The sequence below is a fragment of the Nicotiana attenuata genome, chromosome 5 (assembly GCF_001879085.1).
Source record: "Nicotiana attenuata strain UT chromosome 5, NIATTr2, whole genome shotgun sequence".
Classification (NCBI taxonomy): Eukaryota; Viridiplantae; Streptophyta; class Magnoliopsida; order Solanales; family Solanaceae; genus Nicotiana; species Nicotiana attenuata.
Genome location: NC_031993.1, coordinates 33,475,615 through 33,547,703, shown reverse-complemented (window position 1 = coordinate 33,547,703; position 72,089 = coordinate 33,475,615).

The window sequence follows — 72,089 nt, the reverse complement described above, 5'->3', positions numbered from 1 at the left end:
AGTGCTAATGAGGCACTTTCAATGTAAATCCAATCACTACAGTAATACCATACCACATAAGTGTATACCTTTCCCATGAGGCCAAAGCAGAAAATTATAAGACTACAAGATAGTTTATCTACATAACCATATTTCCAAAACTAAATGGATGATTGACATGTTTAGCAGGTTCAAAGGAAATAAGCTTCAAACATACATAGAAGCAGAGATAGTATCATACTACTGTCAAATATCCAAACACCTGTGGTTAAGTATCTTAAGGATAGAGAGAGCACATAGCTCAAATCTGCAATAGTTTATGAACACAAGTGCACCTTCCTTAACAACCCTTAATCATACTAATAACATATTGATTTTAACTTAGGTCTTGCCCTTTAGTACACACGGGTTAACCGTTATAATTGGGACTTCTAAAGTATTAACAAAGATATTGACTAACAGTTTCAATTAAGTTATAAGTGGATTAAGGGAGGGCAAGTTAACAATCAGGATTAAGACTCCTGAAAAGTGTTAGCACTGTAGGTTAATTACTATAATTGATGTTCTCCAAAGAGTGCTAATACAGACATAGGTCAGCAGTCTTAATCATAAATGCATATCAATAGCCTTAATCAAGAGACACGGGGTGATAACTTCAAATAGAGCATTCAAAGAATATTAATAGAGATTTAGAACATCAATTTCACAGTTTGGGCTCTTACAAGTACTACTAGAGATGTCCGACTACAAATTAGAGTTTCTAAAGTATTAACAAGGTTACAGATTCTCAACCTATAATAGAACTTCTAGAACATCAACAGGATCACAAATTAGCAAACTGCAATTAGATCTCCTAAGGACATTAATAGGTCACATGTTCACAAATTCAATTAGAGCTCCTAAAACTACTTAACAGAATCTCAAACCAACAATCCTACTTAACTTTAAGAATTAATGAAATATTCACTTCTTTTAAGAATTTTTAACTTCAAACTAATACCATTGAAAATAAAGCAGGTTGTTATATCCAAGCAGTAGAAACAAAAGGGTTTTTTTATAGTTCACAAGTTAAGTCTAATATACTTAAGAGAAATTAGTGAGATTTCAAAACAGTGTGGGCATGTATATTGTCATGAAGGACAAACAGAGACACTGAAGAACAAAAATATGTGCAGTATTCTCAAGAGATGGCATTAAAGTACATTCATGAGATGATCGAACCAAGGTTATGACATTACAGACACGGTTTGTTTCAAATATCATGAAGTCGGGTCAATAATACCATTAAAGGAGCTCAGAACAATGGAGACTTTATCATAAGTGGATCTAAACATGATGAAGTCTTATTCAACCTATCAACACAACAATTAATGCCTAGTCACAACAACTACAATTATAGCCCAATTCCTAGGAGATGACTTAAATAAAATGAGTAACAATTGGCAGAATACATACGAGAATAACTGCAGAAGTTCATCAGAATTTAGCCTAGTTACATTAAGGTGCTATCTTATGCAATGAGATTTACAGATATGATCAGCAGTTATAAAAATGTAAAGACCTTTACAAAAATGTCAAGAGCTCTTTAGAAACAATCATGTAAAGAGAGAAGACATCCTAAGTAATTAAACTGATATACTTTAACTAAATGACAGCCTTGGAATTAAACGTTAAGGTATTCATATATGCTCCAGTTGAGCTTATCAAATATGTAACCTCAAGTACAGAGCAACAAACTACACTAAAACATAATTAATATGGAGACATGAAGGCCATAGCAGAGCATCAATGAAGTCTGAAGTCAGGACAAGTATGTGAAGTCATTAAGGCATTTCTAGCTAATTATAGAAGCTTAATTGTATAGGTTGTTTAATTCAGAACAATGTTCATCAAGTACACATAAAAATCAATTAATACTGATTCGAGACACATAATATCAAAGCATAACAATCGATCATAAACCACTAACAACTCATATGACCAGGAACAATCAATCATAAACCGATGAAAACATCATAAACAAAGTTAATCAATAGAAAAACAACAGTGTGATTATGATTTCAAATAAAACAATCAAAAGAGAAGAGGTCGAAATGCACTGACCTCCTTTTGAGCAGCAGACCAAACAAAGGTTTCGCTTAGCCGTACAAGAACCAAAGGTTCAAACTTTGAGCAGTGAAAGAACTCAGAAAAACAAAAGAGAACCAGACATCATTAAGGAGACTAAAACTTTTGTTAATTAAATCTTAATATTGTTTGTTGTGTTCGTGTTAGATCGTGTTAGGTGATAGCATTAAAGGCTCTATTTATAGTGGCCATTAAGCCTTAGGCTTTCACAAATTCAAACTCGATAGTGGAAGTTGATGGAGGATGAATGATGATATCAAGGATTGGTAAACTTAGAAAAAGATAGGGAAGATGCTGAAGTAGTTTTATCTGAGAGGAGGAACCAACCGTTGAAGGCAGAGAACCATCGGACAAAACCTAAAACCCAGAGGTCACTGTGTTTGACCTCAGGGTAAATAATCCTCATAATTAATCTCTGAAGAAACTCCATGCATTCTCCAATTTGACGGAGCATAAGAGGATTTTAACGATTTGAAGTTGCATTCTTAAGCTAGGGTTCCAAATTTGAGGCGTCTTGAAATTAAGTGATGAAATGGGGAAGAAATCGGCGGGATTCACGACTAGGAAAGACAGAAGGCGTGATTTGGTTGTTGATTTGTTGACCTTGCACGAATTTGTGCAAGGTCTTGTGACTGATGGGGTGAGAGCCGGCGAGGAATAGAGAGAAAAAGGGGAAGGGGCGGCTTGGTAAAGGAAGAAATGTATTAGGGTTTTGGGCTTCTTCTAGGTAAAAAAATGCACGATTTAATCCAGGTCGTTGGATCATTTGATGAACGGCCATGATATTTTTGGGAGATAAGAATTAGAAAATGTTTAAATCTCTAAAAGTGGTAACCGTCAGATCTTTCTGGTCGGGTGGTTGAAACTAAATCTTAAAAAGATTGAAGAATAATAGGAAAGAGGAGATTAAACGCGGACCATTGATGAAATAGATCAACAGTCCAGATCTATTGTGTTTTCTTTGTGAGTGAGGAAGACATGTGACATGGCGTGATTTCATTTGTTCGGAGAGAAGGTTATGGATTTCCAAGTCGGAAGGGAATGGGGTGTTTAGACTGGGTCAATTCCGGACTGGGCTTGATAATGGGCTAGAATTAATAAGATGGCCAATTTGTGTTTAATTAAAAAATTGCAAAATTATATCCTTTTAGCTTTTTAAACCCCTTTGAAATTAATTTAAATAACAACAACAACAACAAAAAAAACCTAGTTTGATCCCAACAGGTGGTGTCTAGGGAGGGTAGTTTGTACGCAGACCTTACCCCTACCTAATGCAGGTAGAGAGTTTATTTCCAATAGACCCTCGGCTCAGGAAGGGCAAGAATAAGAAGAGGAAATCAAGGAAGGAAGGAAGATGGAAGATAAAAGAAAAAAGGGAGAGATAAAGGATAAGTGGTACCAAATAATAGCAATAGGGAATACAATACCTGAGGTGAACAAAACCACATAACATAATAAAAATCTAAGAATACGAAGGGACATGCATGCTACTAAGACTCTTGGTGAACAACTATAAACTACCTACTAACCTTCTACCTTAATCCTCGACCTCCACACCCTCCTATCAAGGGTCATGTCCTCAGCGAGGTGAAACAACGCCATGTCCTGTCTAATTACCTCTCCCCAATACTTCTTAGGCCTACCTCGACCTCTTCTCAAACTCTCCATGGACAACCTCTCACACCTCCTAACAAGAGCATCAATGCTTCTTCTCTTAACATGTCCGAACCATCTCAGCCTCAACTCCCGCATCTTGTCCTCCACGTAGGCTACTCCCACTCTATCCCAGATAGCTTCATTCTTAATCTTATCTCTCCTGGTACACCCACACATCCATCTCAACATCCTCATCTCTGCTACTCTCATCTTCTGCACGTGGGAGTTCTTGACTGGCCAACACTCAGCCCCATACAACATAGCTTATCGAACCACCACTCGATAAAACTTACCCTTATGTCTTAGCGGCACATTCCTATCACACAAAATACCGGAAGCGAGCCTCCGCTTCATCATTCCCGCTCCAATGTGATGCGCGACATCTTCGTCAATCTTCCCATTACCCTGGACAATAGACCCGAGATACTTAAAACTCGCTCTCTTGGGGATAACTTGAGCATCAAGCTTAACCTCTATGTCTGCATCATGGGTCCCGTCACTAAACTTGCACTCCAAGTATTCTGTCTTGGTTCTACTCAGTTTGAAACCTTTAGACTCCAAGGTCTGTCTCCAAACCTCCAACCTCGCGTTAACTCTGCTACGCGTCTCGTCAATCAACACTATATCATCGGTAAATAGCATGCACCAAGTCACCTCCCCTTTGAAATTAATTTAAATAAACTAAATTATTTTCAATAAAATATAGTTAAATTATAATTATCAAATATATAACTAATTATTTTAATATATAAAATACCTTATTTTTAAATTGTAACACTAATTCGAATTGTTAACATAGTAATCTAATTAATTAGAAATTAAGGAATAATTAATTATAAACCTTATGTGATGTATTGTAACGAACCAATCGGTCGTTTTGAGCATTTGCATTTCGTTCAGTTATTTGAAACCTTGAGTAACTTCATATGATGTATTATGGCTTGTGTGAATTGTCAGTTTTGGTTTTCAGATGATCCGGAGTTGATTTGGAAGAATAATTCTCAACTAGAAAGCTTTAAGATGGAAAAGTTGACCAGGTTTGACTTTTGTGTATTTGACCCCCGGATCGGAATTTTGATGGTTTCGTTAGTTCCATATGGTGATTTTGGACATGGGCGTATAACCGGATTTGCATTTGGATGTTTCTTGAAGGTTCTAGCGTTACAAAGTTAGCAATTTGGAGTTTTGGAATGTTCATAAGTTTGATCGGAAGTTGACTTTGGTCGTAACGGGTTCGGATTTTAGTTCCTTCATTTGAAACTTGTGTGCAAAATTTGACATCATTCCGAGTTTATTTGATATGATTCTGCACGAGTTTTTGAAGTTGAAAGTTCAAAAGTTCATTAAGTTTGTTTTGAGGTATGATTCGTGATTTTTATGTCGTTTGATGTGATTTGAAGCTTCGAATAAGTTCTTAGGTCGTTTTAAGACTTATTGGTATAATTGAATGGGGTGCCAAGGGGCTCGGGTGTGTTTTGGATTATTTTTTGAGAAACTAGTTAAGTTAAGGATTTGGAGTTTGACATGGTCAATATCGAGTAAAGATGACCTCTTTTCGGTGCTTTGAGTGCGTGAACGGTTCGTAGCATATTTTATGATTGAAACGCATATATGGTTTGTGTCCAGGAGGTTCCAAATGAGTTTTGGGTGCTAAAACAAGAAATTCTTTCGTTGCTGATTTTCTGGTGTAAAATAATTACGAAAATATCATTTTTATCCTTTAAATTTTCAGACTTCATTTAAAACTTCAAAACATCACATCTCCCTCATTTTAAGGCCAAATTGTGTGATTCAAATCCTAGCTTGACTGTAAATTCACAAGAAATCCATTGGAGGCATCAAAAGCAAATTTCGAGATTGTTTAACACATGAAACGGGGCAGAACAGCTGGGCAAAATATTTAATATCGAGGGTTTGTTTATTTGGTCATATTTTGAGTTGTGGAGCTCGGATTTGGGCAATTTTTGAGGCGATTTTCACCATATGGATTGGGAAAAGTGTTCTCTACTTGGTTTTGGTTATATTTCGTTAACTATCTTTGTTTTGGTAAATTGGATTGTTTATTTTAAAGAGAAAATTGGGGGGGGGGGGGTTTGTACAAAGTTTCATAGTGAATTTTTGAGTTTTGAACATCGATTCGGAGTTGTATTTGGGTAAAACTAGTATGGTTGGACTCGTATTTAAATGGATTGTCAAATTTTGTGAGTTTTTTCGGGTTTCGAGGTGCGGACTCGGGTTTAAGTTTTGGTTGACTTTGAGTAAATGTGTAAAGATTCGACCTTTATCGATTGGGTTTGCTTCTTATGGCATTATTTGATGATTTTGAGTTGCTTTTGGTTAGTTTCTAGCTATTCGGAGGATGATTTGAGCGGGATGGCGCTTCTAGTGTATCGATTTGGCTTGTTTGAGCTAAGTGTCTTGCCTAACTTTGTTGAGGGAATTTTTTCCACTAATTGATATTATTTGCTACATGCAGGGGTGATACATATATGAGGTGACGAGCATATATGCATGGGCCAGGGTTAATCATGCTCGGGGGTAAATTATACTATAAATTGCGCCTTATAGAATTACGTGACCTTCTTGCTTCATGTCTTACTTGTCTTCTGGATTACTAAGAATATGGAATTAAATGTTAGGGACCAAGCTTTAGTTTATTATAACTTGACTAAAATTTGATGGCATTTTGAGAAATATTAATGTGTCTAATTCGGTCATCATTATGCTTAATCACCAATACATTGCTACAACCGTTATTCTTGAGATATTAGAATCTACACTTGAGCTGTAGATCATTTTTTTAGATTTGTTGAAATACTTGGACAATAAGGTTCTTGAGGGTTTATCGAACTATTGTTGGCTTGAGAGTTGTGATTTAGGTTCATTTGGAACATTCGTTTAACCACTCTCCTTGATGTTATTATGTTTCCTACCTTGCTTGTCATTGATATACATATGCTTGGCGAGGAAGAGTGTAAAGCATGAAGGGTGATGCCGCGCCATTGCATTTATATTACCATGTGAGGGAGAGTGTAAAGCATGAAGGGTGATGTCGTTCCAGTTCATATATGTTATCATATGAAGAAAAGTATAAAGCACGAAGGGTTATTCCCTGCCATTTCATGTGAGTGTAAAGCACGAAGGATGATGTCGTGTCATGTCATGTGAGTGTAAAGCATGAAGGTTGTTCCATACCGGTTCATTTGAGAGTAAAAGCACGAAGGGTGATGCCATGCCATTTCATTTATACTATCTTGCTTTTATATTATCACGAGTTCATGGCACGATGGGTGTTTTCGTGCAGGCGAAGACGAGGGACACGCATTATGTTGTGATATCTTTTTCTTGTATATACGTTCATGTCTTTACCTTGAGATGTTATTGTCGTACTTATATTTCTTATGTGACTTGTCGTTATTGTCCTGTCTTGTTCTCTATCTCAATTATTGTCATGTTGCCCATGCCTTCTACTTGTTTAACTTGCAAATATCATGCCTACTTCCTGTTGTTATATTTACATCCATGTCGTATCTGGTTCGTCACACTTTAGCATAAGCTTTCTACCATGTTACCCATCCATTCCTCTATTTGTTAGCTTATAAAGATCATGCCCCCTCCCCCTTATTTGTTATATCTATACCTATGCCTTCCACCTTGCTAGTTAGGTGAAATTATATTCGTCTTTCCTAAATGATGTCATCATTCCAATGTATCCTACCTTATCATTATTGTCATTGATATTTATTTCACCTGGTTGGTACTGTTATACGTATATTTGGTGAGAATGAGATAAATGCACGAAGGGTGTTGCCGTGCCATTTGACTTGATGTCTTGAGTATATTTCTCACACTATGATAGTTATGGATTTATTACTGTGAATTGTTGGTTATCTCTTTAAGGAAAGGATTGGTCGTGATATTGAGGAATATAACTGTGGTTCTTCTAGAAATCATTTACTGCTTCACATAATTGTTTCCTTGTATTCTATTCTGTTTTGTTCTAGTATTGTTCTATTGGTAGTCTTCTGTACAGGTTATGTCAGTGAGTATCTTTTAACTAAAAGGCCTCGTCACTACTTCACCGAGGTTAGTCAAGATACTTACTAATTACATGGGGTTGGTTGTACTCATACTACACTTCTGTACCTTTCGTGAAGATTTTGGAGCGAAGCTGCGGGTGATGTCGGGAGCTGACTCTAAAGATGTTTGTGCCATCCAGATGTGGCTACCACTTGTCCCTGGGTAGTTCTAGAGTTGTATTCTGTTTAAGTACATTTCGGACAGAAGTTGAATTTGTTTCATATCCGTCTTTGCTATAATCTAGTCTTAGTATCTCATGTCTTGTACTACCAGTCCTTGGGATGATGTATGGAATCTAGTTATATTATTTATTGATCACCTTTATTTTATTTGAATTGTGTTAACTGTTAATTGGCTAACCTAACGGGTCAAGTTTGGTGCCATCAAGACTAGTGGATTTTGGGTCGTGACAAGTTAGTATCAGAGCACTAGGTTCGTAGGTTCTATGTGTCATGAGCAAGTGTCTAGTAGAGTATTGAATATCGGTATAATGACATCCATACCTATCTTCGGGAGGCTACAGGGCGTTTCGGAAAACTCTCCCTTTCTCCTTTCCTTATCGTGCGGCCTTGTTTCAGCTTGAAACCTACGATTTTGATTCTTCCTATTCGTTCATATGTGATGTGGTGCACTTAGAATTCGCTATGCGCCGACGATTTGTGATGTTGAGGATGGGTTAAGAAGGGCTATGGATGCTTGATTATCATCACGATGTGCTGGTCTTGGGAACGGATGCAGCGATAAATCTTTTAGTCGTTCATTTGTGGTACGAGGCAGATTCTTGTATCTGGTTGGTAAGCACAAAATTGGAAAGACTGGTTGGTGGCTAGTTGTTGTGATTATGGCAGATGGTAAGGTGTCGATTTGAGTACAACCAATGGTCCATCTCCTGCGTGATGATTTTGGATCGTGTGTCTCGTATGAGGTTTCCATTCGGTGGAGTGTATATGTTATTATTTTAGAGCTTTTGGGGAAGTTGTTTGACTATTGCAAGGATGGATAAGCACTTGGCAGAGTCTTCAGAGTGTTCTATGATCAGTATTGCATGAGTTTTTGAATTATTCAACTAAACAGTCATGCGGGATCGGGGCATGCTATGAAGATATGGTACTTTGGATTGTCGATGAGGTGTTATATGGCATCGGACTAAGTGGGGGAGTCTACTAACGATGATCAGATTGTAGGATCATGTGTTGTATCAGTTTCTAGGCCAAGGGATTGATTGGTTATTTCTTTGAATAGTCATGTGATGGTGAAGCGTGGGTTGCTCGATGCGTATCAGCTGTGTATTGAAGATCAGAGTAAGGTGAGTGGTTATCGAGAAGGTTCTGACGAGTTCCAGGTCCTATGTAGCATTTAAGGACTTCTGAATTTGTGTGCAAGTAGGGTTGAGATCGATAGCGAATGGTGATCGGATCTGCAGTAGTTCTATGTCAAGAATGAATCTACATGGCAATATTGGAGAGATGCAAGAAGCAGCTTTGGATTGGCAGAAGGTTACTTTAGAGTGAGCATATAGGATCGAGCTATTTTTCGGTTGGCAGCTTGTGTGACTTGGTTGAGTTAGAGGCAATCGGTTCTGATGACTCGATTATGTGTTAATGAGTTCCGAAGCATTCATCATGGTTATGACCACGGTCGGAGTAGGTGTTTCCTATAAGTAGAAGCTATATTGTGTGAGGTGATGTTCTCCTGGATTGAGTTAAACGAAAGGTTTGCGGTTGACGAGATGTTCAATTTGCTCATGGTTCATAGTTGATTATGGAATATTCATAGTGTCGCGAGTTAGCATGTTATAGGCGATGCGCCATGTGGGGTTGAAAAGTTGCATGTACAAGTTTGCGATTTAGTTTTGGAGGGAAGGATATGAGTTCTTGATGACACGGACAATTTCGGGTGTTTAAGATTATGCTGGCACTATTTGTTTTCGCCATAGGACAGTTCGCCTGTTGGCACGTGCATTGTGTTTGGACTTGTGGTTATTTTTCTGTAAGATGATAGAGTATGAGTGGCGTATCAGCCATTGGAGTAGCGATGTTGAGATCGAATATGAATATTCTAGTATTCCTGAGGTTCAGAGGTTGAATGTTCTCGTTGGCAGACTATTCCTTGATTCCGAATTATGAATAAATGTTGGGAATTAAATGACTGATGGCAGGTATTATGGAAAGTTTTCTATGGATTTTGAAAGGTTAATTACCTGTTTCGGGAATGATCAGAATTTAGTTTGGGGATTATTGTGAGCCTAACGAGAATGTGTATTCTATATCGGATAAGACCTGATTGCTCCTACACAGCTGTTACCACAGGTATATCATCGGGCGGAATGGATGTTATTCGCGCCTTGGTCTATGTTATATATTCCTCTCATATACTATGACGGGTTGTGAGGGTTACATGATTCTTTGCACGCATATTGTAATTCCGTTTAGGCCTTATGGCATTAGGGGCGAGATAGCCACCGTGATGTTGATTTGCTTATTGCACCATAGTTGTGCTTGTCTTTCTCAGTATTATTTGTGCCTAATCATCTTCCCATTGTTATATTGGTGCACTCTATCGTGTTTGATGTTGACGCACATGTGATTAGTGAGCTCGAGTATTATGGCTCGATGGGTACCCTATGTAGACTGATATGATGGGATAGGGTTGCGCTTCGCAATAGTACTGTGATGAAATGTAACTCCTTATGCTTATTTCATGTATTTTGATTTTACCTTGTTGAAAATAGTTCATAGGAAAATGTTAAAATTACCCTGCCTGCTTAACTTGCTTAGTATCCTTCATATTTAACTTTTTTGCCATTATCTGTCATATCTGAATTGTTACTTGTTTGGTGTGTGGGACAACGTTGTGTGGTTCTTTATATGACTTTTGGTGTGACTTGTTGGTTGGGCTGCTTGTATTGGCAGAGATGAGGTTTTTAGACCTGAGATGTGCACTATCGTATTGGGATAAGGAATGCTTAGGAGAATGATACCATATTTCCGCTCAAAATTGGGCAATGGTCCTTGTAGGACAAGTGAGCTTCTTGAATTGTTGATTTGATGAGTGGTTATGAGTTTCTGCGTGTTTCTTTCATCATCCGCAGTGTACGAAAGTTTTGAATGAGGTTTTATTTTATATGAGGTTTACTATCGGCACCGAATTTGTCTTTTGGGAAGCTACTGTGATCGGATATTATTGCTACGAGTAAGCGGGTATATCATGCAATTACATCTTGGGTTATAGTTATTACTTGATACGGCTTGTTCAGACTTATACAATGTGTAGATGCAAAATTCGGATCTTGTAATGACTTTCAGATGTTGGAAATTTGGTTCTGAGGTTTATGGTCTAAGGTTGAAGTAAGGATCTTCAGTTATATTGTGTTGAGAAGCTTACATGGATTGGGTGACGTAGGATCACCCATGGGTATGCAGTGATTTGCTGGCTTTGGAGCGACTCTTGACACGTTCGAGGACGAACGTATGTTTAAGTGAGGGAGGATGTAACGAACCAACCGGTTGTTTTGATCATTTGCATACCGTTCAGGTGTTTGAAGCCTTTAGTAACTTCATATGACGTATTGTGGCTTGTGTGAATCGTCAGTTTTGGTTTTCAGGTGATCTGGAGTTGATTTGGAAGAATAATTCTCAACTAGAAAGCTTTAAGTTGGAAGAGTTGACCAAGTTTGACTTTTGTGTATTTGACCCTGGATCGGAGTTTTGATGATTCCATTAGTTTTGGATGGTGATTTTGGATTTTGGCGTATGACCGGATTTGCATTTGGATGTTTCTTGAAGGTTCTAGCGTTAATTGGCGAAAGTTGGCAATTTGGAGTTTTGGAATGTTCATAAGTTTGACCGGAAGTTGACATTGGTGGTATCAGGTTCGGTTTCAGGAGTTGGACTAGCTCGTTATGTCATTTGAAACTTGTGTGCAAAATTTGAGATCATTCCGAGTTGATTTCATATGAAACGGCACGAGTTTTGGAAGTTGAAAGTTCAAAAGTTCATTAAGTTTGATTTGAGGTACGATTTGTGATTTTTATGTTGTTTGATATCATTTGAAGCTTCAAATAAGTTCGTATGGTGTTTAAAGACTTGTTGGTATCATTGAATGGGGTCCCAAGGGGCTCGGGTGTGTTTTGGATTATTGGTTGAGAAACTAGTTAAGTATTTGGAGTTTGACCATGGTCCATATCGGGTCAAGATGACCTCTTTTCGGTGTCTTGAGTGCGCGAGCAGGTTCATGGCATGTTTTATGATTGAAACGCACATATGGTGTCACGCCCTAGCCTCGGGAGGCACGACCGGCGCTCAATCGAGTGAACCCAACTGAGCAAGTCTTTTGGACACTTTCTACCCAATTCACTATGATCAAGGAAACCATGCTTTCATTTATTTAGATAGTGGGAAACATCGTACATGCAACATTGTTAGTTCATTTTATATTACAACCCTTAAACCATAGTTAAGTTTCCAAGTCTTCATACAGATACAGTTTAGAAGAATTAGAATTTAGAATTACAACACAGCTCATTGACCCATCCAACACCTGTACATAACCCACACAAACGTCTACGGAGCCTCTAAAGATACAAAAGATAGTTATGATGATGTCGGCAACAAGGCCCCGGCTATACCTCAAAAGTGGTAATTTGTAACAAAAGACATACTGCATAGCCCCTGGAAGAAAAGGGGCTCACCAAGATTGCTGAGTGGAGGATGCTCCACTACCTACTATCGGCACTGTCTGCTATGGAGCCACCTACATCCATTCAAAGATGTAGCACCCCCAGCAAAAGGGATGTTAGTACCATGGAATAGTACTAGTATTTATAACTAAACACCATCTCATTAGAAAGAACTATCATGCAAGAACAAAGAAATCATAAGGATCAATCAAAAGCTTTAAACGATCACCCCTTCATCAAATAAAAGGATCATATAACTTTCACATAATTTCGATAGCTTTAGGTTGGGGCATTTAATACTGTTCATCATCATTCACAATACCACCGCTTTCTTGCACGGAGTCCGATCACGACCCTATCGGCTAGGTTGCCTCGTTTGAGACATGTATCTCAATCACAATCTCATTCTCACTTTCCGGATTCAATATCAGCACAATACCACTATGTGTGCGGCATGGCGTCCGATCACGGCCCGATCGGCTACGCCGTCTTACCAAGACATTGTTGCTTTTTCATTAATCATCTCATTTCAATCTTTATTTCACATATATCAATTCATAGGCACTTGGGGCCAAAATTATCACATCATACTTGGCACTAGGCCACATTTCATAACTCAAGCTCTTTTCCCCCACATTTCACATAATTTCCACTTTCAACGTTAACCTTGCAATTTAAAATAATAGGCACATACAAGAGCAATTCAAGCTGTAAGAATAGAGAGGATTTCACATAGTTTGGCATAACAATCTCAATTTAAACTTGACTTGAAGTCTAGGCATTTCAACACATGGTTCACATTCTTCGCACATCCTTAAATTACCAAGAATAGTATATTGAACACAGTGAGACACACCTTTCACGTATATATTTGCAACACCAATTCATATGAAATAACAATCAATACATCAATCAAATTTTGGTCTTACAACATTTGCATGGACACCAAAGGAGCTCAATTTCTAAGAAGAGGGGGTTTTAGCCATACATACCTCAATAGAGCTTTCCTTAAATTCTTACAAAATTTCAGAACTCTTAGCAACTTTGATCTATTTTATGAGAATTACAAGTTGAACCAAAAATTAGAAAGATGATTAAGATTCTAGCTCATTTGAGTATATTATCAAGCACTAAGTGTGCATTGTAATTTTAGGACCTTTTTGTGAGAGGTTCTATCATCCTACACCCCATTTGTTACATTTTTAGCTCGCAATCTCCCCTTACCCTTTTATCATTCATGCATGCAAGATAATCAATTTTTATACCCATGAACGCACTTGTTAATTACTCATTTTAGTAGGAATTTCGAAATCAAAGATTAGGGCACAAGTTCTTACCTCTTAGAATGAAGGCTTAGTAACTTTACTTGATAATCTTCAAAGATTTGGGCAAGGATTGAATGGGGACTTGGTGAGGATAACTTCCTCTCTCCAGAATTCTTCTCTCACTCTAAATGTAGTAGAAAATAGCATAAAAGGTCTAATGGGGTGTTTTTAATGAGATAGGGTCGGGTTTTAAAAGTTAGAAAATAGGAGCCCCGACTCAATCTGCGGTCGCATAATTGATATGCGGCCCGCAAAAGGGACCGCAAAATGACCCTCGAAACTTGAACATTCTGCCCGAGTATGCGACCAAAATGCGGTCCGCAGAACTGCCACTCGCAAAAATCTCAAGGAGGTTATGCGATGACTATGCCGCCCGCATATCAATTATGCGATCGCATAATTTGGCCGCATAGTTGTCCTCAAATTAGCAAACATTCTGCCTCACTCTGAGGCAGTTATGCGGCCCGCATTGCTATTATGCGGTCGCATAATGGGCCGCAGAAACGTGCTCTTTTGAAAAATATTTTTCCTTAACTTTTTAATGCACAGATCAATCCAAAAGGTCTGAACCGCGGCGAGCTTAACTTTATAAATTTCTAACACATATTCCTAACTTGGCACTACAAGATTTCGGGTTTTCGAGTAAAAATTTCACGGGGCCTTACATATGGTTTGTGTCCGAGAGGCTCCAAATAAATTTTGGGTGCTAAAACAAAATTCTTCCGTTGCTGATTTTCTGGTATAAAATAATTACGAAAATGTCATTTTTATCCCATAAATTTTCAGACTTCATATAAATCTCCAAAACATCATATCTCCCTCATTTAAGGCCAAATTGTGTGATTCAAAAGCCTAACTTGACTAAAATTTTACAAGGAATCCATTGAAGGGATCAAAAGTGAGTTTCGGGAACATTTGGCACACGAAACGAGGTAGAACAGCTGGACAAAAATAATTAATATCGAGAATTTGTTTATTTGGTCATATTTTGAGTTGGGGAGCTTGGATTTGGGCAATTTTTGAGGCAATTTTCACCATATGGATTGGGGTAAATGTTCTCTACTCATTTTTGGTTATATTTTGTGAATCTATCATCGTTTTGGTACATTAGATTGTGAATTTTGAAGAGAAAATTGGGGGGTTTTGTACAAAGTTTCATAGAGTGAATTTTTGAGTTTTGAACATCGACTCGGAGTTGGATTTGGGTGAAACTAGTTTGGTTGGACTCGTACTTGAATGGGTTGTCGGATTTTGTAGTTTTGTCTGGTTTCGAGGTGCGAGCCCGGGTTTGATTTTTTGGTTGACTTTGAGTAAATGTGTAAATATTCGACCTGTATCGATTGGGTTTTCTTCCTATGGCATTATTTGATGATTTTGAGTTGCTTTTGGCTAGTTTCGAGCCGTTCTGAGGATGATTTAAGCGGGATGGTGCTTCTAGTGTATCAATTTGGCTTGTTTGAGGTAATTGTCTTGCCTAACTTTGTTGAGGAAATTTTTTCTACTAATTGACATTATTTGCTACATGCGGGGGTGATACATATATGAGGTGACGAGCATATATGCATGTGCCAGGGTTAATCATGCTCGGGGGTAAATTATACTATAAATTGCGCCTTGTAGAATTACGTGACTTTCTTGTTTCATGTCTTACTTTACTTCTAGATTACTAAGAATATGGAATTAAATGTTAGGAACCAAGATTTAGTTTATTATAACTTGATTAAAATTTGACAGCATTTGAGAAATATTGATATGTCTAATTCGGTCATCGTTATGCTTAATCACTAATACATTGCTACGATCGTTATTCTTGAGATATTAGATTCTATACTTGAGATGTACATCATTTTTTTTAGATTTGTTGAAATACTTGGACAATAAGGTTTTTGAGGGTTTATTGAACTTTTTTTGGCTTGAAAGTTGTGATTAAGGTTTATTTGGAACATTTGTTTAACCACTCTCCTTGATGTTATTATGCTTCCTACCTTCCTTATCATTGATATATATATTCTTGGTGAGGAACAGTGTAAAGCGTGAAGGGTGATGTCTTGCCATTGCCTTTATATTACCATGTGAGGGAGAGTGTAAAGCATGAAGGGTGATGTCGTGCCAGTTCATATATTTTATCATATGAAAAAAAGTATAAAGCACGAAGGGTGATGTTGTGCCATTGCATTTATATTACCATGTGAGGGAGAGTGTAAAGCACGAAGGGTGATGTCGTGCCAGCTCATATATTTTATCATATGAAGAAAATTATAAAGCACGAAGGGTGATGCCGTGCCATTTTATGTGAGGGTAAAGCAAGAAGGGTGATGTCGTGCCATGTCATGTGAGTGTAAAGCACGAAGGGTGATGTCGTACTGGTTCATTTGAGAGTAAAATAACAAAGGGTGATGTCGTACCATTTTATTTATACTGTCATGCTTTTATATTATCACGAGTTCATGGCACGATGGGTGTTTTCGTGCAGGAAAAGACGAGGGACATGCATTATGTTGTGATATCTTTTTCTTGTATATACGTTCATGCCTTTACCTTGAGCAGTTTTTGTCGTACTTATGTTTCTTATGTGACTTGTCGTTATTGTCCTGTCTTGTTCTCTAAATCAATTGTTGTCGTGTTGACATGCCTTTTACTTGTTTAACTTGCAAATATCATGCCTACTTCCTATTTTTATATTTACATCCATGTCGTATCTGGTTCGTCGCACTTTAGCATAAGCTTTCTACCATGTTACTCATTCATTCCTCTATTTGTTAGCTTATAAAGATCATGCTCCCCTCCCCCCCCCCCCTTTATTTGTTATATCTATACCTATGCCTTCTATCATGCTAGTTAGGTGAAATTATGTTCGTCTTTCCTAAATGATGTCATCATTCTTATGTATCCTACCTTGTCATTACTGTCGTCGGTATTTCTTTCACCTAGTTGGTACTGTTATGTGTATATTTGGTGAGGATGATATAAATGCACGAACGTGTTGCCGTGCCATTGGGCTTAATGTCTTGAGTATATTTCTCACACTATGATAGTTATGGATTTATTAGTGTGAATTGTTGGTTATCGCTCTAAGGAAAGGATTGGTCGTGATATTGACAAATATTAACCATGGTTCTTCTAGAAATCATTTAGTGCTTCACATAATTGTTTCCATGTATTCTATTCTGTTTGGTCTAGTATTATTCTATTGCTAGTCTTCTATACAAGTTATATCAGTGAGTATCTTTTAACTAAAAAGCCTCGTTACTACTTCACCGAGGTTAGTCAAGATACTTACTGAGTACATGGGGTCGGTTGCGATCATGCTACACTTCTGCACCTTGCATGCAGATTTTGGGGTGGAGTTGCGGGTGATGTCGGGAGCTGACTCTGAAGATGTTTGTGCCTTCCGGATGTGGCTACCACTTCTCCCTGGGTAGTTCTATTGTTGAATTCTGCTTAAGTACATTTCAAACAGAAGTTGAATTTGTTTCGTATCCGTCTTTGCAATAATCTAGTCTTAGTTGCTCGTGTCTTGTATTACCAGTCCTTGGGATGTTGTATGGAATCAATTTATATTATTTATTGATCACCTCTATTTTACTTGGATTGTGTTAACTGTTAATTGGCTATCCTAACGGGTCGAGTTAGGTGCCATCTTGACTAGTGGATTTTGGGTCGTGACATGTATATAAAAGTTACTTTAATAATCTTACAATAGTAAGCATGATATAAGTTGTAATTATAATTATAATACTAAATTATTAATTTCAAAACTACTAGTACTTAACTAATTTTGTAAAAATAGGTATTACTGACTGAAAATATTTTCAAAACATTCATTGCAAATTATCAAATATAAATAAATTAATTCCAAAAGAGAGCGTCAAAAAATTGGCTGTCAATAGCTGCCCCTCTTTCACCGGAGACGATGAAAGAGTTTTCAGGCAAAAAATTGAACCAAAGCCAATTTTTTTCCGACTTTAGGCATACATTTGCAGGAATAGCATGAAGATTATGAGTTGTAGGTTTTAGGAAAATATGAGGAGAATTTCGGGAAGTTGGGGCCGAGTTCTGGCTTTGAATTACTTACATACCTCGGGCTTAACGAGGATCAGGCCTCATGTAGTTCTGGAGTAAACCTTTTGTAGGAAGCGATGCTCATAGGAATTGCCCAGTATCGTAATATGATGATACTACAAAATGGAGGATTTGGCACTCACGATAGATTTGAATTTGCGGATTGACTTGAAAGATTTGAAAGATGTGATGCAAATGATGCAGGAATGATAATTCCATGCTGTCGGCTGGCCATTATTTGAGTCCGAGATGATGGGATACAAGAATTCGACTCGATTGTTAGCGGGGCTGTGTACCGTTCCGCAGTTGTCGGAGCATTGAGTCTCCTCGTGTTGGGAGTAGTTGATTTGTAATGTAGAATATATCTCCGGTTACTGGGAGAGTTTTGCATGAAATAGAAAGTATCTCCGTTTCATATGAGTGTTTGACTTATAAGGGGTATCCCCTCTTGTTGGGAGAGTTTGCACTGAAAATATAAAGTATCTCCGCTTGATGGGAGGGATTGTACTGAAAATGTAAAGCATCTCCGCATGATGGGAGTTTCTGACTTGAAGAAAACATAATCGTGCTTGTAAGCTGCATGAGAAAAACATCAAAACATTTGAGATAACAATAAAAGAAAAGCATGCCCAAGAAATACTCTTGACTGCGAGGCTAAGTTTTGGTCGTCGATTGGCAGAACGTTGGCGACGAGGTTTGCAGCTATCTATTCTAGTCTCTTATGTGAAATACTGGTGGTGCAGATCGCTCCTATTTGGGGGAGTGAACAGTTTTCCACATGTAGGGATTCGATAGGCACAACCGAAGCTTGATTTGTACAGGGCGTGATAATAGGTGAATTTAACTATAATTAGGCCCTAAAGAACCACCTTCTTGTAAAGTTTTGATGATAAATGTGATAACAAAATGCTCTGATTAGTGCTTTTCATGCTTTGCAGGTGATATATGACAAGAGAAGGCTATGGAGTACTTTTGGGATCAAATATGGAGAAAAAGAGGCCAATCGTAAAATTCTGCCAAGTGAACCACGCGAAGCAGCTCAAGCCAGGCCTGAAGAAGGACTGTCGCGGTTCCACCGCGACCGCGGCAGAACCGCGGTAGAAGACTGTCGCGGACAAGTTGAGATTCAGAGAAGGTGTGTTGCCGCGGTTTGACCGCGACCGCGGCAGAACCGCGGCAGAGGCGGAAAAGTTCAGGGACTTAAGTGCAAAACACGGGATTTTTAGCCCAAAACCCTATTTTAAACACTAGACTTCGCCCAAAGGAGGCAGGGATTGATTTAGAGATTTTTTTGGAAGGAAAACAATTGTGAAAGATCACCCAAAACATCATATCTTCTTCTTCTTTAATTTTTCTTGCAATTTTCATGATGAACATTATTCTAGTTTATTTACCCATAGTTATGAGTAGCTAAATCTTTTGTCTAAGGTTTTGATGGAACCTATTGAAGGATGAACTTCTTGTTTATGTGAATATAAATTGCTAGTTTCAATCTCTATTTGTTCAACTATGTGTTTGTTGTAGTTAATTGACAGGATCCTCAATTAGATGTGCCTATGTAGTGTGCATAACTCGGGAGAGAGTGCATATTTAGGTTATTGTTGAACAACACCACTCCCAAAGTATAAGAGGGATCTATAATTGCGGGTTTAAAGGCGGGATTAGGGATAACGAAGCCTTGGGTGTAATCTTAAGTGAACTGTGATAAATAAAGCTAGCTAGTGTATCTCGGGAGAGTGCGTTTAGTATATTACTGTAATTACTCGGGAGAGATTTACGGTAAGAAGAGGGTTCATGATTGATAGAATGTGTTGGTGAATTTGTATGAAACATAAACAGAAGGGATTCCATCAATAGGGGAAATCACTGCCTTAGAACTTTCTCATTATTGTTTACAACTTAAGCATCTTTAGTTTACATCTGTTTATTGACTTTCAATCTTAGTTATTAAATAAACCATCAATTGTCATACACAAAGTTTGAGAAGGTTGACTAATAAGAATTTAGTACTCTAAAGGCTGCAATTGATACGTTAATTCCTTGTGGGATTCGATTCTGGGCATAATACCCCGGATTATATTTGCAACGCCCGCTTAGTCTTTTAATAGACACAGTTAAGCGTGATCAAATTTTGGCGCCGTTGCCGGGGAATTAACGGAATTATCAATTACCATTGATAGAAATACAAAAATTCTTAGTGTGGTCAGTTTTCTCTCTACCCAATTTTTCATTGAAATTTTGACGGTTGTTGATCTGGTCGCACAGGTGTATGCCTAGAAATTCTACGAGGACTGGAGAACTACTTGAAGGACTCTCAGACCCCGAGAAAACATTCCGGACATTGAACCGTGCCAACAAAAGACTTCAACAATCCTAACAAACACACAAATTCGAAATTGACATGGGAGACGTAAACGACCCCAACGGAAACGTCAGGAATGAGCAAGTTGGCTTAAATGCCAGAGAAGTGGCACCTCCTATGCCTGAGGGTGCACTATATGACTGGGCACAACCCACAGCTGACAATCCGGCCACTGCCATTGTTGTGCCAGCAATACAAGCTGAATCGTTCCAGATCACAAATAACATGTTGCACTTGTTGCAAAACAAAGGGACTCTTTTCTGGGACACAAATAGAAGATCCTCAGCAGCACTTGAAGAACTTCCTGTCTATCTGCAAAACTCAAAGGCAACCCAACGTGACTCCGGAAGCAATCAGGCTGTTATTGTTTCCATTCTCGGTGACATGAGCTTCTCAGGTTTGGCAAACTCACTCCCCATAAACTCTATAGAAACTTGGGATGAGTTAGTCAAGAAATTTCACAACAAGTTCCACCCGCCCAACAAAACTGCTCAACAAATTGACGAAATCGTGATCTTCAAACAGAAACCAATGGAGACACTGCATGAGACATGGGGCAGGTTTAAAGGAATGTTGGTTATGTGTCCCCACCACGGTGTTCCAAAACAGATGTTGGGACAACGGTTTTACATGGGACTGTCAGACAGCATGAAGAATATTGTAGATGCCTCAGCTGGTGGGGCATTCTTGAGCAAAACCTGGAGAGAAGGTCAGAATCTACTTGACAAGATGGCACAGAATTCGGGGTGGACGACCAGGAATGAACCTATCACTCCAGTGGTGCACTCGGTGCCTCTTGATCCCTCAAATACCATGGCTGATGGCGACCCTCCTGACACAGATGAGCATACTCACCAAAGAGGTGGAGGAATCAGGGCAGAAACAGCAAGTACATATTGTAGACACTACCAACGAAGGCTTGTGCACATCTTGCATTAGCCAGCCAATTGATAATCCTTGGAAGGCAGAACATGATCATCAGCATCAACACCCTGAGGACATGAACTAGTCCAACTATGGAGGCCAGAGACAGGGCAATCAGAACTAGGGCCAGCAAAATCAACAGCAATACAGGCCGGTGCAGCCGCAGTTTAACACAGGAAACATGGGAGGTATGAGACCCCCCAACAATATGACACCTTATCCCAGGCCACAGGGGTACAACAATCACAATCAACAGCAAGGGTATCATCCACCTCAGCAGTAGCATGGTGGAAGACAAGAAGATGGGTTTACTAGACTGGAAGCCATGATGCAGCAGGTTATTGGGTCCAATGCCAAAATCAATGAGAGAGTCGATGCACACGATGCAGTAATCAAAAATATTGAAGTGCAAATGGGTCAGATTTCAATGTCTCTGAACAATCGTCCTCAGGGGACGTTACCTGCAGACACTCAGATAAATCCGAAAGATCTGGGACCAAAGCAGCTGATGGCGGTGAGTCTACGAAATGGAAGAGACTTAGATGTAGAGCAAGAGAGAGCTAGAGAAACTAGACAGGCTGAGACACTCATACCAGTGCCCATTGAGCTGGATGAGACAACTAAACTGACAGAGGTGACAGTCCAGCCTGCACAAGAAGAAGAGAGCATTCAGCAATAGACTGAGAAAGTAGACGAGCCAGTAGTTGAGATAGTAGCTGAGAAAGAGCAGACCCAAGTGATTGGGAAGAAGAGACCTCCTGCACCCTTTCCATAGAGGCTGGCCAAGCATCAAAAGGAGGAACAGTATAAAAAGTTCTTTGAAATGCTCAAACAAATCCAGGTAAACATACCATTGATTGAAGCTTTAAAAGAGATGCCTGGGTATGCAAAGATGATGAAGGACTTGATGTCACGGAAATTTTATTTTCAAGACTTGGCCACGGTTACACTTACTCAGACCTGTAGTGCAGTGGTGACTAGGCCAATTGCAGAAAAGCTGTCTGACCCAGGGAGCTTTACAATTCCGTGCACTATTGGAAATTTCGCCTTTGCTAAGGCGTTCTGTGATTTAGGGGCCAACATTAATCTTATGCCTCTGGCTATTTATAAGAGGTTGGGCATTGGGAGAGCTAGACCCACCTCCATGTTGTTGCAATTAGCCGGCAGGACTGTGAAGCGTCCATTTGGTATCCTTGATGATGTGCTGATTCAGGTAGGGAAATTCGTGTTCCCTGCAGATTTTGTGATCTTGGATTGCAAAGTGGATGAAGAGATTCCTATAATCTTAGGAAGACCATTCTTGGCCACGGGAAGAGCTCTGATTGATTGTGAGACTGGGGAGCTCAAGATGAGGCTCAATGATAAAGAAATAACATTCAATGTGCAGAAGTCTATGAGGCGACCAAGCGAGTTCGCCAATTGCTCTCTTATTGATGCCGTGGATGTAATAGTAGAGTCTGATGATGAGGTGTTGACTATTGAGGACCCCCTTTCTGCATGTTTGATGAACTTAGATGAAGTGAATGGGGAGGATCTAGCGGAATGGGTGTTGGCATTAGAATATAGAGGGTTCTGGGATAGAAATCTAGAATTTAAGCCCTTGCACTTAGAAAAGAGGGAAACTCCTCCAGCCAAGCCATCTATCGAAGAACCACCAAAGCTGGAGTTAAAGCCTTTGCCCGCCCACCTCAGGTATGAATTTCTGGGGCCTGACTCCACATTACCTGTTATTATCTCATCTAGCTTGTTAAATGTGCAGGCTCAACAACTCTTACAAGTACTAAAGGAGTGCAAAACTGCCATTGGGTGGACCACGGCAGACATCAAGGGGATCAGCCCCGCCTACTGCATGCACAAGATTCTGCTGGAAGAGGGTCACAAACCTTCCAGGGAACACCAGAGGAGGCTGAACCCCAACATGAAGGAAGTGGTGAAGAAGGAGGCAATAAAATGGTTAGATGCGGGAATTATTTTCCCAATCTCTGACAACAGCTGGGTGAGCCCAGTTCAATGTGTTCCTAAAAAGGGCGGCATGACGATTATGAAAAATGACAACAATGAATTGATATCTACAAGAACCGTCACAGGCTGGAGAATTTGCATGGACTATCGAAAGTTAAATCTTGCCACCCGGAAAGACCACTTCCCACTTCCCTTCATTGATCAGATGTTGGACAGACTGGCAGGGAGGTCACACTTCTATTTCCTGGATGGGTACTCAGGGTACAATCAGATCTCCATTGCACCGGAGGACAGAGAGAAGACCTCCTTCACCTGCCCGTATGGCATTTATGCCTTTAGACGGATGCCCTTTGGCCTATGCAATGCACCTGCCACATTCCAACGGTGCATGATGGTCATATTCACTGACATGGTAGAGGACATAATGGAGGTGTTCATGGATGACTTCTCAGTGGTGGGGAATTCATTTGATGAGTGCCTGATAAATCTGACGCGAGTGCTGAAACGGTGCATCGAGACTAACTTGGTTCTGAACTGGGAGAAGTGCCACTTCATGGTACAAGAAGGCATAGTCTTGGGGCACCGGGTGTCAAGCAAGGGAATTGAGGTGGATCGTGCGAAAGTGGATGTAATAGCAAAGCTGCCTCCCCCAACCTCAGTCAAAGCAATCAGAAGCTTCCTTGGGCATGCCGGTTTTTACCGGAGATTCATAAAAGACTTCTCCAAAATTGCCAACCCTCTCTGTAAGTTGTTAGAAAAAGATCACCCGTTTTTGTTTTCTGATGATTGCAGGGTAGCATTTGAGGATTTAAAAAAAGAGACTGGTCACAGCACCCATCATTGTTGCCCCCAACTGGGAGCAACCGTTCGAACTAATGTGTGATGCCAGTGACTACGCAGTGGGGGCAGTGCTGGGCCAGCGGAAAGACAAACTGATGCCCATTTGAACTACACTGTGACTGAGAAGGAGATGTTAGCTGTGGTGTTCGCGTTCGACAAATTCCGATCCTACCGGATAGGGTCCAAGGTAATTGTATATACTGACCATGCAGCTCTCGGGTACTTAATTGAAAAGAAAGAATCTAAGCCACGCCTGATTCGTTGGGTGTTGCTACTGCAAGAATTCGATCTTGAAATTCGTGACCGTAAGGGCACTGAGAATCAAGTCGCTGATCATCTATCACGACTTGAGGGAGCTGAAAAGGCAGTTGAGGTTGAGGAAATTCTGGAAACTTTTCCAGACGAGCAGCTGTTCGCGACCACTCTTCAGGAAGCGCCATGGTATGCAGACTTTGCTAATTACCTGGCCAGTGGTATAGTTCCTCACGACCTTTCATCGGTCTAAAGGAAAAGGTTTTATCGTGAAAGCCGCCAATATTACTGGGACGAGCCTTATCTGTTTAGAATATGCCTTGCTAATATGATCCGGAGATGCGTCCCCGAGATAGAGCAATCTTCTGTTTTGCAGGCTTGTCACGTATCGGCGTATGGTGGACACTTTGGAGGGGTCAGGACAGCGGCAAAGGTGCTAGAGGCTGGATTCTTCTGGCCAACAGTGTTTAAAGATGCTCACTTATGGGTGAAGGGCTACAATGAATGTCAGCGCACCGGGAACATTTCCCGGCGCCACGAGATGCCCATGAACCCAATTCAAGAGGTGGAAGTGTTTGACGTCTGGGGGATTGATTTCATGGGTCCCTTCGTCAGCTCCTATGGCAATAAATACATTCTTGTTGCTGTAGACTATGTGTCCAAATAGGTGGAAGCTGCTGCGTTGCCCACCAATGATGCAAAAGTGGTAGTGGGAGTTTTGAAGAAAAATATATTCACCCGCTTCGGGACACCACGAGCAATTATCAGTGATGGAGGCACTCACTTCGGCAACAAATCCTTTGACAAGTTGCTTGCTAAGTACGATATGCGCCATAAGGTGGCTACTCCTTACCACCCGCAGACTAGTGGACAAGTTGAAGTGTCCAACAGAGAAATCAAGAGTGTGTTAACCAAAACTGTAAACGCAACAAGAACTGATTGGGCGAGGAAGCTAGATGATGCACTCTGGCTTACAGAACTGCTTTCAAGACACCAATTGGTATGTCACCATACAAGTTGGTGTTTGGGAAGGCCTGCCATCTGCCAGTGGAACTTGAACATAAAGCGTGGTGGGCATTGAAACAACTGAACTTGGATATGGAAGCTGCGGGCACAACAAGAATCACTGAATAGCATGAGCTCGAGGAGTTCAGACATCTTGCTTTCGAGAGGACAAAGTTGTACAAGGAGAAAATGAAGAGGCTACACGACCAGAACATTGTTGAGAAGAATTTCAAACCCGGGACATGGTATTGCTCTACAACTCAAGACTACGTCTGTTCCCAAGTAAACTTAAGTCACGATGGTCTGGACCATTTCGAGTAGTTGAAGTTTTCCCTTCAAGGGCTGTTCAAATTGCCACAGAGAATGACTCTCGTACATTTAGAGTCAATGGTCAAAGATTGAAGCCATATGTAGGCATGAGCGAGCCAAAGGAAGTGTCTGAGTTACACCTGACTGAACCACAGAGGTTGAGCGAGTCTTAAATGCGCTCATCCTGCGTCGTGCCGCGACGTTAAATCAGGCGATGCGTGGGAGGCAACCCACGACATTGTTGTAAGTGTAACACACTAATTTAAAAAAAAAAAGAACGAAGAATCAGAATACTGCCCAGACCGTGGTTCCACCGTAACCGCGGTGAAACCGCGGTCAGATACCCCCTCGTAACTTAGTCCACCGCGGTTGCACCGTAAACGCGGTCAAATCGCGGTGAGAAGCCCTTTCTGAAACCCCTCTACCGCGTTTCCACCGTAAACGCGGTAGAACCGCGGTAGACGCAGACGGCCCAAGTACGCGAAATTTTTTTTTTTTTATTCTTATTTTTTACCCCCTTTTAATTAACCCAAACCCTTACCAAAACCCCTCATTCCCATCAGATCTAAAACACGCCCCCTCCCCCAAACACAATCCTCTCTTCTCCTCTTTCTCTCAAAATCTCACTCCCTCATCTTCATCCTTCATTGTCATCTTCTTCAAAGCTCCATCACCACTACCCACCCCTTCCCTCCTTCATTAAAGTAAGTTATTTTTTCTTCTTCCTTCTCTAATTCTTCATCTTAATTAGTGTAATGTAGCCTACATTAGATTGATTAAACCCTAGGTAGGAATAGTGTTAATTTTTGTTAAATCTTTGCTTCTTTTTCTGTTTTTATTGTTGTATTTGCTTCTTGTGGACTTGTGTGAGGCTTAAATGTGTGGGTCTTCATTGTGCTTCAATTGTAGGGGATATTTAGATGATTTGGAGGCCTAGAAATAATTTGTGTGACGTAGTTTGGTGGAGGGGCCTATTTGGCCGAAAATTGGAGGTTAGTTGTGATATGTTGGAGCACTTTGTGCCCCTTAGGTTGTGGCGGTGTTGTATTTGGCATAAACCACTTGAAGGAGCATGTGTGGGGTGTTGTATGCCAAAAATTGTGAGTTAGTACTATTGTGGGGCCATTGTGGGGGTTGTTAACCTTGAGCACCTTACTAGTTGGGGGCTTGTCATAGTTGTAAGAAAGAAATAAATGGGGGATCCTGTTTGGTGCCATTGGGTGGCGAAGTCTGAGTACCCATCCGAGTGGCAATAGTTAGGATGCATTTGATGGTTCTCCTGAATTGTTTGCAGGTGATATGGCTCGTAAAAGGCAAAAGAATGTGGCAGGCACTTCCCAAGAGCCTACATATGATGCCTCCAGGTTCGAATCACAGAAGGCAGAGGACGACTTTCATGCCAAGGCCTCCAAGAGCTTCACCCCTGAGATTCCTATTGACAGGGCGGCCCTACGTGCGGAAAAGGAAGAGATGTATAAGGAAATCCAGCGGAGGGAGATGGAGTTCTTATTTGATGAACCTGAGACAGTGAACGTCATGCTAGTGAGGGAGTTCTATGCAAACTGCCCAGCTCACATGTTGCGGGAGGTGATTGTGCGGGGCAGGGTGGTAGATGCCTCAGTTGAAAAGATTCGCCAGGTGTTGAGGCTGCCCAGATTCACTGGTGACATCGACTATTACCAGGAACCACAAGGAGTCACTTGGGAGAATATGACTGAAATACTATGCGCAGGGGGTCAACCACTCTGGTTACATGACAATATCACCCTGAACTCCAAGTCATTCACACATTTGGCTAAATATTGATTCACCATCATTTGCAGCCGGTTCTTGCCCACAGGTAACACGACTGACGTGAACTATCAAAGAGCTCTATTGACGTAGTGCTTCGTCACTAAGAAAAACTTTGATGCGGCGAGAATAATTGGTGATGAAATGATCCTGCGGTCTCCGCTGCTGTCAAAGGGATTATACTTCCCTTCATTGGTGACGAGGTTGTGCTTGCTGAAACATGTTCCCACCAATCCTACTGATGGAGCCTTGCCCGCTAAAGCACCATTCAAAGCGGCAGGCATCAGAGTGGGCCGAGATGCATCTGCCACCATTCAGATCGATGATGAGGATGAAGCCCCAACACCATCCAGGAGATCCTATGACAGAGCCGGACCCTCTCGGCAACACCATACTGGGGCAAGCTTCTCTAGATCCCAGTCCACCCGACCTATGTTGCGTTCCATGGAGGAAGAGATCGTAGATCTTCGCACCTCGGTGGATGGCCTACACACGCGTATGGATGCCATGTCTCAGCGGCATGCCAGGTCTGAGAGCCGGATTATGGCGTGGTTTCGTGCTTTGGGGAGAGCTTGTCATGTTAACCCCAACACCGTCTCAGACTCCGATTGATGCTCAGGGAATCTTCTTACCCTTCTGCTCTTTGTTTTTGATATGACATGGGGACATGCCATAATTTTAAGTGTGGGGTGGGAGACTTGCTCAGGTAGTGTATTGTAGTGTATATAGACATTGAGCATGTTGTAATATTAGATTGATGTTGTTGTGTATAGTTGACTGTACTCACACTAGAAGTAACTGACTTGGCCCAACGACGGACACTTGTCGACGGGTCTCTTGAGGGTCAAAGTCAGATATATAAATAAAAAAAATTGTAGAGGACTCTTCCTGAGGACGGACCACTTGGACAGTACTCTTTTTTTTTTAGCAATCCACTAGGCAATGCCTAGGGCTAGTTTTTATTTATATAATAATAAAGTAAAACAAAATGTCATGAATTCCTAGTAATTGTACGAAATAAAATTTGAACTCTACATATGTCCTATTATCAAAATTGAGTAAAGTACCAAAAATTGATATCACTTAACAATTACTAAATATTGCAAAATAAACTAGCCCATGAGGCAACATGGTCCTTAATTTCAGCATTCCAGCCCAAAAGACCGTATAAGTGAGTCCAAAATTGCCCAGCCCAGGTTCGCATAGGCCCAAAATGCCGCCCACTCCCGGTTCCTCCCATTCCAGTCCAACTTCGCGATTGGATTGCATGAATAGCCACAAATTATCTCCAATTCCATCTCCTTGTATGTGCAAATGTAACCACTTCAATTTCCTCCTTACCAATGAACACGTGTTGCTTTTTATTACATGTAATCTCTCATTTGTGCTCCATTTATCCGTATGCTTATGTCTGTAACTCACATAGATACTATTGATTCCCCCTCTGTTCTCTTCACCGCCCATTATGTCTTCTTCATTATCGTGTCCTCTCCAATCTTGCTTATTTACTCTGCTCCTTGCTTGAATCATCATATTTGTACCTGAATTGAGCTGCTTCATGATGCTGAGCTGCCTTTGTACCTGAAGATGGTCTCTCCTGTCCGCTGCATTTGCTATGAAGACCATAGGTTGCCAAGATCCGTTTGAGATGCCATTGATCAGTAAAAAGCCCTGCTTTGCCTTGGTTGGATTGCATGTGACTGCTTCAATCGAGTTTGTAATCTTGCTGTCCTTGCAAATTGTCATGAGAATAATAGCCTTCAGTACCTTTCTTTGTTTTTTCCTGCATATACCTAATTTACTATATGCCTGACTCCCTGTATGTAATGCCTTGAAATCCCCCTTGTGCTTTGCTATTTTCTTCTAAGTGTGTATCATCCAGCTAAATTCTCTCAAAGTGAGAAATTTGCTGTCTGCAGACTGTGTGTCTATGTGACACAATACCTTTGCTTGCTTGTTTTTTGTGTCTGTTTTTATTATCTTTCTTTTGTGAATGTGGTATCCTGCTCTCCTGTGTAATGATTTGCAATTGAATCCTATTGTCTTTGTTGACAACACTGTAGCCTTCATTGTTACCATACTATAATCTAGGTTTAATTTCTCCCCGATGGAATGAGTACATAGTACTGATACCACCACCTGGGGATTCCTTAAACCATAGAGTATAGATAGTATTGCTAAAACTGTGTGACACCATATTTTTGTTTGCTTTGCTTTTGTGCTTGTTGGTGTTATCTGTCTTCTGTGTATGTTATATCTTGCCCTCCAATGGGATGATTTGTGACTCCTGCATTCTACTGTGCCTTCCCTTGCATTCCTCTCCTTGGATTGAGTACAAAGTACTGATACCACCAAGTAAGATTTGTTCAAGGGAAAGACCATGATCACAGTAGCATTCCCTGCAAAAAAGAAAACTAGGTTAGTAATAAAAACCATCACTATACTCGCCTCCTTTTGGATTTGAGTATAATGATAGACTCCATTACTAGCAACTCTCCTGCTCACTATTGACAATCTTCTTTCCTTATATCTACTCCAGTCTCCTGTGAGATGTGTTTTTGATTGCCCAATTCGATTAGACATTCTGGGCTTCTTCTGATATCTTCCTACTTTTATATTGCTGCCCACCAAACCTTGTACTATTCTGCAAATTTCCTGCTGCTTGTACATTGTCTGGTGTTGTCCTGTCTCTATGGTTGCTATGTTGCATTGTATCTCTGGGTGGCATAAATGTATACAACATACAGAGATTTTGGACTGTATCTTGATCCTTATTGCCTCTAGGCTTTTTACCACTTCTAACTTCTTTCCCCTGGAATGGATGCAAAGCACCAATACCACCAGTAGGAGATCCATTAGAAAGTAGTGCCTATAAGCCTCACCTGCAAAAAAGAACACAAAGTTAGTTAAAACCATCAGCATACTCTCCTCCATGAGGATTTGAGTATGTTGATCATCTGAATGGCATCTAGTCCCTTCCTTCCCCTTTACAACAAATACTCCATCCTGCTTATCCCCTTGCAACTGAAACTCTTTTATAAGGGCATTGTATTTTGTCTGAGTTCACCAATTTTCTCCCCTGAACATCTAGCTCCTGAAACCCATAGCATTCCATAGGTCCAAAGTCTAGTGCATAATTAGCAATGTGGTCAGCTAACTTATTGCCTTCCCTGAGAGTATGTGACACCTTTACATTAGTTGTACTCATTAATTCTCTAATCTCCTCTACCAATGAACCTATAACTGTCACGCCTCAAAATCCAAGGAGCACGACCGGCGCTCAACCGAGTAAACCCGACTGAGCAAGCCTGGCAGGTTTCATACATACTACCCAACCCAACTCATAATTAAATAAGGGATAGACTCCATTAATCAAATTCTATCAACATATAATTAACGATTTCTATCTCCTTGTCATTAGCAACTTCATTTCGCCACTTTAAGGGTATTACAAGTTACATACATCATTGCCAAACATCAATATTTCTACTTTTAATTGCCAATTCCCGACACTACCCACAACCTGTCTGCGGAGCCTCTAAATATAACTGAAGAATAATACAGAAATGCCGGCAACAAGGCTCCGGCTATACCTTACACGAATACAAAAAAATAAGACTCCGGGAAGAACAGCGGCATAAGCCACGCAGGGCCCCGAGGGGAAAGGGGCTCACCAATACAGCTGATGGAAAGTGGAGGGGGTGCTACTGCCGGTGGACTGGAGTGCCTGCTATAGAACCACCTACAATCATAACACGAATGTAGCGCCCCCGGCAAAAGGGACGTCAGTACATTTGAATTGTACTGGTATGTATAACTAAACACCATTTTACTAGAAAGAACTATCAAACAGATACAAGCAAATAATATGGGCAAATCAAAGAAGCAATTCATATAATCTTTCATACAATTTCCACAACATTGATTAGGGCATTTCTGTCACGTGTTCACCACTGTTCTCATTACCACCGCCATCTCGAGCGGAGTCCGATCACGACCCGACCGGCTAGGTCACCTCATTGGAGGCATTACTCTCAATCAATATTTCATTTCCCTTATCCGGAATCCAATATCAGCACATTACCACCATGTGTGCGGCATGGTGTCCGATCACGACCTGATCGCCTAGGTCACCTCATTAGAGGCATTACTCCATTCTCATTATTCAACACTTCAAATCATTATCCCACACATATCATAACAATTCCTGGGGCACTCATGGCCACCATCATCACATCGTTTCCCTTTTTTAATATTCATTTTACAAGTTGTAAACATAGACACATATATCAAGGATAATTCAAATTTGCAATCACAGGTAAATGAGCACATAGCTAGCATGAATAATTCTTTGTTTCAATGTTGGCTTATAGCCCAAGTATTTCAACACATAACTGTACTTTTCATCATTATCTAATTGTCAAGATTGGCACATTATTCACATTGAGGCACATCCTTCACGAATATGTATAGATAATTGCAAATCAATTAATGCGTAATAACAAGCAATACGCTAACCAATTCAACTCTTACCATGCTTTCATAAATGACAGCGGAGCTCAATTTCTAATAAAAAGGGGGGTTTAGCTATACATACCTTTCTTGAGCTTTCCCTTAATTACTACGGTATTCCGGAAATTCTAGCAACTTCAATCTATTTTGGGACATAGCAAAATTGAACACAAATTAGGAAGATATTCATAATTCTAGCTCATTTGAGCATTTTATCAAATACTAGTTGAGTATCTTGATTTAAAATCCCCTTTTCAAGATTTTCTTTATTCCCTAACCCAATCTTTACTTATTTATGTTAAACGATCTTCCCATAAACCTAAGTTGTACATGCATGTATACATAATAGCATTACACCCAAATAATCATACCTCAATACCCCATCTTATACTCCAAACTCGAAATTAAAAACCTAGGGTATAGAATCTTACCTCTTAGATGAAGAACTTGTGATTGGGTTCTTTGATTCTTGAAGATTGATGCAAGGTTTGGATGATTTAAATGTTGGGTTCCTCCTTCTCTCTCTAAAATGCTCTCACCTCTCTCTAAAATCAGTAGAAAATGACCCCAAAATGAACTCTAAAGCCTATATATTAAAATGGGGTCGGGTTATAAAAATTAGAAAATTAACCCTCGGATGTCAAGTCTGCTATAGCAGAATCCACCGCAGAATGGGTATGTGGGCCGCAGTTTCATCGCAGAACTCGTTGTCCAGAACTGGGCTGTTCTGTCTCAATCTGCGACCATTCTGCGACCGCAGAATGGTTATGCGGTCCGCAAAGTTGAATCTGCGATCGCAGATTTCACGCAGAATCGCATTTTTCCAGCTTTTGGTAATTTGATCATAACTTTGTGTAGGAAGGTCCAAATGACGAACGGTTTGAAGCGTTGGAAACTAGACTCGAAGACCTTTCATTTGATAGGTTATCCATCACCTAGAACCTTATAGATATTTAGATATGCTCGTTCAAAGTAGGGACTAGTGCAAGATCGTTGGAAATTTTAGCCTATTATGGACTTTTTCCAATTTTTCTTAGACTTAGGCCTTTCCTTGGATCCCAAATTACTTACCGTAAGACTTATACACATATTTACCAAATCCAATAGATGTACACCATGTTAATAGTACATAAAAATATTATAATAAGCCTATGTGACACCACGAAATCTTAAATTACTTAGCGAAAATTTTCGGGGCCTTACAATAACCCAAGGTGGCTTCCATTCTCCAGTTATTGCCTTCTTTAGCACCATAGAATCTGTGTGTAAATATATAAGGATATAATCATGTTGCACACAAAACTTCAGAGATTCATAAATGGCCTTGGCTTCAGCTACTGAGTTTGAACCTTCCTGAATTTCCTTGCCACATGCATACAACACATCCCCCTCCTCATTTCTTAATACAAAACCAATAGAGCTCCTACCTGGGTTACCTCTGGAGGTTCCATCTGTATTAACTTTCACCCATCCATGGTCTGGGAATTCCCACAGTACTTTTGTATATTTAAGAGTTGGTGTGTATTGCTCCATCATCTTCAACATGTCTGACCATCTGTGAGGTACCTGCTGAACTCCTGGCTTCCTTACCTTGATGAGTGATTGTAGAGTAGTTGATATCTGATAGACCACTCTGTTTATAGTGACTGCATCTCCATACTTATAGCTATTTCTTCTCTTCCATAATTCCCATATGATTATAGATGGTATTGCCTGCAATATTGGCTTTAATCTTGATACTACATCTACAGTCCAGCATCTAATAATGGCTTGATGCAGTGTGATTCCTTCTATTGCCAAGCCTGCATGTCCCATAAAGTATTTCCACACCTTGTTTGCTGCATATGAGGTGAAGAATAAGTGTTGTGTTGTCTCCTCTCTTGGTTCTGTACAACACCAGCACTTGGATGCCATCTGATACCCCAATCTTCTGAAAAATTCATCCAAAGGCAATTTGTTTTTCCACACTTTCCACATAAAAAGGAGATTTTGAAGGGCAATCCTTTCACCCATATCATCCTGTATGATATCATTGGATCAGCTCTTCTCCTTAAATAGTCCCAGGCTGTTCTCACACTGAAGTATCCTCTAGGTTCTAGTATCCAACATGGACTATCTAATACTCCTTGTGTCACAGGTGGCCTAATCCTCTGAATTATGTGTTCTGCATACTCATAAGGCAATATTTCAAATAATCTTGCTGCATTCCATTCTCCTGCTTCTACTACATCCCAGACATTATGAATAGACTCATCAATCCCAAATTCTTGTGGAACTAGGAAATACAATGCCCCCAGGCCTGTCCAATTGTCATACCAAAAAAGTGTTGAGCCCATTTTTGAATTCCACATAATCTGATGTTCTATTAATTCCCTGCACTCCAGCATTTTCCTCCATATATGAGATCCTTCTCTCCATGGAACTACTACTGAATTTAGCTTTTTGCAGTATTTTTGACTTATGAAAGAGCTCCAGAGGCTAGGTTTTGTTCTATAATTCCACCAAAGTTTGCAAAAAAGAGCTTTTGCAACATCATGGAGGGACCTGAAACCAATCCCCCCTTCCTCATATGGCATTCATAAGGTTGACCATGAAGCCCAATGTCTGTTATTTCCTGTCACTGAACTGCTCCAAAAAAACTGAGCAAATATTTTATGTAATCGATTGATCACATAATTTGGTGGATTAACAGCTGAGAGTAAGTGAATTGGCATGCTTTGCAAAACATGTACAATAAGAATTGCCCTTCCTCCTATTGACAACAGCTTGCCTTTCCATGATTGAAGCCTATCCAGTACTTTTGTAATCATTGGTTGGTAATACTCCAATTTCCTCCTTGAATAAAATATAGGACATCCCAGATATATAATAGGAAAATCTTGCCTCTTCATACCTGTGATTCTCTCTACCTTATCTGCAACTTCAATGTCTGTTAAATGGTGAAGATAGACTGCAGACTTAGCTTTATTCACCAACTGCCCTGATGCATTCTCATATGCTGCAAGAACTTCCATGATAAGCATCAGAGATGTTGCATCAGAAGAGGAGAAAATAATGGTATCATCTGCATAAGCTAGATGATTTATTTTTGGGCTCCATTTAGGCATTCCATATCCATAGAAGTGTAGGTTCAAATATAATGCATTAAGACCTCTAGATAGTGCTTCTGCAGCTAGAATGAATAGTGTAGGAGATAAGGGATCCCCTTGCTTCACTCCTCTTGATGATTTGAAAAAGCCATGTGCTTGCCCATTGATTAATACAGAATACCAGTTATTAGACAATATGCCAAACACCATGCCTATGAATGTCTCTGAAAACCCCATTTTCCTCAAGACTTTGGTCAGAAAAAGCCATGAGAGTCTGTCATAAGCCTTGGTCATGTCCAATTTCATAATCACATTTGGTCCAGCCTTTGTTCTTAATCTCATGTCTGTGACTATTTCCTGAGTTAGTATAATGTTTTCTACAATGCTCCTACCTTTCACAAAACCAAATTGCTCCTCAGATATTAGACTTGGCAACATCCCTACTAACCTCTCATGTATCACCCTAGAGATTACCTTGTTAGAAAAGTTGCTCAAACTAATTGGTCTCAGATCAGAAAATGTACAGACCTCCTTTTTCTTTGGTAACAGAACCAAGTTAGTATGAGTAACACACTTAGGTAAGTCATGGCCATTGAAAAAAGCTTTTACCATTTCAAACAGATCACCTCCTATAATATCCCAGCATGATTGATAGAATTTTCCTGTGAAACCATCTGGTCCTCCTGCACTATCCCCATTAAGACCAAAAACTGCAGCTTTAACCTCTTCTAAGGATGGCTGCTTTATCAGTTCTGAGTTCTGTTCCATGTCTATTAAAGAGGGCACATGATGAATGATTTCAAAGGAGGTAGGAACTGCAGTTTCTGTGAACTGATCTTCAAAGAATTTGATTGCTTCCTTTGCTATGTCTTCATCTTCTTCAATCCACACACCTTGAGTATTTTGAATTCTAGATATCTGTAACTTCTTCCTTCTACCTCTAACTTGTGCATGAAAAAATTTAGTGTTCCTGTCTCCATCTTTGAACCAAGCCATTCCTGCTTTTTGTTTCCAAAACTTTTCCTCCAAAGCTAAAAATTTAATGAGTTTAGCTTGTACTTTTTGCAACCTTTGTCTGTTTAGCTTGGTAGGATTTGCTTCAAATTCAGCTTCATGAACAAGGACAACTTCTTCCAAACTAGCTATCTTCTAAAAAATGTCTCCAAAGGTTTCCTTGCTCCATCCTAATAATACTTTCTTAAGCTTCTTCAATTTGTGGTTGAATATAACATAAGGACTTGCACTGAAATCAGCTGTCCAATTTTGTCTCACCACTTCTTTGAAAGATGCATGATCCACCCAAAAATTCAAGAATCTAAATGGTTTCCTCACATGAGGAGTCTCTATATCACACTTTATTTGAAGAGGGCTATGATCTGATCCTATCTTAGGTAAGTGCTGAACTTCTATTCCTGGGAAAGCTTGCTGAAACTCAGTATTTGCCACACACCTGTCTAGCCTCTTAAAGATACAATCTTCTTCTGCCCTACCATTCTACCATGTGAATATGCTGCCCTTGAATCCCAAATCTATCAAGTTGCAGGTGTTAATGCAATGCCTGAAATCATCTATTTCATTTAGAGATACTGGGAGACCTCCAAACTGTTCTTTCTCATCCCAAATGACATTGAAGTCACCACCAACTAACCATGGAACTGTCATATCTTGTGCCAAATAGTACAGTGAATCCCATAGTTCAATTCTTTCTATGACATCACACTTAGCATACACCAATGTAAGAACAAACTCAAATGAGATTCTGTGTGAAGCAATCTCAAAGTTAACTGCTAGACTAAGTTATACACTACTGTTACTTCATATACTTCATCAATTAAAGCCCAGATCTTGTTTGATACATTAGCAATTGCCTGTGCAAATCCAATTCTGCTCCTATATCTTTCTAAAGTTCTAGCTGGCTGCATAGGTTCCATCAATCCTATAAATTCATAATTGTTCTTCCTGTGCATTTTGATTAGCCTTTCAAAGGCTTGTTGGGTATTAACTGACCTGATATTCCATATTAGAGCATCCATTACTGAATAAGGGATTTGGATAATGTTCTCCTTGTTTGAACTCCTCCTAAAGGTACAACAGAAATAGTTTCTTTCTGCTGTTTTTTCTTTCCTTTTGTAGCTGATTTTGCCTTTTCAAGTATCCTGGGTGATAAGTCCCCTTGCCTTCCTATATTCTGAAAATTCTGAGCTGTGGATTCTTGGTCCATGTCCTGACCTGCTCTAGCCATTGTTTCTACAGCCTCATCTATCTCTTGATCTTTATCTGCAACTATAGCCACAACTGGTTGTTGTTGAGGTTGAGGCTCCATGATCTGCTCTTCACCTTTCTTGAAAATCTCCTTCTGATTTTGTTCTATCAAAACAGTAGTATTTGTTGCTCCCACAACCTTCCTGGCCTGCATTCCTTTATCTTTTTCCATAGATGCCAGCTCCTCAGCATCATTTGTTCGACCTGTCCCTCCTGGATCCACTGCATCAATTCTTACTGCCTCTTCTATGTTCCCTTGAATATTTTGTTCTTCTTGTCTGTCTTGTGTGACCTCTATTTCAGCAGTCCTTCCTGGTATTGGTGCAACATCAGCATTATTTGTTGTGACAATGGCATTACCATTTACACTTTGCTCTTCTTCTTCCTTGTCTTCATGAATTGGTTCTTTATCTGGTTGTGCCCCTAATGGAACCTCATCTTCTTCTGAATCTATTTTCCTTTGATCTGACCATAATCGACCACCAATCCTTTGGTCTCTTTCACCTACCTTAAGAACAGGTATATCATTTGCTTGGATCTCTGGATTGTTAGCCAACTCCCTATCCACCATAGTGTCCTGTGATGGAATCTCCTGACATGATGTGTTAGTTCCTACATCATTAGCCTTGAAAGCTCTTTTTACCCACTGTGATGTAGTTTCTCTTCCCATAGGTATTTCTTTTCCATTAGCACCCCCATTGGTTGACTCAATGCCTGCTGAATTTGGATTGAACTCTTGAGCTGCAGGATTCAATCTTCCTGTGAAAGTGGTTACCTGCTGTTGATTGTTTTGCACTGCACCATTCTTTCCTTTGCCTGGACTTTTAGGATCTGATTGTACTGCACCTAAAGCCATCTGAATCTCATTGTCGACTTTGTGTTTAACTGCATTATTACTATCCTTGCCTTGATTTCCTCTCTTCTTTGGAGAAGTATTATCAACTTGTATGATTTCCTGCACTTCTTCAATGATTGCCAATTGTTTGCCCTGTACATCACCATCCTTTGCATCTTCCAATACTGCATACTTATTAGTTGTTTGCAATTGAACATTACTAGGAACCTCTGAATTCTTTTGTTTAATTGGAACAATTTCTTGACCAGTTTTATTCTCCCCTTCATTCAATATTTCCTTTGCTCTTCCTCTATTGTCCTTTACCTCTTTCCACTTTGCACCAACATTACCTACTACCTTGCCACTTGATAGGATCATTAAAGGGGTTGTTCCTTTACCTTGTTGCTTATTATTTTGATTTTCTCCACCTTTGTTCAGCTGTTGATCTACAACCTTATTTTCCATCAATTCTGGATGTATCCTCCAACATTCTAACATATCATGACCTTGCAATTTGCACTCCTTGCAATATTTTGGAAGATAATCATATTTAATATTGACCCATTCAGTTCTAACTTCCCCAGATGCCTCATTTACAATGTCCATTCGAACCTTCTTAGGCAAGTCAGCTAATAAGTCAACCAACACTTTTACACGTGCACAACTAGGCCTAGTTTTATTAACTGTGGCCAAATCCAGGTGAAGTTGCTTCCCTACTGCTGACGCTAATGAAAATAGGCACTCTTTGACAAAATAAGTTGGTAACAAGTTAGGAAAGGATATCCAAGCCATCACCTTAGGTGTTTCCTCTCCCACTTTAAATTTTGCATCATAGATCAAAGTTCTTAATTGATATTCATCCCCTCGCTTATCCTTTACGTAATACACACCCTTAGATGAAAAATCAACAAAATCTTGCCATAATGATAATCTTACCAATATGTGCCGATCTCTTAGGTATCCAATATTACATTCACCTTTAATTCCACACTGCATGGGAATAATGCGACGCAATTCATTGAGTTCAGGCCATCCATATGAGAATTTGCACACTACTGCATATTGCAAGCCTTCAATAACGTTCATACGTTCTACTTCTGCTTCTGTGAATCTAACCATTGGTTGCCCTTGTAAAAACGTTGCTCGCCTTAGTGGAATAGGATCAACTGTTGCTGCTCGATCATTCATAGCTGCATTGTTCGACGTAGGCTTTACTGCATTGGCATAATTCATAGACTCAACGTTGTTATTTGCTGTCGTGCATGGCTGGGATATGTTGGGGGGAGGTTGTGGTAGCAGCCAAGCCATCGTTGGTGGCTGGCCACCGGCCGGAGTGGCCATGGCAGTGAGAAATGAAGCTTTCTCTCTCTAGGATGAAAAAATCGCCAGAGCCTCTCTCTAGACTCCAACGCTCCAGGTCCAGTTTTTGGTTTAGGGTTTTGGACAGTACTCTTGAGGGAAGTAGTCCAGGTAGATTTTTCTTTATTTTATTTTATTTTTTTAGGTAGTGTAGTAATTCTCCCTTGGTTTTTCTTTTGACCATGGTTCTTTTCCAAGGGCTTTTCTTGAACCGGGTTAGGTAGATTTTTCTTTTCTAGTTTTAGGACCAAGATGGGTGAAGGCTAGAATGCAACCCTAGATGTACACACCTGAGAATAACAAAAACGAACTGAGGGTGCAACGTCGAGGCTCGTTTGTAGACTCATACTTTGATGCCTTAATTTTGCACATCTTGTCTTGCTTGAACGCTCGTATGAGTGTGTTGATAAACTGATTCGGAATGAGTTACATGCCAAGTGTGTGTGAGCTATTACTTTCTTTCTGTGCTTGCATGCGATACCTAGAACTTGCCCTGTGTGTTTGCAAAGCGAAATAGAAGTTGTTTGGTTTTAGAGATGATTGAGGCATTTCTTTGTATAGCCTGTATAATTGTGAATCCACCTGTACATATTGCCATAGTTAACCCCTTAGAGCCTAAAGCATGTTCTTTGATAACCCTATAATAACCTACATCCCTGTGTTTGAGTAGTTTGACTGCTTGCACCTGTACCTCCTAGAAGCACTTGAATTATTAAAGAACATACAAAAGTCAAAGTGTGGGGTAGTAGGGGAGTGGAAAAAGGGGAATCGGGAAAGAAATACTTTAATGGTGCAATGGTTGTTAAAAAAAAGAGATGAAGAAAAAGAAAGAAAAAGAAAAGAAAAGAAAAGAAAAGAGAAAAAGGTCAGTGCACCTAAAGAAAAGTGGGGGGCAACTATGAAACAAAATGTGGGAGAATGATTGGGCTGAACATGGAAATTGAAATAAAAGGAAGTTTGTATTAAAAGTGCTTAGGGAGGTTAGTCACTATATCCAAATATATCCTACCCGTCCCTTAGCCTACATTACAACCAAATAAAGACCTCTTGATCTTTGACTGAACAGCTCGATTAGTAGAGTATTACACTAGGGGCAAGCCTATGGTGTATCTGTGTGGCATGTGAATGTTCTTTGCTGAGAGTGAGTGAATTTTATCTATCTATGGTTCCTTGTTGCTTAATTTTATGTGTGTGGAACTTCTCTCAGATTTGTGATATGAGGGCATGTGACTCAGGAAGAAAAAGTGAGTTTTCACCTCTGTTAGAGTAACTAGAGTAAGCACGAGTGTGTCATGGCGTTAGAGTCTGCATTTGAGTGTGACTGTTGCATTGCTTAGGTTATTCTTTCATAATGGCGGGTGTAGTATAAACTTGGGGCAATGCATCTAACGGTTAGGCCTAGAAGTGTGGTTTAACTTGCTCGAGGACGAGCAAAGGTTTAAGTGTGGGGTGTTGATAATAGGTGAATTTAACTATAATTAGGCCCTAAAGAACCACCTTCTTGTATAGTTTTGATGATAAAAGTGATAACAAAATGCTCTGATTAGTGTTTTTCATGCTTTGCAGGTGATATATGACAAGAGAAGGCTATGGAGTACTTTTGGGATCAAATATGGAGAAAAAGAGGCCAATCGTAAAATTCTGCCAAGTGAACCACGCGAAGCAGCTCAAGCCAGGCCTGAAGAAGGACTGTCGCGGTTCCACCGCGACCGCGGCAGAACCGCGGTAGAAGATTGTCGCGGACAAGTTGAGATTCAGAGAAGGTGTGTGGCTGCGGTTTGACCGCGACCGCGGCAGAACTGCGGTAGAGGCGGAAAAGTTTAGGGACTTAAGTGCAAAACACGGAATTTTTAGCCCAAAACCCTATTTTAAACACTAGACTTCGCCCAAAGGAGGAAGGGATTGATTTAGAGATTTTTTTGGAAGGAAAACAATTGTGAGAGATCACCCAAAACATCATATCTTCTTCTTCTTTAATTTTTCTTGCAATTTTCATGATGAACATTATTCCAGTTTATTTACCCATAGTTATGAGTAGCTAAATCTTTTGTCTAAGGTTTTGATGGAACCTATTGAAGGATGAACTTCTTGTTTATGTGAATACAAATTGCTAGTTTCAATCTCTATTTGTTCAACTATGTGTTTGTTGTAGTTAATTGACAGGATCCTCAATTAGCTGTGCCTATGTAGTGTGCATAACTCGGAAGAGAGTGCATATTTAGGTTATTGTTGAGCAACACCACTCCCAAAGTATAAGAGGGATCTACAATTGCGGGTTTAAAGGCGGGATTAGGGATAACGAAGCCTTGGGTGTAATCTTAAGTGAACCGTGATAAATAAAGCTAGCTAGTGTATCTCGGGAGAGTGCATTTAGTATATTACTGTGATTACTCGGGAGAGATTTATGGTAAGAAGAGTGTTCATGATTGATAGAATTTGTTGGTGAATTTGTATGAAACATAAACAGAAGGGATTCCATCAATAGGGGAAATCACTGCCTTAGAACTTTCTCATTATTGTTTACAACTTAAGCATCTTTAGTTTACATCTGTTTATTGACTTTCAATCTTAGTTATTGAATAAACCATCAATTGTCATTCACAAAGTTTGAGAAGGTTGACTAATAAGAATTTAGTACTCTAAAGGCTGCAATTGATACGTTAATTCCTTGTGGGATTCGACTCTGGGCATAATACCCCGGATTATATTTGCAACGCCCGCTTAGTCTTTTAATAGACACAGTTGAGCGTGATCAGGGCGCTCCGATCGATTGAGCTAACAATTTGCTATATACAGGTCTTCAATTGGTGAAGCCAGCGGCTTGCTTTGTAAAAGGTTCTCCGATTGATTAAGCTGGCGAGTGCTATATACAGGGGTCCGATTGGTGAAGCCAGTGGCTAGTTTTGTACAAGGTGCTCCGATTGATTGAGCTGGTGATTTGCTATATACAGGGCTCTAATTGGTGAAGCTGATGGCTCACTATATATAATATGATTTGTTCGGTTGAGCGGATGGGTTTCTATGTGCAGTATTCCTCGTCTGCTTCAGCGGCCTGGTTCCGAAATACCTAGAAAGAATTCAAAAGTCAATTTTAGTTATACAAGGAAGATTTAAAACAGAGAAAGAGAGAAGATAGTCATGAGAGAGCGGCGGATCCATCATTTTCCCCAATGTATTTCCATCATTTCCTTAGGTCGTATTGGTTCTGCATTCAAAGAAAATTTTTAGCAAGGAGGGATATTGGTTTGTGTTGATCGTAATCCTGGCCCTGCCCCGGTCTTGATAAGGTTAAGTCACGAAGTTCAGTAGGTGGAACAAATTATGATTTTCTTAGAAAATGTTTTTTGAAAATTTTGTTACATGGAAAATGTCGTCGTTCCAGATTATGACATGTTTTCAGAAATTCCTTGAACGCGAGCGTCGTTTCTTGAAAACTCTATCTTTTTTATGTCGATATTCCGAGATGCTTCTAACAATGTGACTTAATGCATTAAAAAGTTTTCCTAGGGTTATGACCGAACCCTTTAAGGTTGCCTACATATTCGAAATGGAATCAGGTTTGAACATAGTTCCTGGATAGAGAAAATATGATGAAAATGACCGAGATTGACTTAAGCAGCCTGCGTATCCAAATGGAATCATGTCAAGGCATTGTTCGATTACAACATATGCAAAAATGATGAGATTGAAAAAGAAATGGTCGAGTCTGATGACTCAGACTGCCTATGTATCCAAATGGAGTCAACCTAGAATGTAGTTCAATTTGCAAAAGATGACTGAATCCAATGAGGATTTCCTACATATTCCTTCTAAAGGAAATCAAGTCTCGGTGTAGTTCCGAGCAACATATAAAATGATACTTGGATTTTCTATTACAAAAGAAAGGGGGAGAGAGTAATCTAACCCTACGTGGGTTGCCTATGTATCCCTCCGTGGGAAGTCAGGTTGAGCTTAGTTCTATTATAGCCAAATCCTAACTCTATTGTCTTCAAACGTAGTATCTCTTGATTGCGTCTGAGTTGATAGGCTTTTTGCTGACTCTTCCATCTATTTCAGCCAAGATTAGAGCTCCTCCCAACAACACTTGGTGGACTACGTAAGGACCTTGCCAATTTGGTGTGAACTTCTCTTTGGCTTATTCTTGGTGGGGGAATATTTTTTTCTGAATCATTCCTCGGTATAAATTGGCGAGGCTTCACCCTTTTGTTAAATGCAGTGGTCATCCTATTTTGATACAGCAGACCATGGCATACTGCGTCTATTCTCTTATCATCAATGAGCATGAGTTGCTTCTGCCTGACCCGTATCCATTCTGCATCGTCTAACTTGGCTTCTTGGATGACTCTTAAGGATGGTATCTTAACCTCTGCTGGTATCACAGCTTCGGGGCCATATACCAACATGTATGGCGTTGCTCTAGTGGATGTCCTCATGGTGGTTCGATAGCCTAGCAAGGTGAAGGATAACTTCTCGTGCCACTGCCTATGATTGTCCACTATCTTTCGTAGAATCCTTTTGATATTCTTGTTGGCTATTTCAACTGCTCCATTCAATTGTGGTCTATAGGCTGTGGAGTTGTGGTGGAAAATTATGAACTCGCAATTTTCTCTCACGAGATCACTGTTGAGATCAGTTGCATTGTCAATAATGATTGACTCGGGTATCCCAAATTGGCAGACGATGTTTTTACGGATGAAATCTCCCACTACCTTCTTTGTGACGGCCTTGTAGGTGGATAATTCGACCTATTTGGTAAGTAGTCAATGGCCACAAAGATGAAACGATGCCCATTTTATGTGGCGGTCTCTATAGGTCCAATCACGTCCATGCCCCAAGAGGAAAATGGCCAAGGCGAACCCATTACACCATTAGCAAGAACCCAGATGAAATCCCCGTGGATCTGGCACTAGGGACACTTCTGCGCGTAGCGCATACTATCGCTTTCCGCGGTCATCCAAAAGTATCCAGCTCTTAATATTTTCTTGGCTAGGTGAAGTCGTTCATGTGGGGTCTGCAGGTTCCTGCATGTATCTCTTCTAGCAATCTGATTGCTTTAGCAGCATCTACACACCTTAACAGACCCAAGTCTAGGGTCCTCCTATACAGAACTTCTCCGTTAAGGAAAAAATGATTTTCTAACCTCCTGAGCGCTCGTGTTTGACTATTGGTAGCATTCTCTGGGTATTCACTTGATTTGAGGAACCTTTTGATATGTAGTACCATAGTTTACCATCTGGCTCTTCATCTACATGAAAACATTATGCATGTTTATATCTGCTTTCTACCTCGACAAGGTTTATTTGATTCTTAGCTGGATGTTGAATCATGGATGATAAGGTTGCAAGAACGTCAACAAATTCGATCTGGATCCTGGGAACGTGCTTGAACTCGATCTTTGTGAACTTCTTACATAACTCTTTTACATAGTGCACCTATGGAAGGATCTTGATGTTCTTGGTAGACCATTCCCCTTGAACTTGATGTATCAGCAGATCAGAATCCCCTATGACCAAAAGCTCTTTTATGTTCATGTCGACTACCATCCTGATCCTGAGGTTGCACGCTTTGTACTCGGCCATATTATTGGTGCAAGGGAACCTTATCTTTGTAGATGTTGGATAGTGTTTTCTTGATTCCAAAATTAGGACTGCCACAATTCCTACTCCTTCGAAATTTGCTGCTCCGTCGAAAAATGTCCTCCATCCGGGGTATGACTCTGCAATATCTTCTCCGACGAACAACACCTCCTCGTCGGGAAAGTACATAGTGAGAGGATCATAATCTTTGTTTACTGGTGTATACGGCTAAAACCGGCATTAACGCACACCCCAATTTCCCGGTGGTTCAAATGAGGTAAGAGTATAAATATATGAGATCGAAATCGAAGCTGGGAACTCTTTGTATCAAGGCCCGAACGGAGTGCTCATTTCTCACCATCGGACCTGATGAGACAACACCCCTCGAACCCATAACAAGCTCCAAGACCTCGAAAAACATGTCAAACGGTAGCATACGACTAATAGAGGATCCTGATATCCACACCCAATCGGAGATCACGGCGCAGATCTCGCCCGATGCCGGTAACAGATCAGTAATTAATGAGAAAGGAGGATTTTTACCTTTTTATAATTGCACGAGGGATGAAACTCTCCTACTATTTAAAGGGGAATGTTTTTTATTTAATAGGACACACTGTAACACGCATACCAAGGCAATACAAACATATTTCTCTACTTTCTAGCTATTGCAAAGTCCTTACATTACTTTTGTTCTTTGTTCTCGATTGGTTTTGAACCAAGGGCCCAACCGAGGGGAGAAACTATTTCCCAATCCAAGTTCAAGATAAGCCATAACGTTACGGCTAGTTTGATAATTCATTGTGTCTTTAATTCAGTTATCTAATACTCTTGATCATATTTGTTGAATCTATCCACATATCATTAAAACCGCATACACATTTAATTGTTATCCGTTTTAAGGGTAAATAGTTTGGCACCCACCGTGGGTCTAAGGATACATCTCCATGACACGTTCTATTTTACGCTTGTTCTTTAAAGTCTCCATTTCAGGTTTGCTTAAAGATGTCAAATTCTCAGTCTACCCACTTGAACATTGAGGCTGAGTCTGGCATTCATGGCAAAAACAACAATCTAATGCCTACCAATGAGGCACCCCCTGCTGATCCCAACGGAGTCCCAGTTGCCTATCCAATCATTGCTAATTCATAGGTTGCTATCGACGTCAACCTGCCAACTTACCCCGAATGCAGTGTTCGTTGAGGTCCTCGACCAATAGTTTGAGAAATGCCTACATGCGAAGGTGATGGAGTAAGCCTACAGCTAATCTTCAAAATGTTGCAAGCTCAATAGATGGTGATATCGTAGCTACAGAATCAAGGACACACCCCTAGAAGGGTCGAGCCCGAATGGTCCTAGGAGAACACCCGAAGAAATGAACAAACCATCGAGAGGTCGGGTGAAGCTGAGCCCGGGGTCAACCCCAAGATAAAGAAAATTCTTGAAGAACTGACGAAGGGAGTGGAATCGGGTGAGAAGAAAATTGAGGCCAATGACAAGAAGGTGGATACATATAATTCTAGGGTCGATCAGATCCCTAGAGCAACCCCAATATTGAAAGGACCGAATTCTAAGAAGTTTATCGAAAAGCCTTTTCCTCTGAGCGCGGCACCAAAGACGATCCCTAAGAGGTTTCGTATGCTTGATATTCCAAAGTACAAAAGAACTATAAATCCAAACGAGCATGTAACCTCCTATACATGTGCCATAAAGGGGAACAACTTGGAAGATGACAAAATCGAGTTAGTGTTGCTGAAGAAGTTCGGGGAAACTCTATTAAAAAGAGCAATGATATGGTATCGAAACTTACCCCCAATTCTATTGATTCATTTGCTATGCTTGCAGATGCTTTTTTGAAGGCCCATGCCTAGGTCATCAAGGTCAAAACCAAAAAATCAAATATTTTCAAGGTTAAACAAAGAGATGATGAGATGCTCAGGGAGTTCGTGTCGATGTTCTAGATGGAAAGGATGGACCTGCCTCCAGTTGCTGATGATTGGGTCGCCAAGGCATTCACCCAAGGAAATAAACCCTAAAGCTCCTGACTTAGCAGCAGCTAAAACAAAACATGGTAGAGTATCTAGAGGTAACTTGGGCCGACGTTCACAACAGGTACCAGCCAAAAATCAAAGTCGAGGACAGCCAACTCGGAGCTCCCTCTGGGTCTCAGAGTCGACAATAGCTCTAAGAGAATAGTCAACCATGAATTAAGGTCGGTCCGAGATCAGTACCAACCATACAACATAGATCGAAGGGGAAACAGGTTCAAGCGTCATCCCATAAGGAATGAAAAGAGGAGCGATCAAGGGCCCCGAACCTGAGGTCTGATGAGTAAAAATGGTTTTAACAGGACAATCGGGGTCAGGGAAGCACCAAGATTATCAGAGTATAACTGCAATGTTGATGATGCAAGCATTGTATCAACCATCGGATGCATCAAGGAAACTAAGTGGCCTCAACTATTGAAATATGACCCTACCTAGAGAGTCCCAACTTGATATGTAAGTATCATGGCACACATAGACATAGGATCGAGGATTGCCGATAATTGACAGAAGAAGTTGCTCGTTGTTTAATAACGGACACCTCCGAGAATTTCTGAGTGATCGAGCCAAAAACCACTTCAGGAATAGGGACACCAACAAACAGACTGAACAAGGGGAACATCAGCACGTCATCAACATGATCATTGGAGGAGTCGATGTTGCCAGGGGCCAATGATAAAGCGCACTAAGGTTCCATCATGAGGGAAAGCGCACCTGAGATTATTTCCCAGAGGGAACCATCTCGTTCAGCGACGAGGATGCAAAAGTCATTGTACAACCTCAGAATGATGCACTGTAATATCCGTACTTATCAAGAAATCTCGAGTTAATCGTATGTTAATTGATTCGGGTAGCTCAGCCAACATCATCATATCAAGGGTCGTAGAGCAGTTGGGGTTGCAGAATCAAATAGTGCCAGCGGTCGAGCTGTTGAACGGATTCAACATGGCATATGAAACCACTAAAGGGGAAATAACCCAACCAGTGAACACCGCCGGGATGATGCAAGATACAAAGCGTTATGTGATCGAAGGGGACATGAGGTACAACGCTCTATTCAGAAGGCCATGGGTTCACAACATGAGGGTGATACCTTCGACCTTGCACCACGCATTGAAATTCCCTACACTGGGAGGAATCAAGACGGTCTATGGAGAATAGCCGGCTGCAAAAGAGATATTCGCAGACGACAAAGTACTACCAGTGCCCACCGTCTTGACATTAAAGAACATAGAGCCTACCAAGAAGGACAAAGCTAAATAGAAACCACCGATGTCGGTCCCGACCGGACCGGAGGAACGAGGAGTGGACGAGGAAGATGATTATGCAGTTCCGAGATCGTTCATAGCTCCTGATGATATCGAGGCCACCAAATTAACGGTCGAGGAGTTGGAGCAAGTCATATTGATCGAACACTTACCAGATTGAAAGGTATACCTGGGCACGAGGTTAACTTTTGAGATCAGAAAAAACTCATTGAATTTCTTAAAGCTAACATAGATTGTTTTGCTTGGTCCCACCTTGACATGACAGGGATCCCCCTGGAAGTGACCACTCATAAGCTGAGTTTGGATCCAAAGTTCCACCCGCTTAAATTGAAGAGGATACCACAGTCCGAGGTCAAGCATGAATTCATCAAGGACGACGTATCTAAACTCCATAAAATAGGGTCCATTCGGGAAGTTGAATACCCTGACTAGTTAGCTAACGTAGTAGTAGTGCCTGAAAAAGGAAATAAGCTAAGAATGTGTAGATTACAAAGATCTGAACAAGGCATGCCCTAAGGATTCTTTTTCTTTGCCTAACATTGATAGGATCTGTCATGCCCTGACCTCGAGAAGCATGACCGGCGCTCAACTAAGTTACCCCAATCAAGCAAGCATGTACAATGCCTTCTACCCGAACTTACCCATGAATGAAGAGATGATATATTTCATTAACTAGACAATGAGAAGATCATGTGGAACACACCAATTCATTACCATAAGTTACGTCATTTATAAGTCTCAAAGTACATACACTTTCATAGTTTGAAGTGGGACATGTGATGCAAATACAACATTACTAGTTTGACTTTTCAAATGCCAATATACAACCCAAGCCATGTCTACGGAGCCTCTAATTGATACACAAGAGTACTATGATAGTGCCGGAAACAAGGCCCCGACTATACCTCAAAACCTAATACACAAGTAACAAAAGATACACGACCCCGAAATAAAGTGGGGCTCACCAAGTCAGCAGGGAAGAGGGTGTACCGCTATCAGTGATCAATGCCGCCTGCTGTGGAATCACCTGCATCCATTAAAGATTAGTACAGATGGAATAGTACTAGTATGAATGACTAAACACCCTCTTGATAGAACGAGTAATAATACAAGGAAGAACAAGCATATAAAAAGAATGGGGGCCTCAAACAATACCAAAACATCAAGTTAGGAGCAAGATAAGGTTTTAAGTAAATTTCCATATTTTAGGTTGGGAGATATTTAGCACCAATACACCATCGTGCTTTTAGCACGGAGTTCAATCTCAGCCCGATCAGCTAATCTATCTCACCCCGAGACGTCCACTCACAATACCACCATGTGCGTGGCATGGCGTTTGATCTCAGCTCGATCGGCTAAGCCGTCTTACCACATTGCTATGTGGGTCGACACCACAATCCACTATCAATCATCTCATCCTAATTAAGGGGAATAATCTCATCACATCAATCTCATCCAAATTAAGGGGAATAATCTCATCACATCAATACGGGATTTACCCATCAATCACGCCTACACCGGTACGTGTAGTTTCGGGGTTAGGCTATTTCGACCTACCCTTCCTTGGTGACTAAAAGATACTCCTAAAATATTTATTATATAAAGGATTTACAGTTTAATCCATAATCTTTTACACATCTTTTCATTTCATTGGCACCAGTGGCCACAACGTAATATTATTCTTGGCACATTGGTTGTATGTCATATTTCATACTCCCTTCTTTCACTTTCAAATATCATTATGGATTATCAATAGTACGAGTATCTATAATCATAACTTTAAGTACACAGGTGTGCAAATAAGAGTCTTAGGAACATTGGGATTTCTTCCACAATTTGGCATACCAGCTTGCAATGGAAACATGATTTTAAATCACAACACCTTCGATACATAGGTCATACTTGATTTCTATTACATGCCATATTTTCGTACATGAAAGTACGTTGTAAGTAAATTGATGAACGCTTGGAAATGAGATGATACATTCTGCATTTTCGTACATTAAAATTTTGTTGTAAGTTAATCGACGTAAGTTCGGGAATGAGATTATTTTGGGATTATAAGTATTATGCTATTTCAAACAAGTGATAAGCAAATTCATGAAGGTGAGAGGGTAAGCGAATCGAAGAAAATGAGTTCCGTCGAAGTTTGATAATTTGGGATAAAAAATGGTCTGAGTTGTAATACCCGGTATTTATGGACTAGTATCATACAAGGTACCACATGATCATGATAGTAAGTGTATAAAGCATGTTAAAAGTGAGTAATACTATAGGTAATTTGAGATAATTCTTAATTATGTGGATAATTGGATAATTATGAATATTTAGTGGGAGATTAATTAGGTAATTAAGATAATTTGGATAAGGTTAACCCCCCCCCCCAAACGTGGAATCCAATCACCCCAACCTAACGACTCCTAAGTTATTATGGTAAGGTGTCCTAATTAGGGGCCTTTAGGAAAGGATGATTCATCCTAGTGGGGCCCACACCTAAAGGATAAAATAACTTATCTAATACACCAAAATGGTTTTGCTCATCTCTACTAATTTAAGAGAGAAAGCTTCAGCAAAGATGTTGATTTGGAATAGCAACATAATTGCTTCAAACGTTTTATACAATACTATTTAACGCGGGATTTTGCTATTCTAAGGGAGTACGGTGTAATCTTTCTCAAAGAATATCATACGGATTTTCCCCTACTTCGATACATATTTTATCACAATCAACGTGTGTTAGAGGGATTTTCAAGAAAAATTGGCTCATGTATGTTAAGGCTATCCCTTCTTTCCTTTTGGCATGATCCATACGATACAAACGAAACGAGCAAATGCACAACTTCCATAAAATGACTCTATTCATAGAAATGCTAGAGATGCTTATGTTCTTGATTCCCCATATGTCTTATTAATCTATCGTTTGTTCATGGGTATCAGAAAATATGCAAGTTGATAAAGTTTATTTAATGATATTAATCAAAGGCATAATGGTCTTATGACATTCCGAGAGATTTTATTAACGTACTTCTCATGCATTGCATTCATTTATACATGTACATTGACCCATGACAAGATGGCGTTATATATGCGTATNTATGTATTATATATATATATATATATATATATATATATATATATATATATATATATATATAATACATATATGGGATATGATAAAAGGTTATGGCGTTATATACGCACCACCACCTGATCAGCCGGTATATGTTGATGATTTTGCCCACAGTGGTCGAGATGATATAATGGGATGCCCTCAGAGGCTTGATGATGTTATGAGCGCATGTACCTATACACGACATGACATTCATGCGCATATGCATGACATTATAAGTATTTCATGATTTACAGAGTTGTCCAAACTTACAGGTTGAGTCATTTACTCCATGTTTCTTCCATGTCTTTTATATACTTATTTATATGCCTTACATACTCAGTACATTATTCGTACTGACGTCCTTTTGTTAGGAATGCTACATTCATGCCTACAGGCATAGACAATCATTTTAACGAGCCCTCATAGTAGATGAGGTTAGCATTCAGCGAAGGATCGGTAAGACTCCACCTCATTCGAAGTGCAGCCGAGTCTATGAGTCCTCGTGTTAGAATTTTGCTACAGACTCATGGGTAGGCCGGTACCCTGTCCCATTCGATGTCTAATACTCTTAGATGCTTTATAGACAGAGGTTCATTTTGTACAGTATGTCAGAGGCCTTGACGGCCCATATGTACTCATGTTTTAATAAAGATGGTTCATTGATACAATGCTTTCCCACTTATAGTTATACATTACGAGTTGTAGCCATGTTGGCCTAGTTACTAATGACAATACAATAAGAAAGATATGTTACGTTGGTACTCGGTTGAGTAAGGCACCGGGTGCCCGTCGCAACCCTTCAGTTTGGGTCGTGACAATTTCGTTTCCGGAGGGAATCAACATATGATAGGAACATTTGGAACACATTTTGAGTACACCCATCCTTCAACACAACACTTATTTAGAATAGTAAAATTTATTAAGAGAGACTCGAAACATGAGAAATAAGAACTTGAGCCAAACATAATCGCAACTTACGAGGACATCATGGAATTCAATTCTACAAGAAGAGTTTAGCCAACATACCTTGCTTGAGCTTTCTTTAATTATTACAACATTCCGAAACTCCTAGCGACTTTAATCTTATTAAAGACATGAAAAAATTATACTATAATTAGGAAGATTCTCACGGGTTCAACTCATTTGAGCATTTTATCAAGCACTAGGTGTGCATTAAGGTTTCAAGGTCCTCCTATGGTGGATTCCTCTACCCCACAATCAATCCCCACTTCAATAAGGCACCCACAAATACTTCACAACCTCTCTATCACCTTTATTAGTACATGCATACATAAGTAACAACTCTTATTCTCAAAACCTTCCTCCCAATTACTTATTCCCAACCATAATTTCGAAATTGAAGGCTAGGGTTGGAAGCTTACCTCTTGGATTAAGACCTTATGAGTTTTCCTTGTGAGTTCTCCAAGTGTTGATCAAGGATTGATGAACAGTTAGCTTAGGAATCCCCCTCTCACTCTAGACCACTTTCCTCTCTCTAAAATATCAGTTAGAAACAACCAAAACAAACCCCAAGTTGTTTTTAAAAAAATGGGATTGGGAAATTTTCCAAAACTTAAACTCTACAAAGCCGGGTCTACAATCGCAGACTAGACCACAAAATAGGTATGTGACCCGCAAAAGGGACCGCAGAAAGGGTCTCAAAAACTGGGCAAGGCTGGACAGGTCTGCAACAAATCTGCGATCTGCAGATCAGTTCTGCGATCGCATAATGGAGCACAGAACCTTCCTCCGATGGTTTCTCATGTTGGTTCTGCGATGGATCGTGCGGACTGCAAAATGGTTATGCGGCCGCATAATGGTTCTCAAATTTAGCTCAAGTCCTGCTTCATTCCGCGGCCGATCTACAGCCCACAAAGTGGTTCTGCGGCCGCATAGTTGACTGCAGAAATGCCATGGTCTGCAAAATGGTTCCTTCAACTCCCCGACGTAATGGACAACCCATAAAGTCCAATCATCAAATGCATTGCTCTACTTCGGTGCCACGAAACCCTATGTTTTAGGTGAAATTTTATGGGGCCTTACAGGATGATCGATGCGACGGTCGGGCACGAGATACTCAGCTTTCTCGATGCCTATTCGGGGTACAACCAAATCCGGATGGAACCGGGCAATCAAGAAAAGACTTCTTTCATCACTAAATTCGGCACATATTATTATAACGTAATGCTATTCGTATTAAAGAACGTCGGTGCCACCTATCAACGCCTAGTAAATCGGATGTTCGAAGAACAGATAGGAAAATCAATGAAAGTTTATATTGACGGCATGTTAGTCAAGTCCATGCGAGCAGAGGACCATTTGAAATATTTGCAGGAAACCTTCAACATTTTGAAGAAATACAATATGAAGCTGAACCCGAAGAAGTGCGCATTCGGGGTCGGATCGGAAAAATTCCTCGGGTTCATGGTATCCAATCGAGGGATCGAGATCAATCCCGACAAAATCAAAGCAATAGAAGACATACCGTGGTGTACAACATCAAGGCCGTTCATAGGCTAACCGAGCATATAGCTGCCTTGGGCCGTTTCATATCAAGGTCTTCAGACAAAATCCATCGGTTCTTATCACTATTGAAGAAGAAGAAGAATAAGAATAACTTTTCCTAGACTTCTGAGTGCCAACAAGCTTTGGAAGAACTCAAACGGTACTTATCGAGTCCACCCCTGCTGCACACTTTGAAGGCGGACAAATATCTGTACCTTTACTTGTCGGTTTCAGAGGTGGCGGTAAGTGGAGTCTTAGTTTGGTAAGAGGAAGGTATGCAACTTTTTATTTACTATGTCAGTAGAACTGTAGGAGTGGCCGAAACAAGATATCCTCACGTAGAAAAATTGGCGCTCGCTTTGCTAAGTGCCTCCAAAAAGTTAAAACCATACATTAAATGCCACCCCAAATGTGTCGCAACCTCTTACCCACTGAGGAACATCATGCACAAACCTGAGCTCTTGGGCCAGGTTGCCAAGTGGGCCGTCGAAACAGCGAGTATGATATCGAGTATCGACCTTGAACCACCATAAAATCTCAAATTTTGGCAGACTTCGTGGCCAACATTACGCTGGCCTTAATACCTGAAGTCAAAAGTGAATTATTACTAACCTCGGGGACTACCTCGGGAATTCGGACCCTTTTTACGAATGGTGCCTCGAACGCAAAGGAGTCCGGGCCCGGCATCATGTTGAAACCACCTACGGGGAATGTAGTTAGGCAGGCTATTAGAGCTTTGAAATGACTAACAACGAGGCTGAGTATGAGGCCATGACTGCAGGTCTCGAATTGGATAAAAGCCTTGGGGACGTTTTAAGTGAAAGCGGAACGGATGCAAAGGTACTTAGACAAATTACAGGTGACACTACATCAATTCAAGGAATGGACCCTGCAGCACATGCCCCAAGATCAGAACAGCGAGGCCAATGCTCTGGCTAACTTGGGGTCATCAGTCGATGTCGATGAATTCAGTTGGGGGGCAGTAGTACAGCTCATGAAGTCAGTGATAGAAGAAGGCCACACCGAAGTAGACTTAACGAGTTTATCTTAGGATTGGAGGAACAAGTACATAGATTACTTGAAGACCGGGAAATTGCCTTCGGACCCTAAAGAATCGAGAGCCATGCGTACCAAGGCTGCTAGATTTAGCCTAGTCGAAGGGACATTATTCAGGAGAACATTTGGCGTCCTGCTAGCCAGATGCTTGGGGAAGGGAGATACTAAACATGCCTTGAGAAGTTCACGAAGGCACTTGATGGAACCATTCGGGGGCAGAATCTTTGGTCCAGAAATTAATGAGGGCTGGATATTACTAGACCTGAATGAAGAAAGATGCGAAGGACTTTGTAAGAAAATGCAACAACTGTCACAGACACGCATCGATGATCCATCAACGGGAGCTACTCCATTCAGTCTTGTCCCCATGGCCATTTATGAACTGGGGAATGGACATTGTCGATCCCCTACCGTGAGCACCTAGTAAGGCTCAATTCCTACTACTCATGACCGATAATTTTTCCTAATGGGTCGAAGCTCAAGAATTCAAAAAAGTCCAGGAGAAAGAAGTCATTGACTTCTTCTGGGACCATATAATATGTCGATTCGGGATACCGGCCAAGCTTATTTGCGATAATGAGAAATAATTCATCAGCAGCAAGGTAAAATACATTCTTTGAAGACCACAAGATTAAAAAGATACTATCAACACCTTACCACCCTAGTGGGAACGGACAGGAAGAAGCAACAAACAAGACCATACATCAAAAACTGAAAAAGAGGTTGACCAATGCCAAAGGGAAATGGAAGGAAATCCTACCCGAAGTCCTATGGGCATACCGTACGATCTCGAAGTCTAGTACCGGGGCCACCCTATTTTCGTTGGTCTACTGGGCCGAAGACTTAACATCAATCAAAGTAGGAGAACCGAGCCTTAAGTTCCAATATATGACAGAAGAGTCAAATGGTGAGGCCATGATCACGAGCCTGGAACTATTGGATGATAGGCAGGAGGCCACCCTAGTCCTGTTGGCCGCCGAGAAACAGCGAATAGAAAGATACTACAACTGAAGAGACAACCTTCGATACTTTACGATCGGGGACTTGGTGTTGAGAAAAGTAAAATTACACACCCAGAACCCGAACTAGGGGGCTGGGACCGAATTGGGAAGGACCATATTGAGTTGTCGTAATTACCGGCAAAGGCTCATACAAACTCGATTAAGGAAACGGTGTGCAACTACCAAACAACTGGAATTTGACACACTTAAAGTGGTACTACTGTTAAGGTACGAAATCAATTACTCTTTAATCATGGTATGAATCGGACTAACATTTGCAGGTAAACGACAAAGGATGGATGTGGCTATTAGGTCTGAAGGCACGCGTTGCCCTCTTTTTCCCTTGAACCGCTTTAGTCCCAAGATGGGTTTTTCGGCAAGGTTTTTGATGAGGCAACAGTAAAACGTGTTAACTTAGATTCGAAGACCAGTCTCAAACCAAATCTAATGATAGTTCTCTTCATATCGACAGTATTTGAGCCCTCTCATGATCGACCTCGAATATTGGGGGCCATTACCCTCGGATTATGGTTTCTAGCAAGGAAAAAAGAAAAACTTTTTATGCTAGCAGCTAAGTCTTGGTGGTTAAGATTCATTATAAGGGCCAAACGATTTTATGAACTGTGCTCACATAGTCCACTCTAGCATGATACAAGTTTTTATGCACTTTCGATCATGTACTTTACACACTGAGAAATGAAAGAAAGTTCTGCATTGCTATTATGCATTTTCATGCTTCTTCAATTCCGGATCCAATGAGCCCATGGGCTACCCCTACTCGGGGACTATAGAGCCCATGAGCTACCCCTACTCGGGGACTATCGAGCCCAAGGGCTACCCCTACTCGGGGACTATCGCCCAAAGAAAGTTCGGACAACCCGAGCTACCGAATCCCGGAGGCTAGGGGTGTCAATAGATATTTGAAAACCGACTGAACCGTGCCACACAAAACCGATTTTTAGGTTTCTTTTAAAGAAAATGCAGGTTCTTATATAAATATATAATTGTACCGCTAATTAGGGTAGGTTTTTTATTTTATAAAAATAAACCTAAAAAATACCGAACCGTACCGAATAAATTTTATATGTGGAAAATATATTTATATAGTAAGTTTAAAACTAATAAAGCATTAAATTTTTCATTGGGTCTTGGAATTATAAAAACTGTTACAAGCCAACAAGTAATTAAACTCAAAATACTAATTCAAAAAATCTATTATGCTACTTATACTTAAACTAAGTTATTTCAAGTATCTTTATTAGCAAGATACAGAGTGTTCTAGCGATTATGAGTAGCAAACTACAATGTATTGAATATGTTTCCTTTCATACAATTTAGATTTATCTTATTAAATATTTAATATAAACTTTATTCTTGAGTCCCAGCTTGGTTAATATCTTTACACTCGTGTGATTTATATTTCCTTTGCTTTTACTTGGTTTCTTTTACGTTGTTGTCGAATAGTTGATGGATCTATACTCTAGCCATCTTTCATGTTTTTTTAATTCATCACCCTTTAAACAGTAAAAATATCTAGAAAGTTTTGCTAAGTCCTATAAAAGAACATATATTATTGCATTTTACTTCTACTAGTGAATTTTACATGATATTTAAAAAAATACCGAAAATTAACCGAACCGAACCGATACCGAAGTGAAACCGACATGATTGAGACGGTTTCGAAAAGTCTAATTTTGGTTATACATAATAGAATAACCGAAAAATTGGTATGAAACAAATTTTATAAAATAACCGTCCGAACCGAACCATTGGCACCCCTACCGGAAGCACCAAACCTATTAGGCGGTTCCAAATACAAAAGGCTATGGCCACCCTAAAAAAGGCACGTAGATGTACGAAGCTCATATTCAGAAAGTAAGGCCTTTATAAAAACTCGAAACCTTACCCTCGGTAAAAGCATCGTCTAAATCACTTAGGAATCTTGAAAACTTCCGATCACACCGAGATTTCAAAGCCTCGAGCAAACAAATTTGTATTGAAGTAAGGCTCCGTTCGGACCCCCATAAAATGAATGCCCCATAACTACATTTGATTCTATGTTGAGGCATCAAAAACATTACATGAATGGAAATCATAAAAAGATGCTAGAAAAGTAAAGACATGGTATTACCAAAAAGGGAAATTTTCATATATATTTCAAAATTTATTTACAAAGGCCCAATAGAAACGGCGTCATAATAAACAAAAAAAATATACATAAGGAAAAACAAAAACTGAAAAAGTACTAAGGCATTTACGCATGGCCTTCACAGGGGCCCGACTCATCGCTAGAACCGTCGGAGCCCTCGGAACCCTAAGAGCCCTTGGCACCCTTAGGCTCGTAGAGCTCCTTTTCCTCGGCCTCGAGCTTTTTGGACTCCTCTATCTTGGCCGACAGGTTGAAACCTCAGGCCTAGATCTCTTTGAGGGTCTCTTTTCGGGACAACCGCTCAGCTGTCTCCATATCGGTCTTGTACTAGGCCACCATTTCCTTAGCATCAGTGGAGGTTGTGTCCAATTTGGACTTCAGTGCCTCATATTCTATTCCGAGGGCATCCCGTTCTACAGTTCAACTCAGTTGTGCTTAGAGATCATAATTTAGCTGAGACCACTTATCAGCTTTATACTTCACCACCCGAAGTTGGTTCTCAATCGATACTAGCTCCACCTTAGCAGTTTCCTTCTCCAAAGCGAGCAGGTCCATCCTGGACTTTCATACTTCGGACATGGCCTCGACCTCATTCATCTCGACTAGGAGTTGTTCGATCAGGTCGATCTTCTGTTGGACCTGCGAAGTTGTGTTGTTAGTCACCACAACTAGCTCCTCATTTTTAGCTTCAACGACTTTTTCCTTTTCGACTAGGTCGTCATGTTCCCGCTTTAGGATCGAGGCCTCCTTCTAAGCTTTGTCCACTCGGCCTAGAGGTCTATAAGGGCCTTATCCTATTGCTTACTAAAAATCATGTACATGTCCTTCTTTTGGACCCGTTCTTTGAGCTCGAATTCGAGCTGGCTTATTTCCAAGCAATACCGGAGGAAGCTTTCATGATGAAGTACTGAAGCCTATAAAACAGTGGAACTAGTAAGAGACATTAAGGGAAAAATTAAGCGAGATTCATGAAGGGAGTATGAAAATGTTAGAACCTTAAGCGGTTCAGCACCTGCTGTACCTCATTAAAAGGACTTGACGTGCCCACCATGTTCATCTTTGCATGGTCCTCCTCGGTCACCGGATATCGGAGGTAGCTGGATATACCTACTGGACCAGAAAGGATCCGAACATCCCCTTGGACTGTGAGAACAATCAGCCTCTTGCGCTCAAGGTCCACACTCGGTGCAGGGAATTGCTTCACAAATCTTGAGCTCGTACTTGGCCCGTCATCTCCCAAAGGCACGTCCTTCTTTGGTATCTTCAAGTCACCCACCTTAGAGAAATCTTCCATTGTTGACATGTCCATGCCATTGAAGGAGTGGAGAGGATCATCAGCACCCTGAACTCTTTCACTTGACTTTTCTTTGCCTTCTAGGGCCTTTTCAAGCATGGACTCAGTATAGGAGGGCGTCTCGATGATGTCTATCACACCGGTCGCCACCTTCAGAACGGGAATGGCTTCTCGGGAGGTCACAGCCCCCATCTACACTTCGCTCTCTCGAATCAGAAGGGGATCGACCTCGTGGATCCTTTCCTCGATCGTCGCTTCCTCCCCTGAAGGGGTCGATCCATGGGAGAAAAAGATGTCTTCTTCTTCGAGCTCATCCCTGAACTGGTGAAGCAAGCCAGAGTGCAGTACGCGGGACTTAGTATTCTTCTTGGGCTTACGAGCACATATGGCCGCCCTTTTTTTTCCTTCACCTTGGGATCGGGGGAACCCGAGGACTTTCTTTTCCACTTCTTCTCCTCCGTAGCATCCCTGGAATATCCCGAAACAGAGGTTTTGATGGGTAAGGATGTATCCTTGTCCCCGTCCAGCAGTCTAAGTTCGGTGGCCTTTGGCAAACCTACGAGGGAAAGGAGAAGGTCAGCATCGTGTAAGCTTGGGGTGTAGTAATAACTATTCAGAGGAAAGCCCTACCATGAGAACAGGCCTCCCATTTGTGCTTCTAAAGTTTGTGCCACGTGCGCTCGTAGTATTAAATCTACTTGCAGATTCCTTCGATCCACTCCTCGAGCCGAGGGACCACTTTAGGAACCCCGGCAACAGCTGCATGACCATAAATACTAGCGATGAGAAAAGAAATGAAGGGTAATTGACACTTAAGGAAAGACTATACTTACAAGATGCGTTCCACTACTTGGGGAATGGAAGGAACTCGGGAGGGATTAGATCTTCAGTTTTTACCCGAACAAAACGCCCTTTCCAACATCAGCCTCGATCCTCGTCGAGCACGAAAAAAAAGGCCTTGTTGGCTCGGTGAAGAAGTTTGATTAGTCCCCTCAAAACATTCGGGGACTGTGCAGACATGTAGGTTGTCGAGGGTGAACTAAGGAGATTCGGTGTTGTTCACAAAATGGTGTAGGAGGATCACGATCGTCCAGAAGGACAGGTGGATTTTCCGGGAGGCACACCTCATACCTCTTAAAAAGGCCAAGATTACTAGGTCTATTGGGCCCAGCATGAAGGCGTAAGTGTAAACAATTATATACCCCTCCACGTGGGTAGTGATATCGTTCTTAAGCCCGGGTACAACCACGTCCTTGCCTTTCCATTTACAATCCTCTCGGACTATGGGAAGGGTATCTTCTGTAACGGAGCATATATATATCTCCATGCTATTCGCCTTCATCTTCTTTGACATAAGCTTTCTCGACCTTGAAATCATCCTCGATAGAACAGCCCCCGGGTATGAAGATTTACATAGGAAGCTCTGAAAGCCCCTCGGGGATATCCACCTTGACATCTGCGTCCGTGGGAAGATGGAGGGCTTGTTTGCTATGGTTCAGACATGGAAGTTTCTTCCATCATGAATCTAGGAAAGTATATGAAGATTTGAAGAAGGCGTATGAAGATTTCAAGGTTAGAAATGAAGATATGAAGTTCTAGGTTGAAAATCCAAGAAAAAACGTGAAGGTTTGAAGGTTAGAGATGAAGATGTGAAGGTACAAGAAGCGAGGTATCAAGATTTGAGAAAGTTGAAATCATTTATAATGTTCGAAGGTAAGATCTAGGATCAAAAAGTGAAAAAATTAAAGAGGGTTGAAGCTTTTATTGGGGAAATGCAATCATTACGCGATGTTTCGCATTCGAAGACAACCAACCGATGACCGACATATGTCTGAAGTTAGAATGACGTGAGTGACGGAATCTTTCGGCTTGTGTGTCACCTCAGTTGAAATAAACAAAGGAAGGAACCAGGTTTCATCTGTCATTTCCCATCATTTCGGCAAACTTGCTCTTTGGGAAACGAGGGGACTATCTGTAAAATATGGGTGTAACTGGGGTTAACGCACACCCCAATTTCCCGGTGGACCAAATGAGGTAAGAGTGAGAATATATGAGATCGAAATCAAAATTGGGAACTCTTTGTATCGAGGCCCGAACAGAGTGCTCACCACCGGACCTAATGAGACAACACTCCTCGAACCCAGAACGAGCTCCAAGACCTCAAAAATCATGGCAAACGAGTTCACACAAATAATAGAGGACCGTGATATCGACACCCAACTGGATATCACGGTGCACATCTCGCCCGATGTCGGTAACAGATCAGTAATTAATGAGAAAGGAGGATTTTTATCTTTTTTAGAATTGTACTAAGGATAAACTCTTTTACCTTTTTATTTAATAGGACACATTGTAACATGCATACCAAGGCAATACAAACTTATTTCTCCACTTTCTAGATATTGCGAAGTCCTTACTTTACTTTTATTCTTTGTTCTCGATTGATTTCGAACCAAGGACCCAACCGAGGACAAAAACTATTGCTCAATCCAAATTCAAGCTAGGCCATAACGTTAGGACTGGTTTGATTATTCATTGTGTCTATAATTCCCTTATCTAATACTCTTGATTATTTGTGTTGAATCTGTCCACATATCCTTAAAACCGCATACAAATTTAATTGTTATCCATTTTAAGGGTAAACAACTAGGTTCTCTGCAAGGTGGTCGGCTAAAGATTTTCCTTTGATGGCTGATAACTAGGGATTTGGATACATTTTATACTCCTTCTTGCTTAAGTTTTGATTAGAAATGTGTACAAAATAGTCCCAAAAGCTCACAAGTTGTGCTTGATTGCAGGTTTGATCAACAAGGTGACAAGGTGTCAAATACTAGCTCAAAAAGGAGTGAAACTTGTACCAGTACCAAGACAAGACAAAGCTCGGTCAAACAGGGCCAGTGCGGCCGCACACCATTCTGTGCGGTCCGCACAACTGAAGTTCAGAGAGTGTGCATCTCAGGCCAAAAGGTAATGCGGCCGCAAAGGATTTTCTGCGGTCCGCATTGGGTTCACTGCAGCCGCACTCGATTTAGTGGTCCGCAGAGCCAAGGTTCAGAGAGTTGCCAGATTGAAGATTAAAGCCCAATGTGGTTCGCACTCTATTTCATGCGGACCGCGGTAGAAGTCACCGCGGCCGCACTCGATTTCGTGCGGTCCGCATTGCCCAAGTTCAGAGAGCTGGATATTCAAGTCAAGAGTCTCAGTGCAGCCGCACTCATTTTTATGCGGTCCGCACTAGCCCCGCATGGGTATTTTTGTCCAAGATTTTTAGCCTAGTATAAATAGATTCTTTTCCCATTTTTAGGGTATCAGATAGTTTTGTACTGAGAGTTGCGCTCGTGACTTCGTCCCTTTTACCTATTTTAAGTAATTTTAGCGTGATTTCAACATTGAATCTTCAAGTTTAATTTAGCAATTAATTATTATGAGTTTATCTTTATCTATTTCTTTATTTTCATCTATAATTATGAGTAGCTAGACCCATAAGCTAGGGTTGTGGCTCAACCCTAGTATGGGTAATTGATGGGTCTTGTGTTTTGATGCATGATTGTCTATGGGTGTTTGATATTTGGTTTAATTTAGGGTTTTAATTGTGAATTAGTGGTTGCAAACACTAGTTTATGCCTAGTAGACTTTGGCTCTTCTTGAGAAAGAGAGACTAAGTCCATGAAATTAGTCCAACAAGGAATTGGGGCGTATTCAAGAGATTGATAGCCCCAATTAAAGGGTTAAACCTAGAGATAGTAATACCCGACTTGAATCTTGATTGCTTGTGCAAATTTGCATACCCAATTGGTCTTGAGAAAATTCGGGCAAAATCACTCGAACTACCGAGAGGTATAGAGTGAGTAGAATCGAGCAATGGTTATATCATACTCCCCTAATGTGACAATCTAGCTTTAGACTCAAGAATCCGTCAATTGACCACCTAGGCGAAAGTCACTACCCTAGTGCCTTTTATCCATTTTAAATCGCTTGCAATAGATTAACCGTAGTTGTATTTAGTCTGATTAGCATTGTAGTATTATAAAATTAGAATTAAGTTCAAAACCAAAAATGTTTAGAAGTGCAATTAAGAGCAAATACACAACTTGACTTTAGATAAAAACTCGACTCCAATATCTAGCTCCCTGTGGAAATCGATCCCAACCTCATCGGGTAAAAGCTACTTCGACCTCTCTCGCTACTAAATAGTAGTGCAGGGTTGGCCTCGATCAATGGCCTTCTATGTTATGTACACAATGTCGAATTCACTGAAAGAATTTTCCATTTGGCTCGCTTTCTTATTGTCATCGGCTTCTAAAAGGTATACTTGAGTGGGCCGAGCCAGATATCAAATATGTGTGTATGCTAACATGTAATGCCTAAATTTCCGGGCAATCCATGTCAAAGCACGGCAAGTGCGCTCTATCAAAGTGTATTTAGAATCACACGATGCGAACTTCTTGCTTAAGTAGTAGATGGCCTGCTCATTTCTTCCGGTTTCATCGTGTTGTCCCAACACACATCCAAATGTGCTATCCAAGACCGACAGTTACAACAACAGTGGCTTCCCGGGCTCGAAAGGAACCAAACTGATGGATTTGACTAATACTCCTTAATTCTGTTGAAGGCTTTCTGACACTCTTCTGTCCATTTTGTGAAAGCATCCTTCTATAGCAGCTTGAAGATAGGTTCACAATTTACGGTAGATTGGGCTATGAAATGACTGATATAATTCAGTCTACCCAGGAAACTCGTCACATCCTTCTTGCTCTTCGGCGGTGGCAACTCTTGAATAGCTTTGATCTTTGAAGGATCCAGTTCGATCCCTTTTCTGCTTACGATGAAACCTAGCAATTTTCCCGTAGGGAATCCGAATGCATTTTGCAGGATTCAACTTCAAACTATACCTCCACAAACGTTCGAAAAACTTCCTCAAGTCGTCCAAATGTTTAGAACTCTTTCGAGACTTGATGATGATGTCATCCACATATACCTCGATCTGTTTGTGAATCATGTCGTGAAAGAGAGTCATCATGTCCCTCATGTAAGTAGCGCCAACATTTTTGAGACCGAACGACATGACTCTGTAGTAGTAAACCCCCCAAGGTATAGTGAAAGCTATCTTTTCCGTATCGTCTTCGTGTATTAGGATCTAGTGGTACCCGACGTAATAATCCACGAACGACTGGAGTTCATGCTTCGCATAGTTGTCGATGAGAATATGAATATTTGGTAAAGGGAAATCGTCTTTCGGGCTAGCTTTGTTGAGATCTTAATAATCCACATATATCCTAATCTTTCCATCCTTCTTGGGAACTGGGACGATATTCGCCAACTATGTGGGATAATTGGTGACCTAACTATGTTTGCCTCTATTTGTTTGGTTATTTCTTCTTCCTTAAGCTCAAATCGGTCTTGAATTTTCTAGGTTTTTATTTGATTGGTGGTCTAGCAGGATCGGTAGGAAATTGATGCAAAACGATATAAGTACTTAACCCAGGCATGTCACCATACGACCATGCGAACTCATCGATGTATTGTCGGAGGATATAAACCAATTCTTCCTTATGCTATGCTTCTAGATGGATGTTGATTCCGGTTTCTTTTACATCTTTTACACTTCCCAGGTTGACCACTCCTGTCTCTTCCAGGTTAGGCTTTTTTTGGCTTTCCAGCTGTTCAATCTCTTGTAGGAGATTATCTAGCATCATACTCTCATCATATTCCTCGTAATTTGGATTGCTTTGCTTGAGGGTTTTGTTACATGTCATAATCGCGGAACGTGGGTTTTTATCGTTTTGATTACTGGAAAAAAAAACTAAGTATAAATGAAGAGATAAATTAATTTGCAATAATTTTCAGAAAGCAATTCTTTTTACTTCATCAAAAGAGGAACGTTTGAGCATTCAAAGAGGCAAATGACAAAAAAGTATAGACACGGTTCAAGCCTCAATTGACTGTGTGCTCTTTTTTTCAAAAGGTTTACAATTAGACACTTTCAAGACTCCCGGCAACCAAAGACGGGCTAGCGGTCCAATTCCATAGAACCGCCCCTGGTTCGGCATTATAAATGGTTGATATTAATTCCTTCACAATATTCCTCGATCATGGTCATGAAGAGCCTTCCCATTCTATCAATGATGTCATCCTTTGGTGTTGAGCTCTAGCCCGCACACAAAACACGCTCTGGCTGAAAAGCCTTTTTCCCGAAGCTATCGGTACAAGTCTTCCCAATCGGAGGTTGATACCCTATGTCGGCTCTTCATTTCTGCCCATTTCGCTCAATCGGCTTTGTTATCCCGTCTGATCGGGCTCCCAGTCTGATTCCTGGTCTGTATCCATGCTTCATCATTTCCCTCATGGCCATATTTGATCTATACAGCGACTACATGGAAAGCGACCCCGTCTAATCCTCTATGAACAGGACTGGATGTTCCAGATAAGCTGATTGGCTCCATTCGCCGTGGACTACGATCTCTTGACAACCCCATTCGAACTTCATACATTAGTGTAGGGTAGATAGGACAGCCCCTGCCATGTGTATCCAAGGTCTTCCTAGCAGTAAATTACATGAGAATTAAATATCCATCACTTGGAATAGTATGGGAAACTCGACCGATCCAATTTGTAGAGCCAAACAAATTTCTCCGATGACATCCTTATGCGACCCATCAAAAGCCCTTACTCTCACATGACTTTCCTTGACATCTCTTAGATGGATACCCAACTCTCGTATAGTAGAGAGCGGGAAGATATTAACTCCTGATCCTCCATCAACCAGTACTCGGCATGCTCACACCACTTAACACTTTCATTAGGGCGTCTTTATGACTGTCAGAATTCATCAGTAAATCCAAGATTGATATTTTTGCCGGGGTTTTCTTCAGTTGTTCCTCCACGGAGTATTCTTTGATTGATTCTACGGCCACTAGATTTGTTATATTTCTTCTCTGAATCTACTCCCTTCCCAGATTCTCTCGATTTTCATCCTTAGGAGCGTAACACCTCCCCGACCTAGTCATACCATGAGCCACTGCATAATTCGTCATCTTGGCTTTCCCTTTCTGTTGATATGTCCACGAGACTATTTTCTATTCCCGGTCCTCTTCATCCCTGGTAGCAGCAATAGGCTGTTGCTGGTAAGTCTAACCCGTTACCATAAGTTCCATTTATACTGTGATCATCGGAGTCCTTTGAGGTAGCACCATTGCAGCCTTAGCATTTCCTATCATGACAATGGTTCCTTTCAAGTCATATTCTTCATCTAGGGTGATCATGTTATCCCCTTGATTCCAGTGATTTGGCAGCGGAATGCGGGTCACATGAAGCAGCTGGGGTGTACTGAATGTCTTCACTTTTGATCAATAACACAATTTCATTTTTCAATCTGAAACAATCTTCAGTATCATGCCCTAGTATGTCTGAGTGGTACACGCACTGTTTGGTTGCATCAAAATATTCTATTGGATGTATCAAACCTGCTCTCCTCAGTCTTTCAAACAGTTGAGCCAGAGGCTCAGCAATCGGGGTGTAGTTTCCGGGACCTCTCTCTTCAATATTTGGGCAAGGTCGGGGTGCATAGATGGGTCGGTTTTGATGAGTGGTAGTTTGAACTGGAGCGTATGGTCGTGCTAGGTTTGGATTTTCATGGGCTCGAGGTCGGTTATATTGAGGTTCGGGATTGTAATATGGTTGTGTGTTGTAGACTGGAGCATAAGCAGGTGGTTGTGGGGAATGGTTGTTTGGAGAATAAGAGGTGTTCTCGTGATGTGGGTTGGACTGGTAATAGGGGACGACTACTGATACCTTTTCCTTTTTGTTCTTTCTGTTGCCAACTAATCCTAATTGGATTGCTTTACTAGTTGTTTTCAATGCGTCCATGAATTGCCTTGCCGGACTTTATACCTTCTTCTAAGAAATCTCTCATTTTGACTAGTTCGGGGAATATTTGTCCCATCATGCCCATCATTTTCTCAAAGTAGATCCCTTCTTGAGCCCTGATGAAATAATTAGTTAATTCACTATTGTCCAACGAAGGTTTTGCCCTAGAAGCCTCTGATCTCCATTGACGTGCATATTCTTGGAATGATTCAGACGGCTTCTTCTGCAGGTTTACCAGTGCAAACCTATTAGGGGTAATTTCTGTGTTGAATCGGAAGCGATTCATGAAATCTTCCGCCATGTCCTCCAGTTTCGCGGATCATGTCGAGTATACCAAGTAAGTGCTTCCCCTGTCAAACTCCTTATGGACAACCTCATTCTTAACTTCTCGTTTCTTCCTACTCTCACTGGCTTGTCACAATAGGCTCTCAAGTGTGCATAGGGATCACTTTTCCTATCAAAGGTAACAACTTTGGAGGCTTGAACACTGCCCGCATATCTACATCATGATGGATACACAGATCCTCATAGCCTAGATTTTCGCTCCCCCGAGCGACCTGAAGGTTCTTCATTTGTTTTCTCAATACTTGTAATTATTGAGATACTAAGTCCTCCTCCTTATACCTAGCTTCCCTATCCAACTCGGCATACTGGTCAACTTCATAGGCATCATGACCATGACAGGCGCTGTGAAGGTAGGTTTTGAAATGGCATATATGGGAGGAACATATAGCTCATGTGCAGCGGTATGTGTTGCGGGTATGTGCTAGTTTTGGTTTGTGGTAAAGGTGACTCCATCACGAGGAGGGGTATAAACTGTGATAGTGGTAACTGGTGGCTTTTGTGTTGTTTGAACGTAATATGGTATGTAGGGAGTGCGTATGGGAGGACTTGGCGGGTTTGCAAGGGTTACTGGAGGGATAATCTGAGTGGTAGGGACCTAAGTCGGGGTATTGTTTGCCTGGCGAGTGGTAGAAAGAAAGTGGTCGGGGATTGAACCTAGAAAAGGAAAACAGGGTGGTTGTGGGAGCATCGTCATGGCCAGATGTGCCAATTCCCGGATATATTGTACTTCCTCCCACAAGGATTCCATCTCCTGGGCCATCCTGGCCACATGTTTGTCATTCCTCGTATTGTCCTTTTCTCCCAATCACCCCGGGCTATCGACTTTACCAGAGCATATTCGGTCGGGTTATCTATAAAAGATATCTTCCCTTTCAATCTTAGGTTGTAAGGTGGTTCCGCTAGTTTTGGATCGACACAAACCAACTTTTCTTTAGGGAATAATAATAAAGTAAGAAAATAAAAGAAAAGAAAGAAAAGAAAAAGAATAGCTTTGTCATTTACACAAGTAATAGACACACAGAGCAGTTAGTTCACGTATTCAGGCAAACGCGTTCCCCTAATATTTGTGGGACTCTCTTTGCCAGAGGTAGGCCTAAGTCACGAATATTTGACAAACAAATAGATTTGACACATTCAGATCTGAAGCAAATTTTGTTTTCGTTGATAGTGTTTGGATTATAATAAGCGGGAGTAGAGGCTACATCATTGTTTTCCAACATTCACATAGTTACATAGGCTCAAACAACTTTCCCTTAAAGAAATGAGAAACGTTGGGATAAAGATACAAAGTGGGAAAAGAGGGGAAATCAACCAACGTCTAGTAACCATCTCAAAAATCATTCCCTAATTCCTCTTCTTCGTCTGGTTCTTCATCTGGATCTTCTTCAAATTCCTCTCCATTATCATTGAACTCATATTCTTCCTCTAGATCTTCCTCCGGCTCTGTCTCAGACTCTATATAGATACACTCCACTACTCGATCATCATCTTCGGTGGGTGGCAGGATGTGATCAATTCATCTTGGGACCACTTGGTGGTTCATGGAGGTAGTCACAAGATAGTGTGGCAAGATCTCATGATCGATTTGCAAAGACACCACTGCGTTTCCAGCCAGGCTATTAATTTCTTATTTGGTCAGGCTAGCTCATCTTTTTCATTGATCCAAACATAGTATTTCGACCCATTGGCATTGTGACCAGATCATTCCACTCTTCCCGAACCCTTCTTATCCTTGGTATTGGGATATGCTCGTTGTACTCATCCTCATACAGTGTTGTCCTCGTCTAGAGATGCATATCCGGAATCAACCTAAACTACCTGAGAACTCGTAGGGTGAGTATGAATGGATGCCCTCAAGTCCTATTAGCACAATGAAGTATTTCTAAGGAGTCCATAGGATTGCTCTTCCACCTAGGCATGACAGCTTCCAATTGACCCATTCTCTGCTTAGGTTAGTCAGTATCTCTCTCCGGTCTTCTTGTCCGTGTGGAGAGACACAATGTCTCATCGTCTCGTTGTGGCTTCCAATCATGTTGTTGATACCCATAAAGTAGTCAATTGTGGCCTCTCGCTGAAATAAATGCTTTGTGGCCCAGATTTGAAGCAACAAGTTACAGCCCTTGAAGAAATCATATACGCGAGAACATGCAGATAAAGCTCTGAGAATCTCTGCTAACACCATGGTACCAGAGTGCTTTGGAGGTTGCCTCAGAATTTTGATAGAACCATGGGTAACAAGTTGATATTGATCCGTCCTCTTCTTTGCAGGAAGACCAGTAGTCCCAGCAGCGCCAAAGAGAAGGTTATGGGTCGGAGACTCTCCCACGTTGTCTGATCACACTGATATTCTCCCAATTACCATTCATAGCTTTCGTGATGTCCGAACATGTCAAATAGTTGGTACAGACTTACGCATCCATCCACGATGCTTCTCAAACCCCCGACTTTTTTCCATACCCAAAGCATCAAGAAACATGTAACTAAGCATGGTGACTGTAGTATCGGTTTCCTCCCTGTAAATGGTAGCTCTGTGAAACTGGTAATTTCTTCCAAAATTGGTAGTAACTCATAATCATCAAACTTTAACACCACCTTGGCTGGGTCCCAGAACTCTATCAGTAGGCGAGTATGCACCTTGTCAGCTCAGATGTTTAGCAAGGCGGTTAGTGCTCCCAGATGTCTCCTGATTTCGTCTCCATGTTCTCGGCAGATGTTCTTCCACCATTGCTTTATCTTGTGTGGTGCTCCTATCACCATATTAATATCAGGAATGTTTTAGTTGATTTCCATTTCTAAAGTGGGTAAAGAAAGGGGTTTGATAAATGTTTGCTTCGGATATTAAGTGTCTCGTCATGGTTTGTTCATCTTTCCATAGAAGATATGTCGTTGGTTGCATGACCAGTTGACATTAGGTTGCTTTCATAATCATGTGGTGATGCCAACGATCGACTCACCTAAGGTTTATGCAGGATCTCACAAGTCATAAGCAGGTCAAGTAGAGTCTTGTGCATATATACAAAGACGTCAATATCTATCTGTGATGGGCTATAGAGCTTTAGGAACCTTCCCTTTCTTAATTCCTTGTAATCTGTTGTTTGTTGTCAGAATCTAAATCTCTCTTCTACTCACTAGCAGATAGTGAGAACTCGCATTTCACCAATAGCAATAGGTGAGGGTGAGGCAGTACCACCGTCTGTAAAGCAAATGCGAGCCCGCAACTGCGACACAGGGATCACAAAAGCAAACCCTGTAAGCCCTCACAAATATCGCATTTGTGACACAAGGCTCCGCAATTGCGATGGCAGCTTCTTCGCAAATGCGACCATGTTGTCGCAAATGCGAACAGACCAAGACCAATGTTGACTTCGTAAATTCAGTAAGGGCATCGCATTTGCAACATCTTAACCTCACTTGCCCTCTTTGCAATGGTGATGCTGGTGCTCGCAATTGCAACAACTGCAGCACCAGCACACCAATAACCTAGAACAAGTTCAATCCAATCCAAAACACGTTCGAAAATCACTAGAGCCCTCGGGACTCCATATCAAACATCCACACAAGTCTAAAAAATAATTGTACGAATTTGCTCCCGCGATGAAAACACCAAAATAATATCCAAACCCACGTATCAGATATCAAAACACATCAAATTTCATAATGGATCATGCAGTCCCCGGTTCTAATAAGATATAGATCTTGATTCTAACAGTCCCGGTCTTTGTGAAACTATTAGTACCTTAGTATGTAATAGCCCCCCCCCCCCCCAGTGTTCGGATGCTAAGTATGAGAATTTGAACACTGGAGATCTTGCTATCGCCGATGACCCTTTCTTTGTAGTATGTTTTACATTACTGCCTCATTAAAAACTTGCCAGAAAAACCCAATTGGGACAAAAACTAGACGAAGGGAAAAGAGTGCAGCACATACTTTCAGAATCAGCAAGGATCTTTAGCAATGATACCTTTTGAGATGAGTCACATTCCAATTGCTTAGCAATTTAAATCCATTTTGATTCTCCAATTGATACGAACCTTTTACAGTTATAGTAGAAATCCGATAAGGTCCTTCCCACGTTGGCCCCAGTTTCTCGGTGTTAACCTCTCGAGTACTTTGAGTTACCTTTCTCACAATCAAATCTCTGATTTTGAAATATCATAGATCTTTTTTTCGGTTTATAATATCTTTCCATCCTTTGCTTTTGTGCCACTATCCACACATACGCCAAATTTCGATGTTCTTCAAGAAAATCCAATTTAACTAGCAGTGCTTCATTATTTGCTTCTTCGTTTACTCGGTAATACCTTATGGTCGGTTCCCCAATATCCACCGGGGTCAAAGCTTCCTCACCATACACAAGTGAAACTGGCGTTTCACCCGTGCTCGATTTCGCCATTATTCGATATGCCCACAACACACCCGCTAGCTCGTCTGACCAATTACCTTTAGCATCTTCTGAGTTATTT